At 40.9% G+C, this 72,089-nt stretch overlaps 1 protein-coding gene and 1 long non-coding RNA gene across 6 annotated transcripts; one reads left to right on the top strand and one right to left on the bottom strand.

Moving 5' to 3' along the window:
* Positions 1–320: 320 nt before the first annotated feature.
* Positions 321–27,469, top strand: si:dkey-199f5.8 (beta-1,4-galactosyltransferase 3). 5 transcript variants are annotated; one of them, XM_025911521.1, is made up of 8 exons: positions 324–460; positions 1,155–1,335; positions 11,176–12,431; positions 17,028–17,263; positions 18,438–18,625; positions 20,297–20,419; positions 22,870–22,974; positions 24,754–27,469. In XM_025911521.1, the coding sequence occupies exons 3-8, from the start codon at positions 12,158–12,160 to the stop codon at positions 24,965–24,967; spliced, it is 1,140 nt and encodes a 379-aa protein (XP_025767306.1). In that variant the 5' UTR covers positions 324–460; positions 1,155–1,335; positions 11,176–12,157; the 3' UTR covers positions 24,968–27,469. The 5 variants fall into 5 exon arrangements, with proteins under 5 accessions (XP_013130498.1, XP_025767306.1, XP_013130500.1 ...); XM_013275046.3 differs by having other exon boundaries at positions 1,155–1,214; XM_013275044.3 differs by lacking the exon at positions 1,155–1,335 and having other exon boundaries at positions 321–460.
* Positions 27,339–30,435, bottom strand: LOC112848203 (uncharacterized). Its single transcript, XR_003222196.1, has 2 exons — positions 29,415–30,435; positions 27,339–29,221 (listed from the first exon to the last, which is right to left on the bottom strand). It is a non-coding gene; the product is annotated as an uncharacterized LOC112848203 (long non-coding RNA).
* Between the last annotated feature and the right edge of the window lie 41,654 nt (positions 30,436–72,089).

Raw genomic sequence — 72,089 nt, forward strand, 5'->3', positions numbered from 1 at the left:
TAAAGATTAAAGCTGGAGAATGTAATTTAAAAAAATCACAGACAGCAGTGATAAAGAAACATTTAAAAAAATAAATAATAACCAATGACGATTTCCATTTTCATAGCTAGTTTTTATGTCAAAGCCACAGAAACATAAAATAAAATAAAATAAAATAAAATAAAATAAAATAAAATAGTCCCCCGTGGGTCTTGGTGGCAGTGCAGACGGGCTGTTTTTGGAGCTCCTGCGGTAAAGCGGTGGCAGGTTGTCGGTGTTGCTGAGCTCTGAGCTGTGACCGCGGAGGGGAGGAGAAAAGTGCCGAGCTGCAGCGGCTCGGCTCATTCAGCCTCCGAGCCAGCGACCAAACAGCAGCTCCAACTTCAGCGCACATCGGAAATACTGAGCAGGAAACGGGCTGCTGGAGGGACACCGACCGTTCACTGTCGCTTCACCTGCAGTGGGATAAAAACACCTTCAGGTAAGACTGAAAAAAGACGTTTGTTTTTTTTTAATGTTTTTATGAAGGAGCCAAAACAGCTCCGTGTGGGGACGCTAGCCCGTTAGCTAGCCAGCTAAGTAAGTAACTAATAACCTCCCCTCAGCGGTTAGCGCGGCTCGGCTCGCCGTTCACAGCTGGCGAGGATCCGCTTGGAGTTGTGGTGGGAGCCGTTTTCTCGGATGTTTTTACAGGATTAAAAACCAGAAAAAGTGAGCTCAGTTTAAAGGCAGTCGGGACTGTTATTAGCTCCACTTAAAAGTAATCAGACCCCTGCTGGAAAACTGTCGATGCGAGCCCGAGTGTAACCAAGAATAACGGCAAACACGGGGTTTAAATCAGTATATTAGCTCTTAGCAGCATTACGTAAGCTAATGCTGATGAATACCAGCTCTAACTTTATGTCTGCTATAAAGCCCCCCGAAGTCTGGTTTTCTTCTGTTTTAGCTCATGTGTTGATCCTAAAAGCAAAAAGCCGACCCCGATAAAAGTTTAGCGATGGCAGCTGCATTTACCAGGAAACTGGGTTCATTATTAGCTAACTACTCACTGAGCACTTTAGTTAACGTGCGGACATAACTCGTTAATTTCGCCATTTTCCGCTACCTCCCTGCTATAACGCAGGTTTCTCAGCCCGTCTTCCTGCCCATATGTCTCGTATATGTGCTCTCCACAGCGGGACAAAAGGCCCAGCATGGCGGCCCCCTTCCCCCTCTGAACCCAGCCCACACTGGAGGTGAGAGAGCAGCAAAGAAGGGGCAGCTCGTCTTTGTCCTACCGGGGAGAGGACCAGAGCTTCAGTCTGTCTCTGAAGTCGTCCTGCTCTTATCAGTGTCAGAGTAAACCTGCTGTCACAGGTATTAAAGAGCTCAAAGTCCAGATTGATATCTTTAGAAACTGAACTGAAGTGTGAGGTAAGCAGGATAAACAGTGCTTAGTGATACAAATCATGAGGGCAAGTATTTTTTTAAAAGGTTTTCATGAAGATTTAATTATAATTCAGTTTGTGTGTTTCAGGAAACTGTTTGGTCGAAGCCACTTCTCTAACTTGAGTCTCACTTCTATAGTTTTTCAGCTGGCTGTGGTCGGCTGCTGTGAGCAAAGATCTGTTGGTTTGTGTTTTTTTTGTTTTTGAGCACTGATCTTTAAATAAAATGAAATTACAGAACCAAAATAAGTAATCTGTACTATTCGGTTCTGTTACCAAACCTTAAACGTGGGCTACAATCAGTCCTACCAGCTGCTGCACCAGGTTTCATTTAATCTCTTTTTGTTGCTGCTGTTATAAAGTCAGATTACTGTGGTTGGTGCTGGAGCTGTTATGTGTGACTTTAAAACACGCTTCACGTCGCCTTATCCTTTCTGTTTCAAGATAACCTTGGCTCAGATTTGTTTAGGAAGGCTGAGACTCAGTGGTAAGCTTAATATGAACTTTCAGATGCTTCACTGCTTCCTGTATAAGCTCTTTCTGCAGAGGAGACACTTGACCAGACTTTAAGACAACATTTCTGTTCACTTTTCACACTGTTTCTTCCTTTTTCTTGTAAATAGCACCCTCTGTGGTGCTTCTTTTTTGGCCTGCATGAAGCCTTGTGCTCAGACCGCGTTGTTGCTAGCATCTCAGACAAGCATTCCAGATGTTGCTGTTTTAACACAACTGAGCTGCTTCAACATCATCTGCCTTCATGGAGCTAGTTATCATTACAGCATGCCTTTTGTTGTTAGTGTAAAAAGGCCTTTGACACACGTTTTTGTTTCCATATTTATTGTGTTAAAGCTGCAGGTTAATTGGTGGACTCATAGCATCGATGACCTAAATGCACAGAAACACTGTTTGTATGTTGATGTTGCACTTCTTCTAAAAATTAATTGCATGCATGGAAATGTAACCAATGCCCAGCAAGATCCTTTTTTAAGGCAATTTCCCCCAATTAAAAGCACTTGAAAAATCCTTAATCCTCAACTTTACCGTGTGCCGTGATGAGAAGCATCAATTATTGTGTCGTGCAGAGTCCTGCATAGTTGGGCTAATGGAATATGCGAGGAGCTTATTTATAAATGATAAAACATAATGAATCATTTCAGTATTACTTGATTTGAACTCTTATTTTTTAGGTGTTAAATTTTAACATTAAAACATTTAAACATGAACTTTTATTACCTTGAATCCTGAATGTTGAAAAAGCTGCTGTGTTGTTATGTTGTTGCTTCTGGGAGGCCTCTTTGTTGTGGGTTATCTATCCCTGAGGAGATTTCCTTATCTCCATGGTTCCCACCTACAAACTGGTGCAGGTTGCTTTGATTGTCATTAGATAAGTGACTTTCCCTAATGATTTGGTGAAGAACGCCGCACTATGGAAACAGCTTGAGCCACCAGAGGCAGAAAGAGAGGAGAGGAGGTGGGAAAAGCAGGAGAATGATGGGCTTTTTTCCACTCTCCTCTCCTTCTCATGTCCCGGTGGAGTCGGACTCGGGAACAGCCATGGCGACGTGTACCAGCTGCACTGTGATGAATGGTCTGGGCTCAGGAGGCGTTGCCATGACAGGGTCCCTGGCACGCGCTGCTATGCAGATGCCTCTTTTCTCAGGGCATGTTTGCACATTATTTCATCGCCTGGTCCTGCTTGGTTGGTACTTGAGAGGAAAGGCCTGCCTGAATATGCAGAGTTTAAGTGTGTAGAGCTTTTAGGAATGATGCGTGTGTGATGTCTTTCTATTGTTTTGGTGACAGCATTGGGGAAAAATACAGCGGTTGTGAAACCACATCTGACTACACCTCTCCATGGTATTGTCACTAACACTGTTAAGTACTCCTGTCGCTCAGCCTGTATTTGTACAGGTCGAAGCTGTTTGGGTGTGAGCAACACCGTGAGGCGCTTTCTCAAACAAACTTGATGTCTGTTTGTTTGCCTGACTCGGTGCTTGTCTTTGCTGGCACTAACGTGAGAATCTAACCCCAAAGCTTTTGTTGCCAAACTGAACGAAGTAGTTTTTCTTGCCTAAACAGAATCAAATATTGAATGAAATTGATGAGCTGCAGCTGTGGAGCAGAGCCATCGCTCCAGCTGTTTCTCTAAATGTTGTTCCAGTATAGGAGCCCAGTCAGTGGTCTCACACGGCCGCCTATAAAGAATTGAATTCTGCGGTCTACATTTGAGGCTCGAATTCCTAAAACCTCACTCTGAAAGAACGAGAAAATGAAAATGTATCTTAGTTGTTAATTCCTGAGTGAAGGGAAACTGTGTTCACTGTGGCGTTTCCATTTCTGTGCGTATTTCTTTCAGCGGGGGGGTTTCAGGTGTAGCTCAAAGTGGAAAAGCACCGTGGCCAAAGAGTCATCTCTGGGGGAAATACTTCACCACTTTCATTTCAGACTTTGTACCAGATCTCTGCTCACAGACTGAACTTTGGAAGCTCGTGATTGTGCTCCAGATAAGGAGAAGTCTCCGGTTTTTAAGGAGTTACGAGAGCTCAAACATGCAAATATTAAAAAGGTCTGACCCATCTGTGTGTATTTACAATACCTGTAACTCTGAGAATAGTCAGAGTATAAAGCTATAAATTTGCATAGCTTTGTCCATCCATCCGTTTTTTGCAGCTATCTGGGCCACTTTGTTAAATGTAATTGTGCATACACGCTGCCTCTGAGGAGTTTGGGAATAACTGAAGTAAAGAATAAGTAAGAAATAAACTTTTGCCTCGAAGGCAGTTGCAATCAGTTTTAACGACACGGGGCCAGGCCTCAACGCAGCCAGAATTTCCTGCTCAGATAACCACGACATGTAAACTAAACCACATCTAATTTCCATTGAAAATTTGTGATCAGTTTTCGCCCAGTTAAGACAGGAAGGTGTGTTTGAGGTGTTCAGCCTCCTCTCTGGTTACCGCCACCATGGCTGTTCTCTTTACCTCCCTCTGTGCCTGCTGTTCTTCACTTCTGTGCTGTGCCTTTAGGAATTGAACGACATTGCTGACTGTAAGCTACGTGATCTAAATATATCTCCGCTCTCCTCTCTCCCCCTCTCGTCCTTTTTTATTTTCTCATCTGCTCTTCATGTCAGCACTCGTGTTCAGAACCCTCTTGGCTCCTCTTCATTCATTCATGTGTGCAAACACGCCTGCACCACATGGAGCTGTTGGTGAACTTTCTTTACTTGATTATATAACTAAAATCAGAGAAGATGTATTTGAACCTGGAGCGATGTTGTAGAGGGTGGAATCTGTTAATGATTTGACGTGGTGTAATTAAGTAAACATAAACAGTCGTATTTCAGCTGACGGTAAAAGTGGTCGATAACATCTCTGCTCCTTTTAACCACGTCAGCCATTTATCTTGGGGGAGCTGAAAGAATTTGGACAGTGTTTAACTCAGTGGTGCCTCAGACTGGACGAGCATTTGGACCTGAAAATGTGGCCAATTTGTCAGCGCACGAGTAAACATACAGACATGCCTACATGAAATCATAGTGACATAACAAATGTAACATGAGTCTTATAAATGACGGCAGTGCTTTAATGGATTAGGAAATCATTATGCAGCTATTAGCAGCACTCAGAAATTTCCCCATCCCACTAGCTTATCATCCTACAGGGAAAACCAGAATATGTTAACAATGGCAAACCAGTACAAGAAGAAAGACCAAAATCTAAACATGTCTTCTTAAAACAAATGTACACTCATAAATAAAATGGTGACGTTGTACAGAATAGACTCTTCCTCAGCGCTAAAGGGGAAATGGTCATGAAACTGATGAGTCTTCCTCCATGGTTAATTTAACCTCATACTGAAGCGTAGTTTTTACAGAGGACTTACCTGAACTTTAGATATAATTCAAATGATGAAAATAGTGAAGGACTTGGTGTTATCTGGTAAAATTTATTTATACAGTTGAAGCCAGTGACATAACCCACACGTGTGACCAGAATTTTTACTTATGCTGGTGGCCCCGAGTCGCTCTGTAGGTTTGCTGCCAAAACACTAACAAGCAGCTGATTCAGCAAGGCAACAAAAGGAGGAGTGACCAGGAACAGGAAACAATGCTACAGAAACCAATTAGTCATTGCAGAACTTCAGCGTGACTCCTAGCTATGTTTCTAGGAAGGTACACGTCAGGTTACAACCAAGTCTGAAGAGCCTGAAGTGAAGGAAACTGTGTTGCTGCGTGTGTAATGTGTGTAGATGTTCAGCCTCTCGTCAGAGAGGCGTCTTCACTTCCAAAAGCCGGGATCCCGTCCCAGGCTATTCAACCCCTGCTGACTTTAATAATTCACATGATGGTGGTGTGGGGCAGTGCCTCACACCCTCACCGTTGCCCCTGTGACAGTACTGACTCGTGTGATCCTTAATGAGTCCCGTGATTTCAGGGAGGGTCAGCGACTCTTAGGACCTTCTCTAAAGGGAGGACTGACGAGGGGTAAATACTTGGGGCTCCTATCATATTTTAGAAGTGAAGAAGTCTTGTTGATCAGAGGAGAAATGTCTTCAGGAACCCAAAAGAAGTCCTGTTGTCTTTAACTGCTTAAGTCTACCATGACCTGGCCTGTGGCTTGAACATACACAGAAATATTACAGTGTAAGGCTCCAGTGAGATGCCTGCGGTGGCAGATGGGTAGCAGCATGTTGGCCAACAGGCAGCTGACACTTTGACCACTTGCAAGCTAAAGCAAGTACAGTGTTGATGATCTTTTAACTGCTTCAGCTTGTTAAAGGTCGACTGTAGCTCAGAAGAGCAGGTCGTCTGTTGATTGGAAGGTTTGATCCGTGGCTGCTCCAGTATTCGAATGTAAATATCCTCGAGCAACATACTAACCACAGGTTGCTCTCTAATGCATGTGATTGCTAGATAGAAAGCACTTAAACATGGGTGTGAATGAGGCATCTTGTATAAAGTGCTTTGAGTTCTCTAGAAGAGTAGAAAAGCTATAGAAGAATCGTTCCATTCAACATATTTTCTTGATCGGCAAGTCTCTTCAGCCGGCTCGGGTTGAGTTGAACTAAACAGCGAGTGGGTACCACATATGTTTGACATGTGCTAAGTAGAGCTGGGCGATACAAGATTTTTTCATATCACGATATGTTTTTTTCATTTCAGGCGATAACGATATATATCACGATATAAGCCAAATAACTATATTTGTAAGATTTAAATGTGCCGTTGCTCACAAGTAAAATGTGAAATAATCAGCAGCTTGTTTTGATTTAAATATTTATTTCCCATAATAAGTTCAACAGGGCAGATGTACTTAAAGAACATGAGACTTCAGTTTCAGATAAATAAAGGCAAATATTGCAAACTACACAAAAGGCAGCAGCTAAAGCGTTTAAGTTTCAAAATAGAACAAACAAAACAGACTAAATTGTCAATTCCACTTAGAAACAAAACATTAATTCTAAAAATAAATCTTAGTTTGTTTTACAGAAGAACAGACAAAATTGACTAACTTTTGTCAATATCAAATAAACTGAGAACTAAAAGGAAATTCTCAATCTCTCCTTGTTGTATAGCTTAGCTATTACCTCAATTAGCTGCTTGAATCCTTCATTTTCGACCGTGTTTATTGGTAGCATGTCTTTAGCAAGACGGTAGGCTATGGCATTCGTTATGTCTCTTAGCTTTTTTGTCATATGGTAAGAGGCTGGAGAAAGCCGACTCAGTTGACTGTTGCTGCTTCGCAGGGATTCTCCTGGTTGTTTTCGATGACGAATTAGCGCTTTCAGTCTACGGAACTTCTCTGGCCCTTCCTTTCAACAATCTCTCCGGCATTGGAACCGTCATCTGTGTTCTCTTCGGTAACCTGGTCACCCAAGCGCTCGGTTGATTTTTCTCTAGTGGGCAAACTCATTTTCTCCATTACCCGGCCGGCACGGCGGCTGGCTGCTTCCCAAACAAATACACACGTGCGGCTTGGCACTTGTGCTGTACGTAACAAGTCACGTGACGTGACGCTGCGGCTGTGATTGGTTCGGCTCTGCGCTACTTAATTTGGATTGGCTGTGCTTTCTTTTCTTTTTTTTAAGACAGGAAGAGAGAGAGATGAGGTCTATCGCAATAGTTTCATTTTTCTATCGAGAAAAAGTTATTTTGCAATACGTATCGTTATCGTTCTATCGCCCAGCTCTAGTGCTAATATAGGAAAGTGTTTGCATACTAGGTGAAAAATAAGAATACAGTGATGCTGGGAACAAGAGCAGAAAAGGCTCTCTTTGCTGTGGCTCTAAATGCAGAGAGGAAGGCCATCCCTGCAGGAGAGACGATGAAGTCAAAAGCACAGAACGTCACCAGACTGCTGCTCTTCCTCCCTGTATTTAGTTCACTCTTCATCCTCAGCCAGCACAGAAAGATCCATCCAGCTCTGGGCCTCTTTTGTATGCGTGTAAGTTGGTGCCTCAGCTTTATTTAAAAGAGGCGCTCGCTGCCAGGTTCTCCCTTTGTGTAAACCAGCTCAGGTACAGCACGAGCCTCGAGCGCTAAAGTATCTTTATCATTTCTGCTCTTTATAAAGAACATGTGAGAATAGACAGCAGCGTCACGGAGCGCATGAATTCATTCTCCAGGGATCTTCCGCAGTCATCTAGTAGATCAAGTTGGCACACAATATTAACATTAATAACCATCTTATGTCCTTTGCTTAAAAACAAAAATCAAGCATTGCTATGTGTGTGTTGTTGGTTAGTGTTGGATAATATGTTGATGTCTCCCTCCCGTCCACCTATAGAGTGTATCATTTGTGGTAAATAATAGAAAATTGAGTATTTTGGATTATTTTTCAAGGCCTGATTTCCAGAAATTGAGTGTTAGTGATGCTTGGCAAACACAGGAGTCTAATAATGTTACATTTTCACCGTGTGCTACGAAGTCTATCAAACACCCTTTAAAGAGAAAGGTGTGTGTTTTGTTTTTCCAGGTACACGATGTGCTTGATTTATAATAAAAGCAGGTCGACAATTATTCAGCTTGTTTGCTTCACACGTGAACATGAAAATATTATTAGTGGAAACAACTTCATTGGCCAAACAACTCAGCTGGCGGCAGGTAGTAGCAGTAAAAGTTTATTCAGAGCTTCTTTGGCCCATTAAGGCTGCACTCAGTCCACTTGAGTAAATTTCGAGATGTGCAGACCTTTATCCCTCTGGCCAGTCACGTGGTTGAAGAGCAGACCTCCGATGTCATTGGGTGGCTTCAGACTCATAATCCAGTGAATGTGAACGTTTTAGAAAGCGTCAGCGATTACTTCAAAACAGATTATGTTATTTATTTATCTGCTCAGAGTGGCTGAGATGAATTTCCGTTCTGTGGGATTAGCCACAGTCTTTATGACATATGTCATAAACCATATCAAGAGGTTATAGGTGCCGGGCGACGTGTCAGGGGCCAATCCTGCCATCTGCTCCCAGCTCTGATGAAAGTCTTATGCAGAGGATTTCCTCTTCCGTTTGATCCGCATGTTCCCTCAAAGGGGAAAATAGGAAACCCTTTTAATATCCTTCACTTGAAAATCCCCACAGTCAGCTGTTAAAGAACGACTGTGCAGATCTGCAGGAGTCAGATATCATCAGTACATTTCTGCAAGTGGATCAAAGTGTATTATGCAATGTTGCTTTTGTATTTCTTCATTTCCTGTCTGTCGTTTTAAAGTTTGCACAGAGTTCCTGAGGCACTCGGTGTTGAATGCTCCAGAAGGCATTAGCTTTGTTGTCGAAATGATCAAGGCTAACACTTTGATAGTATAAAGCAACATAACAAAAAGGGGTCATTTTTCTCAGCATATCTTTGATCAGATCAGTGTCTTTTTTGCCAGCTCCTTCTTTTGTCCTCTTCAGATTATCTGATTCAGCAAGCTGTTCTTATCTCCTGTTGTTGTAGAGCAGGGGTGGGGAACTCCAGGCCTCGAGGGCCAGTGTCCTGCAGGTTTAGATGTTAGACAGCTGATTTAAATGGCTAAAGGACCTCCTCAACATGTCTTGAAGTTCTGCAGAGGCCTGGTAATGAACTAATGATTTGATTCAGGTGTGTTGATGAAGGGTGATGTCTAAAACCTGCAGGACACCGGCCCTCGAGGCCTGGAGTTCCCCACCCCTGTTGTGGAGTCTGACCAGGAACAAATGTTCATAATGTGACGTTTTCCTGTGGGTACTTCATGCTCTAAGTGCTGAAGATCTTATCATACAATCTTCTTGGTGATGCAGTACCAAGAATTCATGTGCCAGTGAACACCTCAGAATAATTTCTGCATCTAGCACTGCTGCCACGGGTCTGTAATTTATACAGTTTCTATAGTTCTGTATAGTTTGACTCTTGTGTTTTCAGATATTTTTGAGATCTTATTGATCTTTCTCTGTAAATACAGACCACATGTCCTCCTTTATATTTTTTAAAATTAAAAAAATTTAAAAAGCAGAAGAATAGACATGCTGGCATTTCCAAAAATGACAATAAACAAAAATACAGATTAAACAATATCCAAAAACTGATTACTTTTCAGTTAAAATGGGGTAAACCGCAGTCACAGCTGAAGTATTCCCCATGTGTTTTACCAGGAAGGAATGCTCATTAAAACTCAATGCTGTAGGTGAAGTAAGGAAGTTCTTTTTTTGACAAGACGTCTTTGAGCACAGACTAAACATTTCATATAAAACTGACCAAAGCTGAAAAAAAGTTTCCACCTCACTCCGTTAGAATCAGCTGATTTAAGTGTATTTAATAAAAGCATGCAAAAATTTATGGAGGCCTCAGACTTTGATGGAGCGCTTTTGGAAAAACCTCTTCAAGACCTTAAGTTGTGTGATGTGAATATTTTCTGTCTAAGGTTGAGTAACGTGAGTAAAATCAAACAGCCGTCCTACACCAGAGCAGGCCTTTACAGGCCAGGGACTCGTTTACCTGCCACACATGATCATGTGACCACCCAAGCTACCTCTAAGGTGAACTTTGAAGTTTTTAGAAAATACCGAGGTGACCAAAAACCAGATTGTGGTACTAGGAGTGGATGTAAAATTTGGGGATATTTTTAAAGACTTTATGAGGACTCAACATGCTGGAAAAAGAAGCAACTTAAAAAGTGACAGGTAAAAGTTGGCAAGGTTTAATTTATTACACTAAAATATTAAAAAGTCAGCTAATTCTCAGCGGAGTTTTTCATGTAAAGATCCAAATTCATGTTCAGGCTAAAAATATCAGTTTGATTTTGGGCTGCGGTGTTGGATGCAGGTGCAGGTTCTCTGTCCGTGTTTCCACCAGCCGCGTAGCATTCAGTGGGATTGGGATTAGGATTAGTGCTCTGAGTACGGCTGCTTTAACGAGCGCTAATTGATTTGTAACTGAGGATGTGCTGGGTATCGCTGCAGCAGAGCTCAGGTCAGTAAGGACATCATCACTGGGTCCTTTTATCAGGAGCAGGACGATGGACTGCTCTAGCTGCAGATTTTGGAAACTTCCTCAACGCTGTGATGCGTGGCTTCCCGTCTGCCGCCCACCGTGGGCAGCAGGCCTCTCTCTGGGGATCTCCCACTGAGTCTGATTAGTGCAGGCTTTCCAACTGTGCTGTTTGGTCTCTGTAAACAAACACAATCCACTTGTTTGCCTGTACTGTACACAATAACTCATTGTTTGTGTGCTGAAATTGCTGATTTCAACAGTTTCAGCCAAAGGATGTCAGGCAGGTTTAACACCCGCCCTGTTTCCTCTCCTGTCTTCCAGAGCCATGCTGGAGTGACTGATCCAGTTCCCGTCGATCCAGTGTGACCAGTGAGCGGCTTAAGGTGGACTGCATCATCATGGAACAATAGCATTGGGAGTCAAAGCTCGACCTCTTTCTCCTCATCCTCCTCCCCCCATTTCTTTTTCTCTCGGACTCACTCTGTACTGAAAGCATCCCCCTAACAAACACCCACCCACTCACTCATGCAGGACCCTTCTGACCACTCCTCCCACGCAAGTCACGGTCCACTCCCACCGTCTCTCCAGCCAGTCAGGCGGTGAGCGGCTGGAAGCCGTGTAATCCTCTGTGAAGTATAGCGCCTATACGGCCGCATATGCTCCCCTTTGTCATGGCGGCTGTTGTTGTTGTGGAGGCCTCCCCCAGGAGAGCGCAGGACGGAGAACAGAAGGCAGCATAAAGCTCACAAAGGCAGGAAGGGAGCTGGAGAGCGAGTGAGAGAAGGAGACGCTGCAGATTGTTTGGCTGGAGGGGAGTGGACTTCACAGGGCAGCGGATGGTGCTCAGTCGGTGTGAAACTCCATAATGTGGGGCTGGCACTATCTCCCCAAACCAAACACAAAGTGGACCAACAGTCAACTCTGGAGATACTTGCCACCTGCTGAGCAGCAGCGGGGAATGCAGTGAAGACAAAGTGGACCAGATTTTTTTTCTTTTCTTTTTTTTGTGTCTTCGTGTGGAATATTTTTCTCTTTTTGTTCTGTTTGGTGGTCTTTGTGATTACAGCCTACCAAAAGTGCCTTTACCTGTGACTTTGCATTGTCTTCGGACATACTGAAGTTAAATTTTTCACAGATTATCACTGACTTGACATTTGTCGTGTGCTGCCATTTTCTGGATTATATGGGAAGTAAAAGGCTCAACGCCACCTCCCACTAAACCTGACAATCATCACCTGCTACGTCTGAGCAGCAACTCCTGTGAGCGCCAAGTATCTCCACTGGACCCATCCGAGCCGTCACCATGTTCAGTATTCAGTCCAAATGGCGCTACCTTATCATGTTCCTGGGCATCCAGCTGGTGGTGATGGCGCTGCTGTCCCGAGAGGGATACCAGAAGAGGGTCACTTACTTCATACGCATCTTCCGCAAGCCGGACGGCGGCGCTTTATCAGGCCGCAACCACACCACACCCACTATCAGTGGAGGGGACGTGTACGCAAACCTCTCCCACCTGCCCAAAGCTCACGGCCATCGAGATGATATGCCCTACTGTCCCAAGACGTCCCCTTTAATAGGTGAGTGCTCATTCCACATCTTCAGCGTCTATCCAGAGTTGGATTAGGCTTTCCTCTATTTAGTCTTAAATAGATGTTTACTAATTCATCGGATCCATGATAAAGGTTTAAGACAGCGCTTCGGACTTTAAGTAACCCTTAAATGTTGAAGCTCAAATCTCTTGTTTAAATAATATAAAACATCCATGATTTTTGGTCCTACCAGGGCTCAGTGTAGACTCTGAAGGTAATACAGTCTAAGACTAAGTCCCTAAAATTCAGCCCTGATTGAGAAAACATTATAGGTCGTGAAAGTTTTTTGACTTGTGAGGTGGAGCCAGTTGAGGTGGTTCGGACATCTGACAAGGATGCCGCCAAGGCAAGGTGTTCCAAGCATGTCCCTGCCTTGGCGTTTCCCAGACAAGCCTGAGGAGAGGGAGGTCTGGGCTTCTCTGCTTAGGCTGCTGCCCCCGGATAAGTGGATGGAAATGTGGCTGTAATTTTAACTTGTCCAGCTATAGAGTAGATGCCATGTTTTGGTGCAGGTGCCCCCGCCAGCAGTCAGCTAAGTGTGAGTCAGGACTGAACTGCATTATTTGGAGGATTGTAAACAGCACTTTTATGATAAAATGTGTTGACCCTCGTTACTGTAGTTTTCTCATATGCACAAGTTAATAGCTGCTGATTTTGTCCCATCTTTATTTAAATATAGTGTAAATATTCTTGTAATAAACAGGCAAACTAAACCAGTCACACAACCTCTTGTCAGACGCAGCAATGACACGAGTCTCACTGCAGGGTTTTGTCACATGTGACCGTTTTTTCCTCGTTTAGCTCTGGGTTCATCTCAGAGAGAAAAAACAAAACAGGTGGTGTTGCCTTAATTTTAACTGAAGAGGAAATAGAAATGTATGCCGTACCTTTGTGCTTTTCTTTTTCTCTCTGTTATATAAGCAGTGTGCTTGTTCCTGACAGTTATATTAAACATCGTTCGAGTCATTGTGAGTTTGCAAGTAATACCTGTGAGTAGAGCTGGGCGATAAAACGATAACGATATGTATTGCGAAATAACTTTTTCTCGATAGAAAAATTAAACTATTGCGATAGACCTCATCTCTCTTGTCCTCTAAAAAAAAAAAAAGAAAAGAAAAAAAGAAAAAAAGAACAGCCAATCCAAATTAAGTAGCGCAGAGCCGAACCAATCACAGCCGCAGCGTCACGTCACGTGACTTGTTACGTACAGCACAAGCGCCAAGGCGCACATGTGTATCTGTTTTTGCAGCCGTGCAGCCCGGGTAATGAAGGAAATGAGTTTGCCGACTAGAGAAAAATCAACCGAGAGCGTGAGCGAAGGTTACCGAAGAAAAAACCGATGATGGTTCCAATGCCGGAGAGCTTGTCGAACGGAAGGGCCACAGAAGTTCCGTAGTGTGAAGGTATTTCGGCTATTTCAAGTCTGACAAAAAACAGAGTAGCGCGCACTGTAAATTGTGCCGAAAGCAAGTCTGGAAATACAATAAAGCGGTGCATGCTCAGTCTCTGACTGAAAGCGCTGATTCGTCATTCGGCTTTTGTCAGACTAAAGTAACTGTTAAAACTGTTTGAAAAGCTAAGCTATACAACAAGGAGAGATTGAGAATTTCCTTTTAGTTCTCAGTTTATTTGATATTGACAAAAGTTAGTCAATTTTGTCTGTTCTTCTGTAAAACGACCTAAGATTTATTTTTAGAATTAATATTTTGTTTCTAAGTGGAATTGACAATTTAGTCTGTTTTGTTTGTTCTATTTTGAAACTTAAACGCTTTAGTGGCTGCCTTTTGTGTAGTTTACAATATTTGCCTTTATCTGAAACTGAAGTCTCATGTTCCTTAAGTACATCTACCCTGTTGAACTTATTATGGGAAATAAATTTTTTAATTAAAACAAGCTGCTAATTATTTCACATTTTACTTGTGAGCAACGGCACATTTAAATCTTACAAATATAGTTATTTGGCTTATATCGTGATATATATCGTTATCGCCTGAAATGAAAAAAACACATCGTGATATGAAAAAATCTTATATCGTCCAGCTCTACCTGTGAGCTAAAAGCTCTAATCACGCAGTTTTACAGTTCTGACTGCTCTCGGCTCTGTATGATGTCATTGAGTTGATATTCCTGATATGATCAAACACAGAAGAAAAACTTACCTGCTGCACAAACCTTCTGTTTTCAAGGGGCAACCAATCAGAAGAAAGTTGGCTTAAATGGAGCTGAGCCAAAACTGCTTGTTTCAGACAGAACTGACTCGTTAAAAAACTGTTAATAAAGTCTAATTAAATAAATAAAAATACATTTAAAAAGTGGAAATGAGTAGAATAAAGAATAAAAGCTTATTTACTCCCAGCTGTGTGCCATTAACACGGGCCAACAACCAGATTTTTAGCGCAGTCCAACAATAAGTGCCAAAAAACGTTTCTCCTGCATTCCAACCCAAACTGTGGACGGCCTCAGGGCAACGTTGAGCCACTTCAGAGCAGCCTCTGTCTCACACATTGTCAGTATGTTTCTATTGGTTCCTTTGACAGTATCTTCAAGAAAAAAAAACTACAGAAGGAAAGTGAACATAAATCCAGTGAGTGATATAGAGGGTGCAAGTATGATGAGAAAAATATTCAGGGTCATATTAAACAAAAAAATAAATCAAAAACGTCCCACACACGGGCTCAGAGCCTAACCAAATATTCAATTTAAATGTTCTCCCTTTAAAATCATATTTATTATCCGTGATGTAACACTTGGTTTCTGACTGCTTTTTAGCTTTTAGCCTGAAATCATGCAGCTGGTTTCAGATTTTATATAAAAATAGTTCAAACTTTTCTCGGCATGCTCTTTGTGTGGTTCGTTTCTCAGATTTTTGGCTCATTTCAGAGAAATTGCAGACATGGAAGTAAAATAAATTCAGACTAACTAACATCAAAATACCTGTGAGATTGGATGAGATTGACCCGGCTCAGCTCAGCTTACAAACACTTTGATGAAGTTACCGTTCAGATGAAGCCAGTACACAAACTCTGACTCTACAGTTGATCTGTAGTCAGCTTTCCTGAGCGTGCCGTGGATGGTAACAAAAGTGAGTTTTATTACCTCCAGTTCACTTTTGTTACTATTTTCTTAATTGTCCTTATGGATATAAGCCAAATACTTTTCTCATATTTCACTCTGACCTCTTTAAAAATGTTTAAATGTTTCTGCAGACACTGAAACGGTGTCTCTATGTCTGATATATGGGAAATGATCTGCGTTTGATCACTAACACCAACAGGCTGGGGGAGGGGCACGCCTGTGTGATCTTAGTGTGTAAAGGGTGTAGCACAGTCGCTGCTTTTATGGTGCTAAGTTTGTGTCCATTAATCATCTTTAAGAACATGACGCAGCAGAAGAGTCATGACCTTCTCCACCCTTTTTCCATCACCTGCTGTGGGGGAAAGTTTCCATCAGCTACAACAACTCTTCATGTGAGTTGATGTCATCAAGTGAGCACGCCTTAAATTTCGTCTTGCACGTCATATTTCAGTGATTTTTCTCCTTCCTTTAAAAGCAAATGCTTTTGTGGGGACATTTCAGTGCAGTGGAGGTAAAAATGCTGACAGCCGTGTTGGCTCTGTGTAAATGACGTGTGAACAATAAACGTAAATGATACCAACCATACGGCTCCAGCTGCCATCAAACCACGTCACTGAGCTCTTTCGCACCGTGTGAAAACTTTGCTTCGGGTTTGGTGTGAAGGCACCACAAAGCTTGTGACAGTTTTCCACCTGAAGAGGTCTTTTATGGTCCGTCTTTGCCAGGATTTGATGTAAAAGCGAATTCTTCAAAACTGCTCTTTGTACCAGGAAGCTTTGACTATGAGCCCTGACTGTTCTCTGCTTACGTTAACTCTTCTGTTAGCTCTGTTCCAGAATCCCGCTGCATGTTTATTCAGTCATTTGAAACAACTTAAAGACCATGAATTGATATGAGGGAAGATAAAGACTTAAAGAAAAAACAAAGATGTTCGTCACGGTAACGCAAAGACAACCGAAACCTGCTGGAGGTTTGAGCAGCTCAGGTTCCTTTACTGAAACAGCTGAATGGGTCGGCTTGGAATATGAGAGCCGGTTTTATTTGTATTTAGTTTCTTTGAAAGCACAAATATAAAGCTCCTATTAACCTGAGTAGACGGCACACACCTGCGTCTGTAACCCACCACCTGTTCACGTGATCTCAGCAGGTGTTGGAGTGACGTGGTTTAAAAAGACAAACATCAGCTTAACCTTGATTAATACTGTTTATCTGTTTTTAATATAGTGGCAAATTTGTTTGCAAATTTCTTTTCTTTGTATTTTTTTTTCTTTCCCAATTTTCCCCCTCACCTCACACGGGGGGCTGGACGATCAGAGCGAGGTGATGCAGGATTGTCAAACCGATCTCTACATTACAAACACGTCTGACTTTGTGCTTTTAAAGCTTTTCCTTGGAGCACTTGATGTCTTGATGTCACAATCAGAGGATGGCTCTCATACCCTGACCACATCATTTGCTTTCTCTCCATTAACTATATTCATTCTTGGATGTAATAACTTCTTCCCACAGGAGGGCCGATCCACGTCAGCTTCCCGTCACGCCTCAGTCTGGCTGAGGTTGAGAGGAAGAATCCGCTGGTGGTCCGCGGCGGACGATACAGGCCGCCGGACTGTGTGGCGAGGCATCGCACGGCCATCATCATTCCCCACAGACACCGAGAGCACCACCTTAAGTTCCTGCTCTACTACCTGCATCCCTTCCTGCAGCGGCAGCAGCTCACATATGGCATTTACGTCATCCACCAGGTTTCTATCATTTCTACTTTACACTCAAATTCAGGAGGTGGTTAGAAATTAATTTCATTGTCTTTGTGTTAATGTTTAGATTTATAATATTGGGAGTAATGAGAGTTTTTATTGTCTATCTGAAGTGATACACTACTTGATGCTTGATGAAGAGTGCCCTCTGGTGTGTGGTCACTGGATGTGCATGTTGGATGATAAGAAATCTGAAGCAGCTCAGACGTTTAATCTGTTTAAAGCTCACTGATGTTTCACCCTCAGCTCTTTATCTCCTGCACCTCTTGAGCTGGATCGTACCATCGCACTCTCTGTCTATGATGATTTTCAGTTAAAGACTTTCATAAATCATATTTTCATTAGTTTTGCTCAGCTGGATTCAGTCACATTCTGACAGACTGCTGTTAAACGTGTGTTTAATGTGCTGGTAGCAAAACTTGGGAAAGAGAATTTCTCCAGTTTTGAATACTTAGCGGCTCCTGTTCTGTTCATAGAGACATTTCTGGCTGCACAGGTCACAGCTGGGTGACCAGATGTGATGTGGCACAGGTTTTACAGCAGATCTCTTATTTGTAGTTCTGGTTTATTGCCCTATGGTTTATCAGAGTACATGTTACACAGACAGTTTAGTCATGGCCTGCCGTCTCAGGACGTCGTTGGATTTGTCGCTCCATCAGGTCTCTCTTGGAAATGAGACGTTGGGTCTCAATGGGACTGCCTGTGTACAAGTTTATATAAAAATAAAATCTGGGTTTGGTCCCAGCAATAGGACTGCACTAGCTTGAGGGCGGTGCTTATGACTCCACTTGAACTGAAAAATCTCTCCAGCTCCATCTTTGTTCTTGGATTCTCCAGCAGGGCTTAGTGCAGCACGTCAGTTCATCCTGTCTGAAACAGGCTCCTCCTCCTTTTAGGTAACAGTCTTCTGATTGGTTGCTTGTTCCATGCAAAGATGAGACTATTTTTCACACCAAGTCCCTGAAATGCTTTTAAAGTTCACCTCACTAATCCCTGTTTAGTGCAAACATAGTTTTCTGTGGCTGAAAATTTGACCTGTTAAAGTCTGTTGTGCTTCCTTCTTTGAGTGAAAACATCTGACTTTGTGTTTTTCATTTACACAAATATTCAGTTTAAACTTGTTTCTTCACGTGACCATGAAACATTTTTGTCTGCTCTGCAGGCTGGAAACTACACCTTTAACAGAGCCAAGCTGATGAACGCTGGTTTCCGGGAGGCCATGAAGGAGGAGGACTGGGACTGTCTCTTCTTCCATGATGTGGACCTCATTCCAGAAGACGACCGGAATACTTACGTCTGTGACTCGAACCCTAAGCACGCGGCCATCGCCATGGACAAGTTCGGCTACAAGTATGTCTGAGAACGGCCGATACATGCCGTGGTTTCAGTGCAAGATGTAGAATGAAGTGCTGTATGAAAGCAGTCCTGTGAGTGGGCAATATTTTATTTTCATACAAGTATAAACCAACCAACAGGAAAAGTCCACAGACCTTTTCAGACAGCCCTCATTTGTCCTTCAGTTTGGCCCCTTTTCCATTAGTACGACTGGTTTTCCACTACAATCCGGTACTACCTAACGTGCATGGTTGTCCTCATAGCGACACGTCCGAGCGTCCTGCGACGTAATTAGTATGCGACACGAGCGCTACAAAAAAGTGGACGTCGAGGCGACGATATACCTGCTGCTCGGTCTGTGGCTTTTCATCAGACTCGGAGAACACGGCGTTGTTTTTGTAGCCGTTCCCCTCGTTGCTGGGTTTCAAAAATGGAGGTTTCATGACGCTCTCGTGGCTCATCAAGTGACACTACTGACCAGCCAATTGGTGGCATGCAATCTGACAACGTCACATTTTAGTACCTGCTCGGTTTGCTTGGGGGACCCCGAGAGAGCAGGTACTAAAAAAGTACCTCTACCCGGTACTGTGACCTAATGGGAAACGTGGCGAACCAAATGTAGGCGCTAATGTGTTCGATCCTGCTGTTGTCGTCATTTTCTTTTTCTCCAGAGTGTAACGCTGGGCTCAGTAACACATTTAGATGTTAAAACAAAATAAATTCAGATAAAATGTCCTGACACAAAATGAGTTGATTAGAGTAACTTGAGAAAATAAATAAAAATACACTGTGACATAATAAAGAGTTCAATGAAGTCGGTTATATAAAAAGTTGCATTAGAAAAACAAATATTTGAAATATAATAAACCAAATAAAGCAGCAGAATTGTAAAATACAATAAACCTTATTGTAAATGTAATTTTTCTATATGTAATAATTGATGTGTTAAAGAGCTCTGTAACGAAAAACGTGTCGTCTAAAATGAAGTGAAATGTATTAAAGTAAAAGTGAATCTAAATGAAACACTGAGGAAATGGTTGGATATAACAGGATAAAGTGGCTCTGTGGTAAAATGGTTCAATCAACATAATAAAGCAAAATAAGGAAACAAAAGTAACTTAATGAGTGAATAAAAACTGACAAAACTATTTTAATCTGAAGTGAAGGGAACAGTGCAGGTGAGAAATAAACAGAGTGCAGATGTTTCTCTGCTGGACAGATGTGCTGGGTTGTTAAAGTTCCTACTGGAGGTGGAGACAGCCTGATGGTCATTAATGTAAACTCTGGTTAAAGGTTCTCTGATCACGTCTCTCTGACCTCCAGGATGTTTTACTCGAGCTCCACCTCACGTTTACTGTTGATTTGCTTTTATGTTCACTTGAATTTTATCTATGAACATTTTCCTTGATGCATTTGTGTCCACTGCTGTAGTTTTAAATTACAGAAATAAACTTGCCTCAGTGAAACTGCTCCTTTAGCTTCTGTGTGTTTGCTGCATGAGCCGGCGACTCTGCAGAAGCTGCATGTTTTTTATTATTTAAATGCCAGAGTTCAGTTTCCAAGTCCTCCTTCCACACACTTGGCATATATTCTAACCTGTCTGAACAGCATAGAAACTAATAATAAAACCCTGATGTTCTTTATTTCTCTTTTGATTTGTCGTTTTCTAATCCTAACCCTCTCCAGGCTTCCATACAAGATGTATTTTGGAGGCGTGTCAGCTCTGACGCCCCTGCACTACCTTAAAATGAATGGTTTCCCCAACAATTACTGGGGCTGGGGCGGCGAGGACGACGACATTGGAGTCAGGTGAGGATCATTTAAGTGTGATTCACAGTTTCAGTCTGAGCCGTAGGGCTGCTCAGTTAATTGAATTTTAATCTAGATTACGATCTGGGTTTTCAACGATCATTGACTGAGCCGATTATTAGCACCTCCCTCGTGCTTTACTCTCGCGCTGCTCCGTGTGGCAAATCGAGCGCACTTCTCTGCGTTTCGAACACGCGTCACAACAATTAAGAGGACCCGAGGGAAGCTCGGAAAGCTAAGCAGAAGTTATTTGTAGAGGAGAGGATAATGGCTGCTGAAGAAAGAATGCCGTTGGTTGAAAAGAGGTAAAACGACTTCAGTGGTGTGGAAACCAATGTTCCCTCTAAGCTGCGCACGTGTGCAATTGCGCACTGCTGGCACGGTCTCTGCGCACAGAAAAAATCTAACCTGAATTGAAATTAAAATTAAAACTTTAACAATTCAGTTTTACAGTGTTAGTCAGTAAGTGACTGGCTGTTCCCGTATGGGATTAGAACGATGCCACCTTATCCCATAGTCCAGCCAATGATGCGATTCACATTCGTATATACGCAGCCAATCAACGTCGCTGACAGGCTATGACAGCGTCCTTATGTGCCGACACCGGTGTTTTAGCGAGCAAAGCGGCGTGGCTGATGTGCAGTGAAGCCACGTTAATGGCAACGTGTACAACCATTGGAGATGTGAGCAGGACAGACGGAACAACTGACGGAAAAAGTGTGGACTTTAAATTGTGTTGATCGGCCACGTAAAACCAGAGTTATGATAAAAATATCTGCAATGTTTGGTTTTCTTCCTGAATACTATCGTTGTTTATATTTACTGCAGGAAGAAACGGTAAAAACGGCGTTTTATAAGGAAAACGCTCGAAAGCCTGTGAGCTTTCCATAAAAGTACCACTGTCGACCAATCAAAAAATGATATGGCAACGTGGCATCTAGTTGTTAAGAAACGGGGGGAAGTTTTAGGAGTGACGGCGGTGTTCTGAGATGTGAGAGATTTGAGACGTTTAGCGCAAATCTTGTGTAGTTAGTGTGTAGTTAGTGTGTAGTGTAGTCAATAGTTTTGTTGTGTGTGTCAGAACAATGAGGCGGCTGCTGAATGTTACAGGTGTTACAGCAGTGATACATCTGCTGCTGTCAGGCCTGCAGGTATCAGGCTGTTGTTCTCCTTTATCTCATAGTGGACAGAAATTAGTTTTTGGAGTGGCACAAATAATTTGTGTGGCATCAGATTTGATGCAGAACAGCTGATTGTTCTGTAAATAGTTTGAAATGTTTATTTAAAAAATGCCTTGGCTGCATTAAAAAAAAAAAAATAGCTGCAAAAAAGTTTGTTTGCCAAACTGAGTTACTTTTTTGAAGTAGTAACTATATAATTAATTGCCCAACATTGGTCATTATATCCTGTATTTTGCAGACAGAGAGTTACAGACTCTCTCCCAGACCACAGACTCATAATACAAGTCAGAGCTTTATAAAAAAAAGAAAAGAAAGTTGTGTTTTCAAAATTGGAGTTCAAGTTATTTTTACTTCCAATAGTGTTAACATACTACACAGGTCATGAACAGGATTTTTTAAATTTTCATTGTAAGTGGGCTAAAGCAGTTAATTAAAAGTAGTCTAACATAAATGTAAATGCTGTAATTTGATTATTTTAATAAACCATGTAACTTGGATGGATTCAATGCTGGCGTGACCACAGTGCACACGTCTGATGTCGCTCACAGTGGTCCAAGGGACGCTCAGGGAGTTTGTGTGTTCGCTCAGACACATGAAAGATTTGAGGGAACATTGGTGGAAACATTTTGGGTTCGCGGAGTCAGACGTGGATCAAATATTGTGCAGTATTTTGAAGTTCACTAAACATAGATGTTTACATTTCATTTATTTTTTATATTGCAAACATTTGCACTGTAATCAGTATTTGCACACTATATTTTATATTATTTTTTGACAATCTTTAAAGCCATTATTCAATACATTGTTATTGTTAAATAAATATCGTCAAATAATCGAGATCTCAATTTCAGTGAAAATAATCGTGATTATCATTTTTGCCATAATCGAGCAGCCCTACTGGGCCGTGTTCCTCGTAGGCGCTACATAAAAGATCGAGGCAGGCTCTGTCATATTGCATTTGGTGGACTGTTGCATCCATAAACTGTCCGGGGCAACAGCAGAAACCTGTTACTGATCAGGTGAGTTCTCCAACAGTCACCGAGAGCACAAACATGGTCCAGAGATCCAATTAGCTGACACGAGCCCCGGCAGACAGCAGAGTGAAGCATTACTGGAGACCGAGGCTATCCTCGTTCATACAGCTGTCAGTCAAAGTGACCGAGCCCTGAATTTAAACCTTAATCATGTAGGAAAAGCTGTGCGTGTCCTCAGTGATCAGGAGGTGTGAGGGAGATGAATTGGTCTAACGCTTGTTTCTTGTCTGCACAGAGTCTCTCTGGCTGGGATGTACATCACTCGTCCTTCACTGAAGGTGGGCCGGTACAAGATGATCAAACACAAGCTGGACAAAGGCAACGACGTGAACCCAAAGAGGTACTGCGATCCGAGTGCTCACTGGGATAACGAGATCTCAAGTCTGAGCACATAAACGACCAGACGTGTCTCGCTGGACATAGTTAGATACCAGAGTTAGACACATGCTGTGTAGCCAAGTCACAACTACCTGGAAATGTAACTGCATCATCATGTATATGACCATGGTGTAAAATGCTGCGTGTCTCTGTGACATTTAACGCAGCGTTAGCTTATTTTTGTTTGGTTTGTTTTGTTTTGGGGTTTTTTGCCTGATGTTAACGAGCTTCATTGAATAACTTTTGTCCAGAAGCTGAACGATACAGATTTTGAGGAAATCGATCTTTGACCATTTAAAACCCCACATTCCAATATATTTCCTCCTCCTCTCCGACACACAGGTCATACACAGATTTCCATACTTTGACACTTTTCCGACTCTTCTCGGATCAGCTGGTCATTTTTGCTGTTGTTCCAAATGTGCGTATTTCCAGAGCGCCCTCCGGTGATCAAACTGTGCAACATCAACATTCCTAACATGGTTGAAGGGTGTTTCTCCTGTCTCCCTTTACATTTTCATTTGTTGCATTTATAAATGCTGATACTGATGTAGATCAGCAAACTAAAAGTAGCTGCTGTAGTTCAGTGTTGGAGCTTTAGGGCATTGGAAACTGTATCTTATAGATTGTTTAAGGAGCTCAGAAAAAAAAAAGAATCTGGACTTCTTTAAGTTTCTTGAAGATGTTTCATCCCAGAAGCTTCTTCAGTTCTGCGAGTAAACGGTGAGTCCCAGGTGTTTAACCCTTAAGAGGGTCGTTGACCAACTGTTGATCATGTGCCTCATCACATGAGCAAAGGTGTGAAACAGGGCAAAGGTCATTGTCAGCAGAGGTTTCAGGTGAACACATTGTGAGACCGTGCACCACCCATCATGTGACTTACTCTCAGATTTCTGTATAGTTTTTATTTCATATTTATATCCTGTTCATAGCCTGTACATAGCTTGTACTCACTACAGCCTGTACATACTTATAGTTATAGAATATTCATAACATACTTCACACTGTGTACATTATAACATACCATAATAGACCCATTTCTGTAATATACTTACACATCTCTATTATTGCTAATTTATATTGTAATATATCTATATCACGACTAAAGCACTTTCTGGATGGATGCAAACTGCATTTCATTGCCCTGTACCTGTGACATGTGCAATGACAATAAAGTTGAATTCTATTCTATTACTGAGATCAGCTGACCCAGGATGTGAGTGGGCGTTAAGGCGTCTGGGAACGATCTCAAAACTGGATTATAGATGGCACACAGTTGGTGTCGTTAGCCCCGCCCTCCGTTCAAAGATGGCCGTGGACGTAGATGGCTTCTTTCACTCCTCTTTCAAACATCTGTCTTGTTGGCATCCTCGATGGAGTGACCTTTGACCTTTAGGACAGAGAGGTGAAATGTCTTCAAATAAACTTAAAGCAGTCCAGACGCTCTTCTTTCCTAGCTCCTTAGACTACGATGAACCTTCAGACATCTTCTAGATTTTAGTGAAAAAATGGTCCTGAGTAAATTACAAATGAGTCCACAGGCTGTTTTTATTTAAGCCAGATTACAGTCTGTTCACATGTTGGCAGTAAAAAGAAGTGTTTCATTTATGGACACTTGTCTAATGCACTCTTAAAGTGGAAGTGTTTGTTTGAAATAACGAGCTCATGGTTTTGCTGTAATGGAGCAGCTGTGTTGTTTCTCCTGGAAGAGTAAAGATGGTCTGCTTCGTGTGTCTGCCAGGTTCAACATGCTCGCTAAGACGCGTCAGACCTGGAGGACGGACGGGATGAACACGGTGGAATACGAGGTGATCTCGCGGGAGTATCTGCCCCTCTACACCAACATCACCGTGAACATCGGCACGGAGGCCGGCCTTCACCCGCCGCCCCGGACCCCCGCCCCTGCTCCCAAGGCTGAAGCTAAAGACGTCGCTGAAAAGCTCAAAGAGAAGTAGTCCTCGCTACTCTCACGTCAGACGGATAATCCTTTCAGTACATGCTGTATGAAGGTGTTGGGGGTTTTTTTTCTCTAGATTTTTTTCTTCTTTCAGTTTTGTCGCCCGAGCTTCACTCCGCCTTGGGTGATGAAACACCTAAATCTATGAAAGATGGATCAACAGGAACTGAATCCTCAGCTCTTCTAAGTGACGTGCCGCTTCCTCCGGTCCTGCTCTAATTTATTCTTCCGAGGGAGCCGCAACCGAGAGAGGGGGGCGGGGCTAACAGTTGGACTCTATGAGTTTATATATCTGCAGCGCTGTGGTCGCTGGTTTAACCGTGTGAGGCCTTAGAATCTATTTTTTTGTCTCGTCTTTTCACTCGTACCTTACTCTACCGAGGATGGTGGATTTGAAGGAGCAGCAGTCGCACTGTGTCAAACTCTCAAAGCACCAAAGGGGTTTTCTGTGCTTCTGCCACAGTCAAGGCAAAGAAAGGAGTCTGTTCTCGCTTCTGCACACCTGTCTGTGAACACCTTCAGTTTACAAAGACAAACTGCAAGTGCTGCCCATGACCTTTTTTTAAGTTTATAGATGAGTTTGTGGAAGTACAGCAGGAGTGATTTCATTCTGTAGATGAAGTTGCAGCTCCTCTTTTTTTCCAGCCTTTTACATCATCTCCTTAAACTTCAGTACGTCTGCCGTCTTCTGATTGAATTCATCTCTTCTGTGTCTGATTTAAATGAGGTTAAGCTTTGCATCAAAATGGAGTCTCTTTTTTTCTTTTCTCTGATGCTTTATATGCAGTGAATTTTGATGTGACACTAATTATCCTCAATCTGCACAAATCTGGGAAATTCAATGGAACGATGAACTTCAATGGTCAAATTTATAAAGCTAATCAAACATTAGAAGAAAACTAATCAATAATTAATTCCAATGAAAGAGGAAGATATTAGACGTAGTTTATGTAAATCCTGGTGTTTTTAAAAATGGTTAAACCTTTGAGAAAACAACACATCCATGTGTAGTGTGGAAAAGGTTTCGAGGTGTTTAAAGAAAGGCTACACACTTTAGTGTAATGCCAATTTAAGCCACAAGATGGAGCCGCAACCTTAAAAAGAACTTGTTGATGGAGCTAAATAGAAATGTCAGAAGTTGAAAGAACAGCTTGTCGCACTTGCTGGTGAAATGCTGCCCCCAGTGGTGAAAGGTGTAGTTACATGTTGTAACTTTAAGGTGCCTTTAAACTATTTTAATTACTGAAACAAGAACACTGAATGATGGCCTTGTGGGAAATTCAGTTTCCAGGTTTTTCCTGTAACATTGAGTCATTTTGGTACAAATTATTTGAGGATCTTTGTGAAGAAACTGGCACTTGCTTTACTTAACCACAGAGATATCAGCAGCCACCCACTCAAACAGTGTTTATACGAGGCAAGAATGGACGGCAAAAATGTTGTGTGTGGGGGGGGTGAATTTATTTTTGTAATTTAAACTAAATAAATAAATAAAATGTGGTTTGAACATGTAATTCAAATTCAATTTTTATGTAATACAGATTATGTAGACAACAAAATAAGGTGGACGGACATTAGCTCAGTCTTGATTATAATTGGTCAACTGGACGAACAGACAGAATTGAAAAAACACTAATGTAAGTTTGAATGATGCATGCAGAATATTATTATTTTTTAACAAACCATGCAGCAACACTGAAATGGCTCAAATGTAGAAATGAACAAGAAAAGTGTTTATTTTCTTGTTAAATTATGCCTTTATTTTATAAGTCATCTTTTTGACCTACATATGCCTGAGTTTCTTCCACTGACAGATCTGAGAGAGAGAGAGAGGGTGTGTGTGTGTGTGTTTGGGGGGGGGGTCGTCACCAGTGTGGCTGGTTGTATTGACAAAAACCAAAGAGGATGATGATGATGGTGTGAAAAACTGTGAAAAAAATATAGTCCAAATATTTGTGTAACACTGTCGGCGCAGAAACACTACAGACCACACAGTAGTTTTTAGGTGTAGGACAGAGACTGTATATAAAAGATGGCAGAGATCTGTGGACTTACTGTTTCATGTGACGGTCCAAAATGAGCGGACCTCTGAGCAGCCACAGAACCAACATGTACATTTATTAAAGTAAAAATAAAAAAATGTTTTTGATGGAAAGGATCGATGTGATGTCACAGTGGCTCCGTCCATCATTTATATACAGTCTATTATCTGCAGCGGGCTTCTGTACGGTGAGATGAACAGGAAGCAGTCAGTCCCCTCGATCAGCTCTACATGTTAGTGTAGTCCCGTCTTTGGAGCCACCTGCTGGTCGTTAGAAAAGATTGCCATCTTTTATATACAGTGTGTGGACAGGAATCATTTTTGATGATTTTTGTTTTTTGGCTCGTAAAGACCTTCGTTTTGTTGTGTTCTGTGTTGTTTAAAGACTATTACTTTACTATGAAATCATATTCAACCTTTGGCCTTACACACTCATATAATATCATCTATGTATCTGTACTGGGAGTTAGCATGCATGGCCAAGAACAACTTAGTGCTGAACTTAATACATATCAGTGCTCACTTCAAACATATGAAGCATGCTGTGTTGTGAACTGGAAACTTGTATTTCGAGCATTGACTTCAGCGTATCAAGCCGCCTCTACCTGTGAATGTGTTTGATTCTTTAAGCTGCTTAAACGTTTGCTTTAGTTCGACTCCGTTCTGATGTAAAAATAGAAATCAGTAGCCGCAGAGTGAAGTTACCGAGGATGATGTGACTGAGTTATTTCTGCGCCCCTTATGAATTCTGCACAGTCCAGAGTGGCCTTAAATTCATTAATAAACTGATTATTCAAGAAGATGTGCTGACTCTACTTCTTTGGGGGCGAGTGTGTATCATAACTGATAACCAGCAGCCAATCGAAAATCACTTATTCAGCAGTTTTTAGTGTAAACAAAAAAAAAAAAAAGTCGAGCTGACGTGAAGGGGCAAAATTCTGACATTTAAAAAATATTTACACATCTTACATTCAGGAGGAAAACTGGCAAAGTTAATGGAAAAAATCTACACATTTGTTCGGAAAAAACGAACAAAATTCTGCAGAAAATTTGGTAAAAATTTCGTCTACTCAAAGCTGCTGAAGAAACGCTGCTTCTCACGTGGGCGTTCAAAGAGCCGCTGTGAGCGAAGCGTTTCTGACAGACGTGCTGGCTCTCGCCACAGTGACTCGTCTCATGCGCGTTCATGCTGAACTTGTCCGTGAAAGTTTTCCCACGCCTCCCGGGGAAACGGCCTCTCTCCTGCTCATGTGGCTCACCAGTTTCAACGATCTCTGAGGCCTTTGCAAGGAAACGATCGCAGACCCGAGTGATTCTTTTAGTGCTTACGCAGAATCGACTTATTACAGAGTCTTTTCCCACACACGTTGCAACCATACAGTTTCTCACCTGTTTGATTAGCCATGTGTGTTTTTAACGATGACCTGGAGCCGAGACTTTTCCCACAGGTTTTACAAAGGTACGGTGTGGCGCGGCTGCAGGGGCAAGCTGACACGCTCCATCTGCTCATCACGCCGCCCCTGCATTAAACGTGCTGAGACCTGAGGTTGGGGTTGTTGTTGTGTGTAAGACACAGCTGAGGCCGTGTATGAAGGCGAGAACAACCGGAATAAATAAAGTGCGATCTATGGTCGGGTCCATCATTCATGCCACATCCTGTTTAAATAGCCATGTGTGTTTTTTAATGATGACCTGCAGCCGAGAGTTTTCCCACAAGTTTTACAGGTTTATTCTCACCTGTGTGAACTTTAAGTTATATAATTTGAAGGATGTGTGTTTTCATGCGGTTCAACAAGGTTTCACTGCTTTTGGAGCTTTGCCGCAGGAATACAGTGTGGACCTCTGCTCTGTGTGTTTCCTCAGTTCGCTCTGATCCTTGAAGGATTTTCCAGCTTGTGGCAGCACTACACCAGCTTCTTACTACATTCTCACTTCTGTTTTGTCTCTTTTGAGACTCTGACTCTACATTTTTAGTTGTTCCTGAGTGCTCACTTCCTTTATTATTGCAGTTTTCAGCTACACGCGAGTTGTGAGAAAGACGCTGGTTGCTATTTTTCACTTTGGATGAGTCACCATGAAGGTATCAGTCTGCTGCTTCGCTACGAGCTGCGCTCCCCCCGAACGGTGCAGACTTCCTTTGTTCTTCCTCTTGTTGCGCCTGAGCATTGCTGACTTCCATACTTTCACTTTCACTTTATTTCTCAAGCGCAGCTGTACAAAAATATAAGAAAAGAATAAAACAATAAACCAGCTATAAGTTAACACACAGGAGCCAAAGAAACATTAAAAAGTACAGGAACATACAAAACTCACACTGGGTGAAAAGCCAACCTCAGACTAATTAAAAGAGGCAAGAGCATTAAGAGACTTACAACAAATAAAAGAATTATAAATGAATTCAAACCTGAACGGGAAGCCGGTGAAGGGACACTGACACCGGGGTTTGTACCAGCTGTAGAGGTGAGAGGAAGGCCGGGCTAATTTCACTCAAAAGAGAATTACAATAATCCAGGTGAGAGGTAACAAATGCATGGATCAGAGTCTCGAGACTGTGGAGATGAGAACGTTATGGTCCACTGTTGAAAGCAGCTGTTAGATCTAAAAACACTGTTCCCTGAATCCACGGCTAAAAATATGCCTTTAAAAAGCTGTGAAAGAGCAGATTCAGTGCTGTGGTTTGTTTTAAACCCAGACTGGAACACTTCCAAAATGTTAGATTTATCAGGACGCCCCTCAGCTGGGTGTAAACGACTTGTTCCAAATTATTGGACAAAAAAGGACACTTGGTGATCTGCCTGTAGTTAGTCAAAGCGGAAGGGTCAAAGGTCAGGTTTCTTGAACAAGGGTTGCACCACAGCATGTTTGAAAGTCCCATAGTTTCATCTCGGGTTGCTCTGGTTCCTCTCTGTGATCTTTAACCTGAGGAGGCTCCGGTTGCTCCTGGTCCAGGATGGAGCACACCTGCTGCTCCTCGTCTCCGTGTGTTTGGTCTAAAGAGAAAAAAGGAACACAAACATATGCTGCTGATAACAACTGAGAATACAAATAGAAATTCAAACTCTTCCTGATTGGGTGGCTGATATCCGTGCAGGCTCTGGCCTCAGGTTTCATGTACCTGCGGCGCTCTCTGGTCTGCGCTGACTGCTCGACGACTCCTACTTTTTTCATATATTTGTGAGGTTTTTTGGTAAATTTCACCTTTTCTCCTCACTAACCTGCAGTTCCTTCCGATAGATTTATTAGAAAATTCTGAAACAAACTGTTTTGTGGAATTTTACCCTCCTCATTCAGGCCCATAAACTTTTTTTCTTTTTTTTCAGTGGCCTCATCTTAAAAAGCCTGTTGGGTCCGACTCACAAAGCGGAGGCTCGTTAAAGGCTGTAAGTTCTCTCTTGTTTGGAGAGTTTCCATGTAGACACTCCCCCCCCCCCGCTCTCGCCCTCTCTCTCTCTCTCTCAGTCAGTTTGTGTCTCTCGTCCAGGATGAATGTGTTGCTCTCCGTCTCTCTCTGGCTTGCTCTGATCATGTCGTCGTGTTGTGGTGAGTGACCTATGACCTTTGACACATCTGTGTTATAAATATTCAGACTAAACCTGCTTTTGCACTCAAAGGTCTGATATTGATCGAGAGATCCATGAAGGTTTTATCAGGACGTGTGTGTTGCAGTCTTTTAGTTACAGGTTGAAGAGTCATTGTGAGTTTTTTGTTTGGCTTATAGACTAAAAATAGCTAAACAATACTGTAATCCATGACATCTCTTTATAAACTGCTTCTTTATAAACTTGACTTTCAACTGAAAGCAGAAGCTACTTCCTCCACGAGGCTCACGGTTGTTGACGTCTTTCTCTAAAATTATGTTGTAGAAAACCAGGTCATTTCAAGGGACTGAGCTACTTTACTTGACATGTTGTGTTTGTGGGACATCGTCCCGGAAATACTCAAGTAGCATAAAATATAATCCTGTTTACATGTTTGTGATTTTATTGTTTCATCAGAAAGCTGGGTATGAGAGGGAGACAAAACAATGTCATTTTAGCAGGCTCCAACCAATGTCCACAAACTGAAGTTTGTTTAGGCAAAAAACCCCAAAACAAAATAAAAACATTTTTGGCTTTTACACAAATCTGTTTAAAAAAATCTGAGGTTTACTGTAATTTATGCTTAAAAAAGGATTAGATTAAAAGATTATAGATACAAACAAGCATAATGTAAGTGTAAGTTTAAAACTAGCAAAAAACTAAAGACAGCATAATGTGTCTGCATAAAAACAAAAGTGGAGACATGACTGCGGTCACACCTCAGACACTTTGCATCTGTGGGTGTGTGATGTGGACGTGGGTTTGGATTTAGGTGTGAAGAAGACAGGAAAAGAGGCTAAACTGTAGCTCTGTGGGTATAACATGCAGACACTGAACTCATTGCATCAGTGCATCCGGAAAGTATTCACAGCACAGAGCTGCCTGTGAATGTCATGCAGTAGCTCAGAACATGACTGAACATCTGAAACTGGCCGTGCACAGATGCTCACCATCCAACCTGATGGAACCTGGGAGAACATCTGCCCCGAACTGCTCTGTGTCGGATTTTATGGTGAAAAATGAATTTGATCCTTTTTGGAATAAGACTGCAGCGATACACATGAATCTATACTGGAGCAGGTAAAATAAGTGTTGAAATTGTCTTCTACTTTCTCAGTAAATACATTTCTAAAGGCGCTACTGACATGAAATTCTCACCAGATGTTGGTAACAACCCATCCAATCCACTCAAGCGAGCAAGATCCTGGATTTCAGCTGGTGTTACTCACTGTAAATCATTTTCTGGCTTCTCTGCAGCTTAACTCCCCCATGAGGGAGAGCGCTGAGAGGAAATGTTTTGAATTTCATGTCTTTATTTGTTGGCACGAGCCCAAAAACTACAAACATTATTCCCAGAAACTTGTACATCCTTGTATTCACGCAGCAGGCTGTGTTGGGTGTTTTGGTCGTGAGCTGGCACAGAAACGTTTTAGGAAGTGGGGAGATGAGACCTGGAGGATGAAGCAACTGCTGGGGCTTCCAGTAAAGTAAGCTAAGGTCCTGACCAGATGGGTTAAAACTGTGCAAGAATAACATTTTGAATAGTAAAAGTCCTCTATTGACAGGTTTTACTTCAAAAAGAGACATATCACATACACACATCCATCGTGTGCCCTGTGTCTCACCACAGACCTCGGAATTATTTCCATGCTTAAGAAAAATCCTTTACAACATCTAACCAACCAATCTTTGTGTTGGTGTGTAGCGTGCGGTCATGTTGAGGCTGATGTTCAAGGTCAACTTTATGATTTATTGGTGGAAAAATGACAAAATGCCCAATAGTGTGGGTGCATTATCAACACGTAGGAAGTACCATATAAAGATTTAGTCACCTTTGACCTCTGACCACTTCTTCAAGGTCAAAGCAATAATAATGATAATAATAATAATGATAATAATAATAATACTGAGGGAAATGTACATTTCCTCAGGGGTCATATATATTCTCATATTTAAACTTGTTTCTTTTTCTGTTTGTATTGACAACATACAGACATATTGGAAATTTATAGATGGACATTCTGTATATCCTGTTACTTTGGACCTCTGACCTCTTCTTCAAGGTCAAATGAGGTCAAACTTTTTAAAAATGTCTTTTATCTTTAAAACTACGATTAAAATTCTGCTGCCTTTGCTTATGTGGGCAAGATGTAGGAAATGATACTGAATACAAACAAAGATAACAAATTTAATATTTGCGAAATACAGTACTCCCCTCGAAGCAGGTACGGCCCAGAGCTGGCGTGTGCAGATGAACTGTGACGTGTACGGAGCGAGGGATCGGACAGACCTTCATGGTGCAAACGGATAATGTTTCAAAGACTCTGAAGAGTTTGTCAAAGCAAAGAAGTTGATTTTCTTCAACGTGAGAGCGCGCTGTGGTCAGCTGCAGTAAAAGCACAACATTTGGTAATAACCATGAAAACGCTTGTAATTCCTAAACAGCTCATGCAACAATTCCATGAAAGCGCTTCCATCAAAGCTGAATGTCAGCACATCAGTTTCATCTTGATTGTTTTAAAATCTTTTAGTTTAGCACAGCGACTGTTAGCGAGAGGCAACCTGCCTCCTTAAATCCAAATCCCAGCTGCTCACATGTTGTTGATGTTTCCGCTTCATTTTCCTCCACAGGACACGAGACGGAAGAGCTGACCACCGATCATACAGTCACACAGACCTCAGACTACGACTACAACGACCACACCTTCGATTACTCCAGCTTCCCCGGTAACAGCAGAGAGCCACGCAAACACACAAACTCTGTTTAGTAACTGAGACTTGATGGCACTAACATCAGCATCTGTGCTTTTCTGTGTCTTTGTGTTTTCAGAGGTACAGCCTATAATCCCAAACAAGGTGAGCACTTTAAAAAAAAGGTTTTATGGCCAATGTTCAGACACATTATTAAAGGACAAATTCACAATATTTAACTCATAGCAAGATTCGCATTTATAGATACTTTATTTTGTTTATTAATATTTTCTGACATTTTGTGTTTATCCTGGTCAAAGGTTCAAATAATAAATTCTTGTGAGCCAAAAATTTGGGCTTCAGATATTTTTTCTACTCTTTTCTCGATGACATCATAGAATAAGTTTAATGTGGTTGTGTTCTGTTTTCAGTCTGACACAAAAAGCAATAAAATCTTTATTATCCATAAATCATCCTTAAAATGAATGTTTGTCAACATTATTAAAACTTTAAGAGAATTTGCTTCTTTTAACATTTTTAACATTAATCCAAATATATGTTGATATTGAGTACTGATTACTTATTGTTGATTATGTTAATGTCACAGCTTTAAAGGTTCTGAGCTGATACGTTTAAATTTTAGCCTGGATAAAAATAATAAAGTTCATAAATGTGGATCCGTGTCAAACATCACATATCAGAGTAGCTGTTTTCTCTTCTGTGTGCCATGTGACGTCTCTCAGGGCTCAGGGATTGGCCAGCTGAACCTGGTTCTCCTGCTGGGATTGGTGATTCTTCACGCCTGGAATTGATTGGTGGGCGGAGCCAAGGACGAGCTCATAGCAATCATTCGATGATTTCTGAACTCACTTCCTGTTATGCATCTCTACTTTCAGCTTCTTCTTTCACGTCTCTGCAGCCGCAGCGGGTTTTCCTCCTGGAGGCCAGAGGAAGTCAAGCTTCCCATTTTTTAAAATTTAAAACAGTTTTTAAAGCAATAGATCCACGATCAGTCTCAACACTGGCAGTGTTACTCTAGTCCAATGAGCTTTATGCTCACCTCCTTTGAGCCAATCAGCCTTCGCTCTGCACGGTTTAAATTTCAGTGCTCTTCCTTCACTTTCCCTTTCCGACTCTCCTTTGTGAAACCCGCCTCCCGCCTCCCTCCTCCCCACCCCCACCTCACCCACGTCGCTCAGAGCTCCGTCCAGGCCTCAGGTTTCATCTTCAGCACCACCAGCGTCTGACTCTGATGGGTCACCGCTGGGATCCTGTTCTGCCATGATGAGTCGTTGGAGTGTAGTCACCAAATAGATTCATTAAAATGAATTTCTCTTTCTCAATAAATGATGTTCAATTCTTCTAAAATGTTCTCTCTTTATTGAAATAAAATACAAAACACGAGGTTGGTGTTACACGTTTGTGATGGCGTAAATAAATGTTTTAAGTCTGAAAGGGAGCAGGTGGAATTTATCACTTATTAAAGTTTATTAAGAAGCACATGAAGAAAAAGTACAAACTAAACTTTATACAGACTGTCTACAGCCTCATTAGCTGTAAGTAAGTGCACATAATAATAATAATAGTCATATCCAGATGAGCAGAGTGAGAATCCTCTGTGTACATGATGTTTTTCCCCTCTGCTCATCCTGTGTTTTCTTCAAACAGTAGCAGCGTTTCCACTTATATCCTGTTGGCCAACAACGCCGGACGCAGTCATCGGCACCGTGGGCCTGATCGACCTGGTCCTTGATTATCTGCATCTTTGATTTCATGCCAGGGGCACTTCCTGACTCAGCCCTCCTCATTTATCCAGCTTTGCTGGCTCTAGGTGAACACTGGCTTCTGCCCATAAAAGGTTAAAATGTAATAAGTTCAAATTTCAACAGTACAAAATGCAGTGAGTAGTTGATCCCAACATATCAAACTAAGACAACAGTCTGCTTTGGTGATGGGAGGGTCATCTGCCATCTTTTGCTCTCAACTCCTTGAATCTCTGCAGATGTCCTCACTGAGATCAGCAGCAGACTTTGAGAGTATATAAATATGTGAAAGTGACACGTCTCTGTAACGTGTCCTACAGCATCACAGACCCCGGTCCCGGCTTGTGACTGATGCTGTAAATAGTGAGCAGGTTAGGGTTTTTCACAGGAGTCAGGGCAAAGCCAACAAACCGTGCACGTCTCTTCTTCACAGCAAGTGTTTCTGCAGGATGTGGCAACACTTCAACAAGTTCAAGGAAGAAGCTGCAAACTTTACCTTTAATGTAACAGTGTTACAAGAAAAGGAGCAGTCTGGCGGTTCCTGTTCATGAGGTCATCTTTCACACTCTGTAAAGAGTCACTTTGACTCACGAGCAGATAAACCAACACAGAAAGTCAGACAGCGTTCTAGTTTTGACAGTAACATCAGAAACAGAAAGCCCCGATCTTTAAATTAAAAAAAAACTATAACATTAATATTAAACTGAATCTTTCTTTGCCTATGTGACAGATCTCCACTAAACTTCATTAAAATAAAGAGTTGCAATTTTTTAGTTTTGCTAACAGACAAATAAATTTAAATCTAGTCGGCTCAGCCCTCACGGACGAGTTCACGGTGAACAGGAGCTGAAATTCAGGAGCTGCTCCAGATTTGTTCCAGGATTTTCTTAAATGTAGTGGCTCTTTATTATTTTGGGACTGGTGGGGGAACATTAGTCTGTATTCAGTGTATCATAAAAGAACCTAGTGAATGTTTACTACACTTAAATGGAAAATTAAAAATCTGAAGGAGAAATATATCAGTGCATTCACAGAAAAACGGGCTGTTAACTGCTTATGGTAACTGAACAAACATGCAGACTTCTCTGTGTTTCTTGTACACACATCGTGCTGGTCTTGCACATAGCAACAGTTTAGCAACCACATTTCCTTAAAGTCAAGATATGTGTGAAAACCACCAAACCCTCTATGCACAGTGACAGAGTAAGTGCATCTACTTTAATGACTCTACTTTCTCTGCTAACACAGGTAGTCAGCAAGTGTATTTACAGGTATGAACACTCTACACTCATTGGCTGAAAGGAAAAGAAAAGCAAAGAAAGAAAATAATTTTAAAGCTGAGTTTTCTCTAATTAATATTTAATTCATTGCTTATATTCCTTTCTTATACATTTTATCCTCATCTGCCCTTAACTGCTGGTGTGGACTGCAGAAACACAGACGCTGGTGTGAGTTGAGTGGCCATGAGGGAGAAAGTCGGGACAACAAATGTCTGAAAGAATATGACCTCCTCAGAGTATCAGTGAGATTCCACTGGAATCATGTCCCGCAGCTGTTGATGCTTGCTTCTGTCGTCTGCAGCTTTGTGCAACACTGGGAGCATTTTTATTGGCTCTCTTCCACAGCATGTCTTTTGCCCCCCACCCCAATCTATTACTTCGTTCTTTCGATCTGTCTACATTGGTCTAGTGTGAATGCCTGTAGGGTAGATTTTCATCCTTAGTAAAAGCTGTACGACCCATGAAAACACAGTTAATAGTCTTAAATTTATGCCTTTTTCACATAAGCAGCGGGCCAGATTGGGGTCTTTGCTGCTCCAGTTCTGGCCCCCAAGCCTTATCTTTGATGTAACTGTCACATCTAAAAAGTATTTTTAGGTCTCACCTAACGAGTTCGAGCTTGCTGATAACAGATAAACTCGTTTCATGGGAAAACGCTGGTTTTGTTTAACGTGTCAGAGGACTCAGATCTCATTCCCACGCTCTCTCTCTGCCAGTTTGTGTCTCTCGTCCAGGATGAACCCGTTACTGTCCGTCCCTCTCTGGCTGGCTCTGATCGTGGTAGTCTGCTGTGGTGAGTGAACTGCAACCAGAACTTTAGATGTTATAAATTATATATTAATGTTATAAATGTGTCTTTGTAAATAGGAGATTTTTTTTTTTTAAGTGTTGTTTGCACAGTCATCCGTCGCTGTAACGCGGTCTCGCGGATTTTTTTTTTTTTTTTTTTTTTTGTGCGTGCAACTTTCCATGTTTAGGCTATTTGTTTTTTTGTTTTGTTTTTTTGGTTTTTTTTTACGCCGCATTGTGTTCTGCATCCTGATTGGCTGTGGACGGTTGTAAATCAATCTCGTGCCGTGTCTCCTGTACAGTACAGAATGCGTTCAGCTTGTCAAATTTACATAAATCTTCGATCGCTAGCAGCGTGACTCTGCAGTGCTGTACTGTATGTTTGTAAGTTTTTCTCCAACAAACACAAAAATGTCGATGAAACGTTTTGCACCGTCAGAGGCTCCTGCGGGTGACTTTGATTCTATAATAGTGGACTTATTTGTTTCTACGAAGGTTTGAACTTTGAGAGTTTAAACAAGAGAGAAAAGTGTGTAAATGTTCATGCCTGTCTCAGAAAAGTGTATAAAGTGTGTGGTTTGGGGGGGAGGGGGGAGGGGGGGGGGGGTTACAGTCTTAAAACGTCTATAACAATTGGAAAAAAAAATAAAGTTGGCTGCTTCGCGGATTTCACCTATCGCAGCTTATTTTTGGAATGTCCTGATTTCTATGTGACGCACAGGTCACGGCCTCGCCTTCAAACCGAAAGCAAACCTGACAGCCTTTTTTTATTTATTTTTTTTTATTTCTGACCAATTAGCTCTAAACTCCAAACATCCACAGACTTCAGACTGTTCAGATAACCTTTATTTTCCAAAGCTGTTAAAAAGCTTCATACTAATTAAATAAAACATTAACCCAGAGTAATACTATATTTAATAATATTTATTACATATACAGAATGAAGTATAATTGGGTTGTTTTATAAAGGGTGTGTATGTGTATGTCAGCTAACTTCTGTCAGCTTACCTGCTTTTTTATTTTGTTTCTGCTTAATTTTTATCACAGAAAACAGTGAAAAAGAAGACTGGGACCATTATGACTACACAGAGTTTAACTGGACCGACTATATCAGCTTAAACTTAAACTTGACGGATTACAATGACTTCAACTTGACCGACCCTGACGACTTCAACTTGACCGACCTTGACTACAGTTATGACAGTTATGACTATACCGAATTCAGCACTGACCTTGTCCACACTTCTTTTAAAGGTAACAGCAGCACACCAACACAGCACAGACACTTTGTCTATTATTGGTACTGATGCCAGTATCTGTGCTTTCTCCTGTCTTTTAGAGGATGAGTCCAATTTCAGGAACAAGGTGAGAAATCCTGTTTTTTTTTTTGTTTTGTTTTTTAGACGTGTCAGTAAAGGACAGATTTATAGTATTTAACTTAAAACAAGAAAAGATTTATTCATTGAATCTGCTTTTCCGTATTTTCTGTCACATACTGTCTGTCACTCTAACACAGCCACAGTTTCAAAGTCAGAGTGTGCAAAAGAAATCCTGATCACACATGATGGTATGAGTCACAAAAGAAGCTGCTAACGTAACACATTTTTTGTGCTGGATAAACATGCATGTATGTGTGTCTGTGTCGTTCACTCTCTCAGGCCTCAGGGATTGGTCAGCTGAAGCTCGTGTTCCTGCTGGGATTGGCTGTCCTTCAGATTTGGAATTGACAAAGATCATTGTGACGATAACACGGTCATCAATGATTCATTTTAGTTAAAATTACATTACAACATAATGTCACGTTATGCTGTAATGACACAGGAACAAAAATGGAACAAAAACCAACATCATCCACTTATCGGCTAAAAGTGTAATAAAATATCTGCAGGCAAAAAAACAAACCAACAAAACTTTTTTGACAACATTTGGTTCATGGAGTCATTGTTTGCGGTTCATTATTGGTCACTAGTGCGACTTTCTATGTTCATGTCTTCTTTCATCTAATTATGAAAGCTGAGTTCTTCTCAGGTTCAGTCTCGTGTATTTGTGTTTTAGATTTTTAACTAAATGAGAAATTTAGTTAGAAAAGAATGTTTGAATAAAAACACACACTGATAAAAATATGTTTGCTGTGACTTTTTTATGATTACCTCATGCAGCTAATTTTAATCAGCTTTGGTCCTTCACAGAAACACTTTACTACAATATTTGATTTATTCATTACAATCTCTACAATCTTCTATTTAGGTGGTGCTACATATTACCCATATTTACTTCTTTATAAGGAAGATATACGTCTTTCAATACAAAACTATCATAATTTAAATTTTAATCATTGGATCTGCCTCTGAAATGCCTCGATGCATTCGTGTAAGTCATTTAAAGCACAGCAATGTGAAAGACTTGAATAGTGACATCAGAACTCCACAAGTAAGAAAACAATGGTGCACATAGTTATTAATCTGAATGATGTTTAAGTGTTCACATTATTGTTATCCTCCTGCACATTTTTGTCAAGATATTTGGTGTTTCTGTACAGCAGGAGGTTTTAGGGATGATGTAACTCAACAGGTTTTTTTTTAGAAACTCTGCAGAGGCAGGATCATAATCAAAATCTTAGCATACTGTACGTAAAAGGTAAAATGAGTGCATTCATCAGGCTAAGTGCTCTTCCTTTCATTGCAATCATGTCTGTGCCACTTTGCATCTGTGGGTTTGTGATGTTCACATCAGTTTGAATTTCGAGCACAGATGGTGTCTAAACGTCTTGCTTTGTGGGTATAAAACACTGATAAAGTACTGACACTGTAAACTCTGCAGCTTTTACATCCCCACCCCCCTATTTTGTGTGTGTGTGTGTGTGTGTGTGTGTGTGTGTGTGTTTGTCAAACTTAAATGCTTCAGATCATCAAAGAAATTTAAATATTAACAAAGAAAACACAAAATGCAGTTTATAAAAGCAACGGTTTATTAGTCAGGGGGAAAAAATAATCAAAATCCAAACAGTCGATCTGCCCAAAAAAGAGTAAACAGAATTGGTCCTAGCACCAAACCCTGTGGACTCTCCATTTACATGCACAAATTGGAGTCTATTAGATAGATATGATACAAACCACTGCAGTGCAGTACCTGTAATACCTACAGCATGTTCTAATCGCTCTAATAGGATATTATGGTCAACAGTATCGAACGCAGCACTGAGGTCTAGCAGGACAAGCACAGAGATGAGTCCACTGTCAGAGGCCATAAGAAGATCATTTGTAACCTTCACTAAAGCTGTTTCTGTGCTGTGATGAGCTCTGAAACCTGACTGAAACTCTTCAAATAAGCCATTCCTCTGCAGATGATCTGTTAGCTGTTTGACAACTACTCTTTCAAGGATGTTTGATATGAAAGGAAGGTTGGAGATTGGCCTATAATTAACCATAAGGAACAAGTAGAAGTCAGCTCTACTATGTTTTAGTAAAGTGCGTTCTTCAGCCATTAGACTCGTCAGCAAAATGAAAGTGGGATTTCAAAGCCACAGCAAGGCTTTTACCATCTTGAGGTTTTTAAGTGGGCGACTTTCATTTTCCTGCAGACACAACGAAAGCAAAAATGAAAGTTGTCAAATGTGCAACAGTTTTTGGTTGTTTTATTTTATTGGCTTGTTTTTTGAGCATAATTGTCAATTTTGTCTTCACATAACTGCATGGACACATGACGAACTTAGAGGCTGCATAAATGGCTATAAGCTAAATATGGACTTTTATTTCTTCTTTTTTTTTTAGTAAAAACCTGAAGCTGGAAATCAGCCAAAAAGGTCAAATTTATTACAAGGAAACCAAACCATATCAAATCCCACTGTATGAGTCTGTATATTACACCAGAGTCTTGATGCATTCTCAATCATCCAGATAAGTAAATCTCCAAAAGTTGATTCTGTTCATCTGGACGTTTTCAGTGGGAGAAACGTTTCGTCACTCATCCAGGTGACTTCTTCAGTCTCAGCTGACTGCAGGTTTCCCCAATATTATAAACAGTACATTCGCATAATTACTGAAACCAGCCCACTGTGGGAACAATGGGCCGGGAGGTCAGTTCCTTCATCATGATTATGCAAATTCTCATGACCATTGATCAACAACGCATACGGATCAGTATCTAAGGTTTGACTCTCATCATCCACTGGAGCACAAACTGGGTGTCATCAGGACGCTACAACACAGAGCGAACACCATCCCCACAGACACAGCAGCCAGGGAAGCAGATGAACATCACATCAAGAAGGCCCTGAGTAAATGTGGTTATCGCAGCTGGACTTTTGTCAAAGCTGGGAAGGCACCTAAAGAAAGCTCATGGGACTCATGGTTATTGATCAGTGTTCTTTGATCAGTGGTTGTTGATTGATGGCCATGAGAATTGGAATAATCATGATGAAGGAACTGACCTCCCAGCTATACAGAAATATAGTTATATAAATATAGAAAATGTACTGTTTATAAGACTGGAAACCTGCAGTCAGCAGAGACTGAAGAAGTCACCTGGATGAGTGACGAAACGTTTCTCCCACTGAAAACGTCCAGATGAACAGAATCAACTTTTGGAGATTACACCGGAGTATTACTGCTACACTAACAAAAAAAAAATTTCGATCATTTTGAGAATAAAATTGAAATTTTACAATTAAACTTGAAATGTACCACGTTTGCTGTAATCTCTATGAAATGCCTTGTTAGGATGGGTCAGTGAAACAAATTTATTAGCTGTATTATGATATAACACATCCTCTTTTTTTGACGAGGGTTTGGTGCATCTGTCATTTACCAGACATTTTCTTTGTGTGCATATCCTCTTCTGAATTTGTGTTTTTCTGTCTGAGCAGACTCAGCTTTTTCTTTTCAGTGTTCTTATACTCATCACCACACTGTTTATGAGCTAAAAGAAACCATTTCTGCTTCATTCTGAAGTCCAGATCCACTCACATGGAGGGTATAGAAGGGTCTTGAAACAACAACTGTAATCTTGAAATTTTGCCTTTATTCTCGAAATGATTAATAATATTTTTCCCTGATACTCCTTGGAAGTATATTCAGTCTGTATGTCTGCATGTAAAACGCAGACAGACTGAACTGATGAGGAAGTGAAAAAGCGCTGAAAATAAACCTTTGTCTTCTTGTTAAAGTCGTGAAGTTCTCTCAGTGACTTTGTGTCTGTCGTTCAGGATGAATGTCTTGCTGTCCATCTGTCTCTGGCTGTCTCTGATGATGTTAGTCTGCTGTGGTGAGTGAACTGGAACCAGAACATCCTTTAATCCTAATATGGTGCAGGCTAAAGCTGTTTTACATGAAAGATGTGATGCTGATTGAGAGAATGATCACGTCTGTTATAAACTGCTGCAGCTGCTTTGAAACTTTAAATATTAAAATTGCAAATCATTTTGCTAACTGCTGGATTCACTTCAACAGTCCTAAAAAAGCAAACTTGCTCCACAGAGGTCGACCAGCTGATTGATCCATCGTGACTTTATTGGATGTCAGAAGATGTTTGTTGCATTACTGCAGTTACAGTTTCATAAGCTTTTAAAAAAGATTGTTTAAAAAGAAATTTAAAGATTTGTTAAGAATGTGACTAATTGTCCTGGAGACACTTCCTCCGCAGAGATCAGTGCAGGAACTCTGTTAAACAACTTCATACCACTACATTAATATTTGGTGCATGAAACCATGAACATCAAAAACAACAACAAAACCCCTGCCAGGCTTGTGGAGCAGTTTGTTGGTTGTCTGTAGTTTGTTTTTAGCTCACCTTCCATCAGGTCACATGACTTTAGTGTTTCTGCTTAATTTTCATCACCAGGAATCGTTGAAAAGGAAGACTCACACCATGAAGACATGTATGAATTCAAAGCGAATAACTACACTCATGATAACTACACTTCTTTTTATGACTACTTTTCTTTTTTTGACTACGGTGACTATGGTAACTTCAGAGCACAACACAGACACTTCATCTAGTAACACAACTATTACTGAGCTGTTCACAGCAGCTTCTGTGCTTTCTTGTGTCTTTCCAGAGCCTGACCTCATGAACAAGGTAAGCCATCTTTTTTCAGATGTATTGGTAAAGGACAGATTTACAACTTAAATCTGGAAAAGATTTATTTAGTTATTTTCCTTTTCCTTATTTTTGTCACATACTGTATGTTGTGTAATAACTGTGGACGATCACATTAAACACAGCTAAACTGCAAAAACACACTGAAACACTTCCAGAAATCCTGATTACACATGTCACAAAATCAGTGTTTAGCATCAGAAAATCCAAAGATTTCTTTTTACGTTTGAGCTTAAATTTGTACTTTTTAAACTTCAAACATTAATATTGGAAATAATTAGTAAAAAAAAATCCCACTTTATATTCAGGAGGTTTTCTGACAGATGCCCACTGGGTTCACTTCAACAATCCTAAAACTAATCACAGCTAAGCAGAGGTCAGCCATCAGCTGACCTTTATTTTTCAGACGTTACTTCAAAACTACCAGTAAAGCTGGCGTGTAAGCCCGTCACTTACTTGTGACTTTTTAGTTGGTCTGTCTAACTTTCCTGCACACGCTTGATAAACAGAAATGAAAGTTGTTGAGTTTCTGTCCCGTCTGCATGTTTGTGGTTTTGTGTCACGTACTGTATGCGTGACACTGCTGAAAATGATGGGCAAACTCATCTCCTGTGCAACATATTTATTTTTCACAGAAATTGTAGAAAAATAGAAAAACAACAGGTTAACCAGTTTTTTCAGCACGCGGGCCGTACGCTACTAACACTTCTTCTAGTGACAATGACCTTACTTTCTCTAAACTTTACAGTTTCATAGTCACGCACACCACTTTTATGTACTGCCCAATCACAAAAGTACATTTTACTGTATGAGTGAACTCTCATTACAGTTTTATCTTGTTTTCACTACTGTTTTAATCTATTCATCAACCTGAACTGCATTTATCAAACTGCATCCATTTCAACTAAACGTTGTTCTTGACATGAACTGAACATTCAGTCACTTTCTCTTATTGTGCAAATCATATATTGTGGCTTTGACCCAAAAAATACCTGTATGGAAATCAAAGACTCTCGGCACAGTCTAACAACTGGATCAACTTGGGAATTAAATCTCCAGCCTAACATTGTCACACTACAAGACCTTCATCATCAATCGCCACTGCGGTCTGCCACTTTTATAACATCCCACCCAGCTTACCTGTAGAAAAATAGAAAAACTGCAGGTTAATCAGTTCTTTCGGCACGCGGGCCGTACGCTGCATCTTCTGACTAACACTTGTGAAGTGCCAGCTACCGATGCGATCGAGACTGAGTGCCCCCTGCTGGCGGAACTTATAGAACAGTACAATTGACATTAACAGTGGTCTTATCACGCTATCTGTAACAAACTAATCACTTATGTTGATGACACTTCCTTATTTTTAATCTGATGACAGAATTTAAATGACATTACAATCCATGAATGTTGGCAGCATCACCCACAAAAGAAGCGTCATCAGAAAATTCCAGAATTTTTAACCTTTGAGTTTGAGCGTGCATGGCTGCCAGTGGCCAGTATAAGTTTACTCAGTATGAAAACAAAGTTTATGGTGTGAAATTTGAACATTTCTGCATGTCTGTTTGTGTGTGACCTCTGTGTGACCTCTCTCAGGCCTCAGGGATTGGTCAGCTGATACTGCTGCTCCTGCTGGGATTGGCTGTCCATCAAATCTGGAACTGATTGTGGGTGGAGCCAAAGACAGAGGCTTTATCTGCGATGAAAGTTGTAATAAAAAATAAAAAATAAAAGACTTTACTTTTGAAACTATTCGAGTAATTGTTTGTTTATTTTGGACAGCTCTGACATGCTTTATGTTTTATTATCAGCACTTACATCTTTCTTTAAGTTCAGTGGGCTCATCTTAAAAAGCCTGTTGGGTCCGACTCACAAAGCTGATGCTCGTTAAAGGCTGTAAGTTCTCTCTTGATGGGAGAGTTTCTATTTAAACACTCCCCCGCTCTCTCTCTCTCTGTCTCAGTCAGTTTGTGTCTCTCGTCCAGGATGAATGTGTTGCTCTCCGTCTCTCTCTGGCTTGCTCTGATCATGTCGTTCTGTTGTGGTGAGTGACCTATGACCTTTCACATATTTGTTTTAATTAACAGACTAAACCTGCTTTTGCACTCAAAGGTCTGATATTGATCGAGAGATCCATGAAGGTTTTATTGGCTCTCAGAAGATGTGTGTTTCATTCTTTCAGTTACAGGTTGAAGAGTTATTGGGAGTCTTTTGTTTGGCTCACAGACTAAAATTGCTAAACAACACTGTAATCCGTGACATCTCTTTATAAGCCGCTTGTGGACTCGCCCTTGAACTGAAAGCATAAGCGACTTGCTCCATGATGCTCACGGTTGTTGACGTCTTTCTCTAAAAATATGTTTTAGAAAAACAGGTCATTTCAAGGTACTGATCTACTTTACTTGACATGTTGTGTTTTTCACACTTAAGAGTAAAACTGGAGTGTAAGCAGGCATGATGCAAGCATTAAAGATAAACCTAGAACAAAACTAATGACAGCATAATCTATCTGCATAAAAACAAAAATGTTGGCATGAAATAAAAAAAACATTTCTGAACAAAAAGATGTTTTAAGTCATATTTTAGCATGCTGTACAAAAAAGCTGCACTGATGTTAGCGCACGAAATGTGTGTATAGATGAAAATATTCTTCTTTGCAGTCAAGCCTCAGAAACTTTGCATCTGTGGGTTTGTGATGTTGGATGTTTGGATTTAGAGTGCAGACATGAAGAAAAGAGGAAATGAGGTAGCTCAGATGTAGCTATGTGGGTATAACATGCAAACACTGTGAAATCATCTGGCCCAGTCATACAGTGCATCCAGAAAGTATTCACAGTGCTTCACAGGCCTGTCTGTGAATGTCCTTGAGTTGCTCTGACAGAGTCCAGGCTTAAACATGAGTTAGCAGCCTCCAGGAATGCTCGCCAGCTTTTGTGAACAGATTTCTCTTCGCCATAGAAATAATTCTGTGATCATCCACCACTGTTGTCTTCCGTGGATGTCTGGGTCGTTTTGTGTTGCTGAGTTCCCCAGTGCCTTTTATCTGCTTAATTAATAATTAGATAATCAAGCAATTGCCCACACCTGACCATGAAATAATGTTTGAGTCAATTGTCAAATTACTTGTGATCACTTTAAAAAGAGTGTGGCACATGTTAAGGAGTTGAAACTCCTAAACCCTTCTTCCAAATTGAATATGGATACCCTCAAGAGAAAGTTGAGAGTCTGCACATTATGTCCATATCCATTATATAACTAGAATTGGAATATGTTTCAGGAATGAGATAATAAAAAAAAAACTTGTGTCAGTGTCCAAATATATATGGACCTAACTGGCATCTCTACACAACCCGCACCTGGGGCATACATGCCAGCCCGCCTGATTTTTCCAGGAGAATCCCGAATTTCAGTGCCCCTCCCAAAAACCTCCCAGAGCCACCATTCTCCTGATTTTCCACCCGAACAACAAAATGTAAAAGGGGTGGCTGTAGCTCAGGTGGTAGAGCAGGTCATCTACTGATCGGAAGGTTGGTGGTTCGATTCCTGGTTCGATTCCTGGCTAACCCTAACCCCATGCCAAATATCCTTGGGCAAGATACTAACCCCAAATTGCTCTCCGATGCGTCCATCGGAGCATGACTGTGTGTGAATGTCAGTTAGAAAGCACTTAGGAAAAATGTGCTGGTGTGAATGGGTGAATGCACGAGTTGTATAAAGCGCTTTGAGTGCTCAGAAGAGTAGAAAAGCGCTATATAAGAACCAGTGCATATCCCAGAATTCACAGCGCTGCCCAGCCAATTCCAGTTTCCAACAATGGCGGCAGCTACTTAGTTTTAATATTACTCTTCTCAGTCTTTCTGGGCTGCAAAATAAAGTTTTAAAGTATTTTCAGGCAAGAATGTAGCTGTGTAAACTTGTCTGTGAAGGTTCTCAGTCATCCAGGTCATCGTAGTCTAAGGAGCTTGGAAAGAAAAGCGTCTGGACTTCTTGAGTTGCTTGAAGACGTTTCACCTCTCATCCGAGAAGCTTCTTCAGTTCTAAGGATCAGTGGTGGAGAGTCCCAGATTTAAACCCAGTGGGAGTTTCCCCCCAAAGAGGGACAAAGGACCCCCTGATGATCCTCTACCTAATCACATGAGCCAAGGTGTGAAAGCGGGTGTGGGTCCTAATCAGCCAGAGTTTCGGGTGAACTCATTGTGAAACCTGGCCCCACCCTATCATGTGATTTCCTGAGGTCAGATGGCCCAGGATGTGTGTGGGCGTTAAGGCATCTGGGGAGGGAACTCAAAACTGGATTATAGATGGCAGACAGTTGGTGTCGTAAACCACCGCCCCTGTTCAAAGATGGTCGCTCACAGTGGACGTAAATGGCTTCTTTCACTCCTCTTTCAAACCATCTGTCCTCTCTGTCCAAAATGTGAACGTTAGCATCCTCGAAAGAGTGACCTTTGTCCTTTAGATGCAGATGGACTGCTGAGTCTTGTCCTGTGGAGGTGGCTCTTCTATGTTGTGCCATGCGCTTGTGAAGTGGCTGTTTGGTTTCTCCAATGTAGAGGTCTGGGCATTCCTTGCTGCACTGTACAGCATACACCACGTTGTTAAGTTTGTGTTTAGGAGTTTTGTCTTTCGGGTGAACCAGTTTCTGTCTGAGTGTGTTGCTGGGTCTGAAGTACACTGGGATGTCGTGTTTGGAGAAAACTCTCCTGAGTTTCTCTGATACACCGGCTACATAGGGGATGACAACGTTGTTGCGTCTGTCTTTCTTATCCTCCCTCGCTGGTGTCTGATCTTCTTTTCTGTGCCTCTTTGCTGACTTTATAAATGCCCAATTGGTCTCTTGTGTTCTGGGGGCCTCTGGATGTCTGGAGTCTTGATCTCCTCCATACCTGCTTCATGCCCTGGAGGTCGGGGCAGTGGCCCCCCACACCCTCTAGCAGATCGTTACATGAAGGAACCTTTTAAAAACAAGCGCGTTCATGCTCACAGGTGTACACACGGGTGATCACACACACAAACTACACCCTTTTTGGCTCCTACCTCAAAGCACACTGTGCGCTGTCGATCTTACGTGCTGCACAATAATGTTTAATATTTAGTATTTACTGTCATATTCCCATATATCATTGTGATCTTGTTTATTACTCTCGTTTTCTTCTGCTTGCTTTCTTTTTTCTTTCTCAACAGGTGATCCAGGTGATCGACATATGTATTTTTTGTCTGCTTATTCTGTTGGTTTTTGTTTTTTGCCCTTTTTCCCCGTCCCTCTTCTCAGGTTTTTTTCTTTCCCTCTTTCTTTCTCCACGTTCTCTCCTCCAGTCAAGTCTGTCCCGTATTCAGCAAGTGAAAATAAAATAAACAATAAAAAGTTGAATCAAATGGACCATTACGGCAAGGCTGGGATGGTCAATTTGGTAAAGTAAATCCGTTGGGCATCTTTCTTCGCCTTTAGACAATAATTCTGATGGCAAAAGAACCAAACGGGACAGGTTAAAAAAAAAATAAAATAAAATAAATAAATAAAAAAAAATGCCCAATTAGGATAACCACATGTTTTCAGTGCTTCCTTTACATGTGTGTTCCTTCTTTTTCCCTTCAGGCTTAGAGGGAACATGTTCTGCCCGGTGGTGTAGGGTCCTGATTACTCCAAGTTTGTGTTCCAGAGGGTGATGGGAGTCAAAGAGGAGGTACTGGTCCGTGTGTGTGGGCTTCCGGTAAACTTCAATGTTGAGGTTGCCATTCTCTTCAATGTGCACAGCGCAGTCCAGGAAAGGCAAACAGTTGTCCTTTGTGTCTTCCCTGGTGAACTTGATGTTTTTATCCACGGCGTTAATGTGCGCAGTGAAGGATTCCACTTCTTGTCTTTTGATTTTGACCCAGTAGAAACCCTCGTTGTATTTGAAATATGTAGTGGTGAGGCAGAGGTCTAACAGTGTGCAAATCTGATCGGGTGTGAAGTTGGTCCTGTCTTCCAAGGAGCTGTCTTCTTGTAGTCGTTTTCTGACAGTCTCCACTGCCTCCGTGGTGGAAAACGGAGGCACTGTGAGCGACCATCTTTGAACAGAGGCGGTGGTTTACGAGACCAACTGTCTGCCATCTATAATCCAGTTTTGAGATCCCTTCCCAGACGCCTTAATGCCCACTCACATCCTGGGCCATCTGACCTCAGGAAATCACATGATAGGGTGGGGCCAGGTTTCACAATGAGTTCACCCGAAACTCTGGCTGATTGGGACCCACACCCACTTTCACACCTTGGCTCATGTGATTAGGTAGAGGATCATCAGGGGGTCCTTTGTCCCCCTTTGGGGGGGAAACTCCCACTAGGTTTAAATCTGGGACTCTCCACCACTGATCCTTAGAACTGAAGAAGCTTCTCGGATGAGAGGTGAAACGTCTTCAAGCAACTCAAGAAGTCCAGACGCTTTTCTTTCCAAGCTGTGTAAACTTCAAATATCTGAGCTGGCGAGAACAGTGGACTCCCGGCACATTGTTTTCAAACCCCCGTGATGTTTCGCTACTCAGGTTAAACACTTAGATAACTTAAAAATGTAATTGTTTGGTGTTTTTCAGTGTTTTATTTGTTCTTGAGTAAATTGGTTTGGCTGAGCTGAAAGTTATTAGATTAGATTAAATGAAACTTTATTAATCCCTCGGGAGGGTTCCGCTGGGGTTTTCACACAGCTAAATAAACGTCAAACATCAAACTGATTAAACAGAAGTGTGAGATTACATTTTAGAGGGAGCAGGCAGCTGAGTTTCACTCCACCGAGAGAGTTCTTGATGTATGTCTGAAGGCTAGACTGTCCAATTTCACAGTCGCTCACTTCCAGCTTACCCGGCTTTCGGAGGACCCACCCCACTTAGACCACGAAGGCTGGGTCCACTGAAGGATGCAGCCTCTGAATTTGGACACCCCTGCTGTTTCTGGCGGGACAATCACAACAGTGACATTTAACTTATTTCATTCGATAAATAAACACTGTAGAATTCAAGTTTGTTGTATATGTATGTATATGTTTACCTCCACATTGGTGACCCTAGATTTTGACATGTTGCAGCCCTTGGATGACGCTGGCCGCACCCTGGATGCACCAACAACTGCTGGCCCTCTGCCTCCTGCTGCAGCATCTTGCAGCCGCTTGCCTTTTTCAGTTCAGTGCTCAGAGACGCAGAATGCAAGTACAGTACTTTCGACAGGGAGTTGTTGGCTCTGCACCTCACAACTAGAGATGGCAAAATACCACTTTTTTATGTCTGATACCGATACCGATATCATAAATTTGGATATTTGCCGATACCGATATGAATCCGATCTAGTGTATTTTATAGTCAATAAAATGTTGTTTTTTTTTTAAAATATCTTGCTGCATTTTGCAAAAGTTCATACTCAAATTTAAAAAAGCAAAACAAAACTAGAGCTATTCTGTTATACCTGTATGCAAAAAATACACTGCACACAAAATATTTCATAGTTCAGGAAAACTGATCAATCTAATAAACTTAAACCTGCACCATCCTTCCTGTTCTGGTATTTTAAAGAGTACTTAGCAGGAATATTATACAACCTAACTAATAGGGTTGCCAACTCCCAGGAAAAAAAAGTAGGGCACCACCCCCCACCTCATGATGCTTAATAGACGTAATCAACTTTAATTTAATGCACGTGTAAAAAAAAAAATGCACAGAAATCAATTATTTTTCAGATAATTATTTATTAAAAGCTAGACATTTTAAATGAGAATAAGAAAGAAAAGTATTTCTTTTGCCCCCTTTTCCCTGTTAATGCCGTAATCGCCCCCCCTGGCTACACTTTGCTAGATCCGCCCCTGCACAGTTATGTCAGCTGCGTAAAAAAGGATCCTGGTGTAGAAAGTAATATTAAATAAATTCTAACAACAGCTTATCAAGCTTAAACGTGCTGCTGTTGTTCAGCCGCTGGCTTCCTCTTTCTGGCGCGAAGTGGGCCAAAAACAAACAAGAGAGAAAAGTCGATCAGCTGATCATTGATCAGTTTCATGATTGAAGTAGCAACAGGAGAGAGAGGGAGAGGCAGTCGCTCCATATATCGGTTGTTAAGCTTAACGCGGGAACGCTTTACAAACATTCAGAGATGAACTTCCACACTTGCTTTACTTCTCTGGGATAACTTTCTCGGAGATGAAATGCCGGTTTGGAAGGACGTAGCGAGGCTCCAAATGCTCAACATGACCACCGTCAGGTCTCGCACGCCACAGCCGTCCTATCACGTGATGCATACTCTTTCGACGTGCTACAGTTATGAGCCGAGTTACACCATGTCACAAGTTTTGTGAGGTGTTTTTGTGATATTTAACGGTTCGGATTACATTTTTTATTTCTCTCCGATATCCGATCCAGTGATTTAGGTCAGTAGCTCAGTTAGGGGCCATTTCGGAGTTTACAATGGACGTTCAGCATGTGGCTGGTAAGTCCAACCGGGTCGCTGACTGTCTGTACGGTGTGTTGGTTTTTCCCGTGTACATCGGTGTTGACTTGTGTCCGCTGAGCAGAGCACCGACCCGAACGCCCTTGCCCTTCGGTCCACCCGGACGGGCCTTGTGCTGTAGGACATGCTGGTGTGGGACGGCGGTCCGTGTTTCGTGGTGCTGTCGAGTTTTCAACACCATCTGTGCCCTCTCTAATCCAGATGTACGACCCTTGGTCAGGCTGGTCAGCGCCAGGTTCGTTTGGACGGGCCGGCGAAGACTGGTGAAGAGCTGGGCTGTGGCGTGTGTTCCATGCCAACTCTCGAAGATCCACAGACACACGCAGGCGCCCCTCAAACCTTTCCGCGTCCCTGGCAGGCGTTTCGACCATTTGGTCGGCCCTCTTCTGCAGTCACAGGATTTCACGCACCTTTTGAACTGTTGGTTGCACCTGTCGAGATTCCCATCACGGTGGAGGTGGTGGCCAGGGCATTTGTGTCAATTCATTTCATTTATTTATTTATGAAGCACATTTAATAACAACACAGAGTTCACCAAAGTGCTGTACAACGTAATAATTAAACAATAACATTAACATCGACAAACAACTAAGCATTCATGCAGACTAGAAAGCCAAAGAGAAAAAATAAGTTTTAAGATGTGATTTAAAAAGAGTGACAGTTGGGGCTTTTCTAATGTGGAGAGGTAGATCATTTCACATTTTCAGCACCACAACCGCAAATGTCTGATCCCCTCCATGAACCATTCTAGACTTGTGTAAGGTAAGGAGCAAATGATCACTGAAACGAAGGGCTCTAGAGGGCGTATAAAGCTGCAAAAGGTCAGACAAATAGTCGGGTGCCTGGTCATTTAGCACTTTATAAGTCAAAAGTAAGATTTTAAATTTAATTCTAAAACACCCTGCAAGCCAATGAAGAGAGGTAAGCACCGGGGTAGTATGTTGGTGTGTCTTCACATGGGTCAAAAAGCGGGCTGCAGCATTTTGTACGAGTTGGAGCCACGCCAGACTGGACTGACTGACACCAAGCGAATTACAGTAGTCTAGCTGAGAAAGGACGAACGCATGGATTGCTTGTTCCAAGTTTTTAAAGGATAAAAATTATCTCACCTTGGATAGGAGGCTTAGTTAAAAAAAAAAAAAGGACTGCTGAACAACTGAATTAATTTGAGATTAGATTAGATGAAACTTTATTAATCCCTCGGGTGGGTTCCTCCAGGAAATTCAGAAGGTTTCTCAGTAGGTTGTTTCTCAAATGTAAGTTTGTTATCCAAGAAAAGCCCCAGGTTTTTTTTTACATGTGTTTTAACAACAGATGTTAGTCTGTTTTCTTCTATTGTTCATGACTAGTAGAATTTTGGTTTCTGTTTTGCATTTCTTTATTTTTCTTGTTCTTCTGGGTTTGTGATTTCTAGCTCTTAGATTTAGTTCTGCCCTCGTGTTATTCTCTTATTCTTTAGTCAGTCATGTCTCGTATCCCTGTACTTCCTTCCTGTACGTCCCTTTACTTCCTTGTCTTGTCTAGCCTAATGAGTCCCAGCTGTGTGCCCACCTGTTCCTTGATTCCTCATGTGTCTGCCAGAGTATTTTAGTCCCTGTCAGTTAGTCCTTGTTGTCGCATCGCTAACGTTTGCTCACCATCCTCCTGCTGTGTTCTGTGTGCCTGCCTGCGAACGTTTATTTTTGTTTCTTAAGAGTTCAGCGCCCTAATACTCCTTGGTAGTATATTCAGTCTGCATGTAAAGTTAAAGCAGACTAAACATCAGACTCAACTGATGAGGAAGTGAAAAACCGCTGAAAATAAACCTTTGTCATCTTGTTAAAGTCGTGAAGTTCTCTCAGTGAGTTTGTGTCTGTCGTCCAGGATGAATGTCTTGCTGTCCATCTGTCTCTGGCTGTCTCTGATAATGTTAGTCTGCTGTGGTGAGTGAACTGCAACCAGAACATCCTTTAATCCCTCTAAAATCTAGTGCGGATTTAAGCTGTTTTACATGACAGATGTGATGCTGATTGAGAGAATGATCACGCCTGTCCTTTTTTTGGCAGTCAGGATGTTTTCTGCATTATTTCTTATAAACTGCTGCAGCTGCTTGCTAAATGTTAAAATAAGATTATTTGCTAATTATTTCTAGACTTTTGGCAACGCTAACTGCTGGATTAACTTCAACAGTCCTAAAAACTAAGCATGCACAGTCTTCAGACGTGCTCCACAGAGGTCATCCATCAGCAGTGTTGGTCAAGTTACTTGAACATAGTAATTAATTAATAATTACTGATTACTTCTCCAAGAAAACAATCCTGTTACTTTACTTATTTTCAGAAGTAATTAGTTACTTATTACTTTTTAAAAACGTGATAATAGACCTTTCAGCCCCATTCTATTGTTTATGCAAAATCCATCATGTAAAACTGAATCAAATGGAAAAATTCTCTTTTTAAAAACAGTTTTTTGAGTTTTAATCTTAACTTTATGCACATTGCATCAAGCAAAAATCTAATTACATGCAACTGTCCTTGACTTAAAGAAATGTGTTTAAAACTATGTTCTGCATGTTCCAGCAAATAAAATAAAATAATAAAATAAAACGTTTTGTGTTCACTGTAACTGCTCCTGAAGGTTTTTCATGTTCGAAGTAGAATAAATGGCCATGCTCCAACTGATGTTTAGCCAGTATTTTAATCTTCTTTTCACCAGCAAACACCGTGAAAAACTATGGTGAAATAATCAATGAAAAACACAGATATTACATCAGCAGAACAAAAATTACAACTCAAATAAAACATCCACACAAAGTAAATGCACCAACATACCGTGTGCGCCTTTCTACTGAACATTCATGAGCAATTGTAGTCCATATCGTCCATATTTCCACCTTTTACACAAGCCAGTATTCTCTTTCTGGCTCGAGCCTTCAGTCTCTGGTGACATGTGCGCTTAATTGAGCATCACCCCAAAGCATGCGCACCACAAAGTGCCACACTCAGGTCCACCAGTAGGTGGCGATAACACAACACGAATCCAGATTAAACACCAAATTTTAAACATTGCAATCACATAATAATTACATTTCAATGCGACAGCTACACTGCCACCAAAATTACAAAGGATTTCTATTTACATGAGTTAAACAAAATTAAATCCTGTAATTTTTAATAAATTGACAATCAAACATCAACTTATGTTACAAAAAATTACTTCTTAAATAAACTTATAGATCACATATTGTGCTTGTGTTCTTAACCCTTGTACTACTTCACTGTAGTTTAGACCCTTTAACTAGTACCACTAGTTTCTGAACTGGTCTCTCAAGAAAAGAGACTTGTTTCAAACGTTCACCTTTCTTTCCCAGCTCCTTTTGCCCTATTTGGATCTTAACTTTCCGCACTAAACCATCATCATCTTCATTGGCCTCAACCACCCTTGCCAATTTCCACTCATTTCTTGGAATATTGTCCTCCTTTAAAATCACCACATCTCCAACCTGTACATTTTGTTTAGGAGAATGCCATCGTTGTCTTAAACTAATGCTGGTTAAGTATTCCTTGCGCCACCTGCTCCAGAACAACTCTGTTAAATATTGCACCCTCCGCCACCTCTTCCTGGCGTACAAATCTTCTCTTACAAATCTACCAGGAGGCGGAAGTGGCACAGACTCTTTCATTGTGAGCAAATGATTAGGCGTCAAAGGCTCAGCACTGTTGGGGTCGTTGATCGTATCAGTAGTGAGTGGACGATGGTTCAAAATTGACATGGCCTCGTAGAAGAAAGTTCTCAATGAGGTGTCATCTAACCTTCCTGTAGCTTGGGCTAGGACAGAACTCATGACATTCCTAACAGTTCGGATCTGTCGTTCCCAAACGCCTCCTCTGTGACTAGCTTCAGGAACATTCATTTGAAAGTCACACTGGTTTTTAGCTAGATAAGTAGAAATCATCTCCTTGTCTAATTCCAATAGACCCTTCTTGAACTCGTTCTTAGCTCCGACAAAATTTGTCCCTTGGTCAGAACGAATCTGTCTGACTGTGCCTCTGATTGCTATGAAGCATCTTAAAGCGTTTATAAATGCGTCAGTGGAGAGATCTTCCAACATCTCAATGTGTGCGGCTCTCGAGCTTAAACACGTAAACAACAGGCCATACCTCTTCCATTCCCTTCGACCTTGTTTCGTATAGAAGGGGCCGAAAACATCAACTCCAGTGTAGGTGAATGGGGGCGAAGGATCCACTCTGTCAAATGGCAAGTCAGCCATGCGTTGTTCTTCAGCTGGCCCACGCACTTTTCTACAATTGACACACCCTTTAATGTATTTGGCCACTACCTTACTGCCACCTATGATCCAATAGCCACTTTCCCTGAGTTTGTTCAGAGTTTGGCCTCGGCCTTGGTGTTGCGTTTTCTTGTGACAGTGGTCAAGAACGAGTTGTGTGACAATGCCTTCCTTTGGAAGGATTACTGGATGATTCAATGCAAGTGATGCTGAGGACTTTCTCAACCTTCCTCCAACCCTAAGCAAGTTGTCTACTAAAATAGGATCGAGTTGATACATTTTATGAGTTTTTGGTAGTCCAGCTGAGTTTTGACTGAACCATTTGAGCTCTTCTTTAAAGGCTTCCCTCTGTGCTGCCTGGAAGAGTACAAAAGCAGCCATTTGTCTTTCTTCTACACTAATGGGTCCTGACTTATCTCTCCTTGCAAGTCTTTTAATTCTTGCCACAACGTTAAGAGCTGTATCCCAATTGGAAAATCTTGAGAACCTCTCAAGAAAGCTGTTTTCTTCAAGGGCATTTGTTTTCAGGACCTTTACTTCTGGGTCCCCAACAAGAAGATCAGGGGAATGTTGGTTTGTGACAATTTCCCTTTCCCATAGGAATTTAGGTCCAGTGAGCCAATTCGAGCTTAGCAGATCTGCCACCTTGAGGCCCCTAGACGCGTGATCAGCTGGATTTTGATCAGATTCAATGTAAAACCATTGCTTTGGATCAGTAGAGTCTCTTATTTTCTGAACTCGATTTGCCACAAAGACATGAAAGCGACGAGCATCATTTTTTATGTATCCAAGCGTCACTTTAGAATCTGTCCAGAAAAACTCCTCGTCAATTTTCCGCTCGAGCTCTGACTTGAGGAAGTTACTTACAGCTGCAGAAACTGCAGCTGCAGTGAGCTCAAGGCGTGGGATAGTGATTATTCTTGTGGGTGCCACTCTGGCTTTACCCATGACCAGTGCACAATGCACGTTCTTATCAGCAACAATCCTGATGTATGAACATTGTCCATAGCCACTGCTGCTGGCATCCGAAAAATGATGCAGCTCAATTTTTTTGACCTTGCCGAAGTTCTCAGGAACAAGGCATCTTGGTATTTCAATCCTTTTTAGATTCTCCAAGTCACCGAGCCATGCTTTCCATTTGGTCTCTAGTGTCGGGGGAATAGGTTCATCCCATCCCACTCCGCGTTTGCACATTTCCTGGAGTACTTGTTTTCCTGTCAAAATGTAGGGTGAGAGAAATCCTAACGGGTCATACACACTAGCAACTGTTGCTAGAATTCCTCGGCGTGTGGCTGGCCTTTCTTTGAGGGCTACACTGAATGAGAACACGTCAGCCTCTATGTTCCACTTTACTCCCAGCACACTTTGCATTTGAATTACAGAGTAGTTCAGGTTTACATCTTTGGTATTGCTGGCTCGTTCTGTTTCTGGGATAATGCTCATGACCTCCTTATTATTGCATGCAAATTTGTGCAAGCGCAGTTTCCCTTTTGCACAGACCTCTTGTGCTTCACAGACCAGCTGCTTGGCTTCCCTGACTGAATCAATGCTGATTAGCCCGTCATCCACATAAAAGTTTTTGTGAATGAATCTGGCTGCTAGTGGGTAGTCCTTCTCTTGTTCCCTGGCGAGATACTTCATGCCATAGTTAGCACATCCCGGTGATGATGCCGCTCCGAAAATGTGTACTCGCATGCGATACTCCTTAGGCTCAGCATCTGTATTCCCGTCCTTCCACCACAGAAACCTTAAGAAGTCTCGATCCTCTGGGTTGACATGGAAGCGATGAAACATTTTTTCCACATCACACATAATTGCTATTTGATGCTCTCGAAATCTGCACAAAACCCCTGCCAGAGCATTAATCAAGTCTGGGCCTGTGAGTAGGTGGTCATTTAAAGAGATGCCTTCGTGTTTAGCAGAGCAGTCGAAAACAACTCGAATTTTCTCCGGCTTCCTGGGATGATACACGCCGTGGTGCGGAATGTACCATGTGTTACTACCTGTCGATGTGCCATCTGCTTCCTCTGCATCACCATCTTTAAAGACACTATTCATGAACTGTATGTAGTCTTCCTTGTACTTTGGGTTCTTATCCATTCTTCCTTTTAAACGTTTCAAGCGAAACATTGCAAGCTGCTTGTTATTTGGAAGCTGTGGGCGTTCTCTAAAAGGCAGAGGCATTTCTAAATGGCCTTCCTCATTGTAGTGAATGTTCTCATTCAGCATCTCTAGAAACTGAATGTCCTCTTGAGATACACTCCCTTCTTTATGGTTTGTGTCCAGAAAGTCATTTTCAAGTGCTTTAATCACAGAAGCAGGTGTGACTGATGGCAGCTCCTTTACTGTGACACGATGACAGATCCCTGCTGCTTCCATCGGACTTTTCCATGGCTTAATGGCTCCCACGATACTCCACCCTAAGTCTGTTTTTATTGCATAGGGATCATAATCATTTCCTGGTATGACTTCCCTTGGTTTTAGAGCTCTTGCACAGTCGTAACCAATGAGAAGAGCTATAGGACAGTCCAAGAGATCTGGCATTTCATTTGCAATGCTGAGTAGATGGGGCCACTTTTTTGCTGTCTCTCGAGTTGGAATACTGTGTTTCTCCAATGGAATGTACTCTTGAGTGTAAGTTGGTGGCAAGTCAATGTACTTTTCTGAGTTGTACCCTCTTACCCTCAGTCCATCCACTCTTTGACTAGGTACAATCGAACACCTGTCAGTCATTGTTGTCAGCTTTAGCTTCACTGGTTCCCTGCTTGCCTGTATCTTTTCACAAATATCTTGGTCAATAAATGTGTTGCTGCTTTGGGTGTCTAGCAGGGCATAAACCAATGTCTCTTGATTCTTCGCTGATGAAGAAAGCCACACTGGAACGATCATTGAAGTGCAATCATTGTTGCCCACTCTCACACTGCACGATACAGTGGCTGCATTCTCTTCCTCTGATGGTGTTTCAGGTTCGTCTCCCAGTGGAGGATCTTCATGGAGAGGAGAAGGGTGGCTTCGTCTGCAGACATTACATGTTGCTCTCTGTCGACAGTTTTTGGAAATGTGACCGACTCGCAGACAAGCAAAGCACATATTGTTGTCCCTAATGAACTGTTTCTTTTCTTGAAGCGGCATTGCTGTAAACTTTGCACATTTATAGATAAAATGATTTTGTTTGCAGCAGATACATTCGAGTTGCCGTTTGTTCTGAGTTGAGGAAGGGTTGAGTTTTGATTTTCTATTGCTCTGAACTGTAGTTGTGTTCTTCACATCTTTAGACACATTTGCTGATGTCACCAGGACACTGGCCTTCAGACGTTTTTGTTCTTTCTCAGGTTTTTCAAATGTGTTTTTTAAGGCAAACAGAGAAGAAACTGGATTACATGCTATACGTGCCTCTTCAGCCACAAAGTCTGCAAATTCTGCAAACCCTGGATATGCCTTTTCTTCATCCAGTAATTTTGTGACATAACGATTCCAGCGGGTTGTGGCCCAGTCAGGAAGTTTCAGCAATATTTTCTGATTTTCTTCACAATCATCTAAAACCTTGAGGCCTTGGACGTGGGGCATAGCATTCTTACAAGAAATGAGGAAATCACTAAACTCTCTTAATTTAAGTGACTCCTTTGGTCCAATCTTTGGCCAACTGCTTAGTTTTCCCCTAAAGGCTCTTTGAACTACAAATGGGTGTCCATAGCGTTTGTTCAAAGCATCCCAAGCTTGTTTGTAAGCTTCCTCGTCACTTCGATAAAATGTCCCTTCTAAAACACAGAGAGCTTCTCCCCCAATGTACTTCTTCAAGTAGAACAACTTATGGGCTGAATCTGTGCAGCTAGTCTCGATAAGCGCCTTAAAGCAAGTGCTCCACTCAACAAATTTCAGTGGGTCTCCTGTAAATGTAAATGGCTCTGGTACTGGAAGTCTAGACATTGCTAAGGAATCTTTTAATGCCTGCACCAGAGAGAGCTCACTTTCTTTTGGCACCACTTGAGTATCATAGTGAGGGGCGTGAACACTTTGTGAGGTCTGGATGAATTTACCTTCAGAATGAGGAGGTGCAGTGCTCTGAGGAACTTGGGTGCATGGAGGACTGCTAAGTGGTTTAGGAAGCTGACTGAAAGACAAAGTACTCCTTACTTCACAATTTCTTATTTCAGCATTCATTTTTGATTCCTCTTCAGCATATACATTGTATTCTGCCTGAATGACCTCAAGATCTCTTTGATTTTCCAACATTTTCAATTGCTCTTGTTGAGCTAATATCTCCTTTCTCCGGGCAGATATTTCCATTTCTCTGTTTATTTCAGCTTGCTTTGATGCCAGTCGTGCTGCTGCTTCTGCTTTCCTTGCAGATACATGACTTCCTTGCTGACTATGGCTGTGCTGGCTATTTCTTCCAGCTCTAGACACAGTTGAGCCATAAATTGATTCTGCACCTTCTCTTTGGAGTAACTGAAGAAGTGATTCTTTTACAGCTAATGCATCAAACTCTTTGTCAACATCTGCATAACGCCTTTTCAGAAGTATCATCATCTCAGCAGAAACTGAAGTACAGCTATCCATCTTTCTTCTCATATCTTGAGATGGTGTAGTCAGTGCACGTAAAGCCACATAATCTTGCTGTAGGTCCAACTCGCATTTTTCTACTGACTTGATCATTTCAGCTAATTCTGCTTTAGAACATTCTTCTTTAAGTTTGGACCTAGTGAGCTGAATTTCTGCCTTAAAATTTAAATATGTTGACATAAACTTTCTTTCTTTGCTTGTTATCTCTGTCTGTTTAAACTCACGCATTTTTTCTGTTAGTTGCCTTTGACGGTCTGTTCGTCTCACCTCTGCGTCAGGTTTAGATGATGGCTGAGGCAGCCCTATTTTGTGTATTTCAAGGTCTCCATGAATTTCTCCTATGCGTGCTTCAATTTCTTCTCTTTCTACATCTTCAAGTTCAGTTTCTAATTTCTTTTCTAACTGTGCCTTTTCTTCTTCTAAGGCTATAAGTATTTGCTCAAGGCTATAAGTTTCTTGTGTACTCTGCTCCATTACAATGTTTTGAACCAACAACTTAGAACAATAAAAGGAAACTTAACCAGAGTACACTACCTTAAATATCAAACATTAGCACAGTAATAAACTTTCAATAAATGAACAAATGCACAATATCTACACCATACAATTTTCTTTTTGGCTTTTTCTTAGATCTCTTTATGCAGTTCAAACGTTTCTCTGATGTAAGAACTCACAGTCTACTCTTCCACATGTGGGCTGTCGTCTTGGAAGCATGGCGTGCAGGGCTCTGGCTGCTCGCTCCATAACAGGCCACGTTTTTCACTGTAACTGCTCCTGAAGGTTTTTCATGTTCGAAGTAGAATAAATGGCCATGCTCCAACTGATGTTTAGCCAGTATTTTAATCTTCTTTTCACCAGCAAACACCGTGAAAAACTATGGTGAAATAATCAATGAAAAACACAGATATTACATCAGCAGAACAAAAATTACAACTCAAATAAAACATCCACACAAAGTAAATGCACCAACATACCGTGTGCGCCTTTCTACTGAACATTCATGAGCAATTGTAGTCCATATCGTCCATATTTCCACCTTTTACACAAGCCAGTATTCTCTTTCTGGCTCGAGCCTTCAGTCTCTGGTGACATGTGCGCTTAATTGAGCATCACCCCAAAGCATGCGCACCACAAAGTGCCACACTCAGGTCCACCAGTAGGTGGCGATAACACAACACGAATCCAGATTAAACACCAAATTTTAAACATTGCAATCACATAATAATTACATTTCAATGCGACAGCTACATTCACACTCTTTCAAATGGATGCAAGTAAAACACAGAAGGAAATAAATAAAATCAAAGATTTGGCAACACGGAGTCCTTTTGCTCTTAAATCTGTTGTCACCTGTTTAGCAGGAGTGGGGCGGGTGGAGGTTTGCCCACAGTGGTCATGTCAGTGGGAGGATCCGGGGGTTTCCCTGTGAATGTCACATTCCTGTGGCAGCGTGCTCGCTGCTCGCTCAGATTTGAGGTTTAATTTTTTGCTGTAGAAGTTTCCTCCCCACACAGAGTGCACAGCGGACACTAATGTTTTTGTCACTTCAAACGTAAAGTAATGGAATTGCGTCCACGCTTTAAACGCTGCACGGTCGTACTCTCGCCGTCACTCCATGTTATCCATTGTTGTTCTGCACACGTCTGTTGCTGCCACAGGTGTCACACGCTCGTACATCATTGTCATACGACACTCTCACAAACAAAATCACGGTTTAGTAACGCAGCATGCTTACAGGAAAGTAACAGTAATCTAATTACTTTTTTGCTGGAGACACTTACGCCATGGAGATTATTGTGTTATAAAATTTCACGCGGGTTCACTGTAGTGATTCATATTCAATCCTTCGTTGGGTTGCTCTTACTCTGCTCACCATAACGTCACATCAGGGTTTAACTAATTACAGGATGTTTCGTTAACATCCTGTTGTTAAATACAATACCACTAAATTAATATTTGGTACATTAAAACCAAAAAGTTCAATAACTAAAAAACCTGCCAGGCTTGTAGAGCAGTTTGTAGGTTGTCTGTAGTTTGTTTTTAGCCCACTTTCAATCAGGTCACATGACTTTATTGTTTCTGCTTAATTTTTATCACCAGGAATCGTTGGAAAGGAAGACTTGTACCATGAAGAAATGGCATTCCTGCAGAACTACGGTTATTATGAATTCTATGACTTCTATCACTATGACATCCCAGAGAATAACACTGGGAATGACTACAATAACCATGGTAACTTCAGAGCACAACACAGACACTTTATCTAGTAACACAACTATTACTGAGCTGTTCACAGCAGCTTCTGTGCTTTCTTGTGTCTTTCTAGAGTTTGACCTCATGAACAAGGTAAGCCATCTTTTTTCAGATGTATTGGTAAAGGACCGATTTACAATTTAAAACTGGAAAAGATTTGTATTTTGCTTTTCCTTATTTTTGTCACATACTGTATGTCGTGTAATAACTGTGCACTGTAAAATATAACTTGTTGTTTCAACTTAAAAATATGAGGTAAAGGGCTGCCTTAAAATTTTAAGTTAAGTCAAGAAATAGAGTTTGTTCTTATAACACAACCAATTGTTATCTTAATGAAAAATCACATGTTGTCTAAACTTTCATCTTAGTTTAGTTGACTGAGATTTGTTAGTCAGTTCAACTCCTTTAATTGTCATTTTTACTTGGGAAAACCCTTTCAGCTAAATTAAAATAATCTGTTGTTTAAACTCTTGTCCTAGTTCAGTTGACTTGGGTTTTTTAGTTAATTCAAATACTTTAGTAGTTCTTTTAACTTAGGAATCTATTTTAGCTTAACTAACATAATCTGTTAGCTAAGTTGATTTAAGTTTATTAATTAACTGAGCTCCTTAAGGTAGCTGAGTGAACTTGTAAATCAGTTTCATTTTAATTATCAGAGTTGATTGACTGGATGTAAAGAAAAATGTGTATTAAACATCTTAAGTTTTGTTTTGTTTTTTTAGCTTTCTAACATCCATTTCAGCAAAACTACCTGTTAGGTTCATCTTAGAGCTCAGGTTTAAATACCTACATTCCTTTAAATTAATTTTCTGTTGTTTACAGAAAAAAAAATAAAACCCCACAGATTCCATTAAAGTCTATCTGATCATTTCATACAGAAAGTTTGTTTTAAGAACATGACAAGACAATTACTCATGAGCACCCAACATTCACCATTTATTGTGCCATCTTAGTCATCTGAGAAACAGAAAAATCAGTGACGTAGCTCATCAGGCTCACAATCCATCAAAACTCAAAGGCTGCTCCCTGTGAAACAATAAATTTGAACTTGGTCTTGAGCCCAGTTTGGGTGAAGATGAAATTCTGACCAATACTCTAGGAGCAGTAGTGATTCTTGTGAAGTAACAACATAAAGTCTGCATTAATGTAATGTATCAACGGGACACTTGCTATTTTAGAAAAGTTATTCTTTACATTTACAAAATTTTTAAACTTCATTGTGCTCAGTCACACCTGTTAGCATAAAACTTGAAATATTAAAATAGTACAAAACCTTTGATAAGTGACAGTAAAGATCAGTTTATAACAAGTAAGACATCAAACTCTTGTATTTGTCTTCGTTTACAATTGCAACAAATTCCACAGAACCAATATCTCTGAAAATGACTGCATGCTTCTGAAACATTTGATAATATGGATATTTCAGAAACATCAGTTTGAGTCTGCTCAATTGCAAAACAAAGGAAAAACTACTGACTTGCATGAGATAAGCATCTGCAAAGTCCAGCATTATATTGTTGTTCACATAAGTTTCTTAAACCATGAACAAATGAGTAATTGTCTAATCTGGAATGTAAAGTGTAGTCATTTAGTGACATACAAAAGTGAGAATGAGAACTTGCAAGAATAAAAAAACAAACAGTAAAATAAAAACTGTCCTTAACACTAAGGAACATACAATTACAGTTCTGCATGGCTTTCTGCAAGAGTCTGTTTCTTAGACCATGCACTAGTGAGATGCACTGCCTTCCACCAATGTTCATTAGGATGTTCTGAATGACTTCAAAGATGTCCTTAAGTTCCTTTGGATAGTCTATGTTGAGGGCAAAAAGAAGGCCCATCAGCATGGAAATGGCACTTGAGACATCCCTCAGATTAGACAGGATTACTGCCGCCTCAAGGACAACCAACACATCGATGATGTCTTCTTCTTTCACCATCGCAATGCCAACTTTCATCCTCTTAGAAAACGTGTCTTCAATACCTGTCGGCTATAAAAGGGTTCAAAGACAAAAAAAAAAAAAAAATTACACAATTACAATTACACAATATCCCTTGTGCTTAACAATTCATATCTTTCCAAAGAAGAGCCATACTGATGCTTTGGATGATGGTGATTGGCTTTGGGTAACACTTATTAGTTGTTAAAGTTTTTTCAGAATGAGATATGCACCCCCATGTTACAAATCCATTTCTTGCTTTAAACAAAGACCATGTTCATAAATAACTGAGCATGTCTTCAATTGCAGAATTCAAACAAAATTTTCAATTTAAATGGTAAATGGCCTGTATTTGTATAGCGCTTTACTAGTCCCCTAAGGACTCCAAAGTGCTTTACACATTCAGTCATTCACACACATGGGTGGATGACTGAATCGTGACTCAAGAGTTGACAGTTCGTCTTATAATTGGAAGGTTGCCGGTTCGAGCCCCGGCTCCGACAGTTTCAGTCGTTGTGTCCTTGGGCAAGACACTTCACCTGTTGCCTACTGGTGGTGGCCAGAGGGCCCGGTGGTGCCAATGTCTGGCAGCCTCGCCTCTGTCAGTGCGCCCCAGGGCGGCTGTGGCTACAATGTAGCTTGCCATCACCAGTGTGTGAATTTAAATCTAGTTATGCTAAATATTGGCTGTGCTCTAAACCAAATCTGGCTGAGAATACATGAAATGTGCAAACTGCAGCTACACTACAGGATCAGATTGTGGCTCCATAGACAATGCTTCTTTAATCAGTTTATTGATTAAAGTTTATTTTTCCCCCTATATTAACAGCATGAAAAAAGAGCATATAGACGTGGCTGAACAGGTTGCATAATTGGCACTGAATATCAACATCCACCTTTACCCAGCTGCCCAATGACTCTCGGCCAGTAACCTTTAATTGCTTACCCAGTCTACACAGTCTCTTTTCCAGGGTCCAGGACATTTCACCAAAGTATTGCCCCCCACAGCTGTAGCAGCCACTGCAGCCCCTTAAATATTCTAATATCTCTGCCATTACAATATACAATGTGAGAAATCAAACGTAAAGCTGAAGTGAACAGTACAGCAGCGAAATGTCAAAGACCCTGGTGAAGACATGAATAAACACAAGACACTAATAATATCAATGCTAGCTTGCCAGTTAGTTTCTCTGAAACCCAGACCAAATCCAGTGTCAAAGATCTTGTAATAATACATTTGGTGAGGAAAAAGTACACGTTTCATTTAAAATCCACTGTGGTGCTGTCATTATTAAATTTACTAAAAGAAACAATGCTAACCTTCACAGTCTTGAAAGTGTGTGAGGGCTCTTCCTTTAGAAAATGAGGTCCTCTGTCCTCTTCCTTTGTGTAGGGCTCTGGTCAAAGAAGTCAAAAAGAAAACAAAAACACTTTTTAAACAGTGTTTATGAAGCATGTAGACAGCTCCAAATTCACAGCTTTTTGATACATAATTCCATCAATATATGAGTATCATTGGAGATTTTGAATCAGGCTTATCAGGACATTCAAGTAGAATATGATATCCAACCTACCACCAATATACACAGATTCTGTAAAAGTTACCACACTAAATGTCCAGTTGTGAAATATGATGACAGACTTTACTTATCAGCTTTCTTTCAATGAGTTCATCAGTTGAACTGGATAACCTAAAACTTAAACAAAGGATTAGATTTCGCAGTTGAACACTTACATCATCTCCGAAGCATCTTATGAGCCTAGTTAGCCCTCCTATGCCGCTCTTGATTTTGTACAGCTCCACGAACCTCTCCATAATGGTCAAGCACAGCAAAAAGGAACCCTTTCAGGTCAACAGATGTAAGACGGGCAAATTCTGCTTCAACCTGAGCAATAGAAGAAGAGGGGTGGAGAGTACAGGCAGAATAAAAAAAAAGATTCTTTGAGACCCAAATTTAAGCAAACAGTCATCTGAGGCCCATTAGAGAAAACACAAACACACAAAAGCAAACAAACAAAAAGATGCACTTTACCTGCCGTTCAGCAAACAAGGAAGTTCAGAGAACAATAAGCTCTGTCTTGAAATCTTTTAAAGTAGAATGATTGTGAAAATGACTTATGTGATGTAAAACTTTAGTAAACGTGCGATTAAAAGAACACTGAGTAAAAGGACAAGTAACAATTTCCTTATTCCTCAGATGTTTACCTTGATGAGCAATACTGTTTTAGTCCAACTGCCTCATTAAAGTTACACAACAGGCTTTTTACATTAAAGCCAGCAAGTCCATTACATACTCCCTTTTTAGATCTGAAATACTGTGCACATTCTGTGTATATGTAGTGGACAGCAATTTACCCAAAAGAGTGCAAAGTTTGCAAGTCCACCTCATTTAAATGACAAAGACAGATGTGATCATCTAGACCTGTGAAAATAAATTAATGACAAACTTGCAGTTATGGATGTTATTACAACCACAAGAACCTAAACAGTCTGCTCCATTGCTTTTGTTAATGAATCACTTGTTGGTAACACGTCTGAATATTTAGTTTATGCCACCTGCATGTGATCATCAATAGTGCCATATTACTTCTTAAGAAGTACCCTGACACTACAATCTTTATATCATTTGTTCTACAGAGCTATTAAGTTACAATATAATCTGTGGTGTTTCCAGTATGACAAAATGCACAAATTGTAACTTACCATTTGACTCCACTGACAAAAATAAATCCCCAGCATCAAGTTTGGCTTCACAGACCTAAAATAAGTAAAATAAAAATATATGTTATAATTATATTGTTTTCGCCATTTATTCATGTTTGCTAATTTTCTGACATATAAACAATGTTAGTTTTGTTACAATACAGAGAATGCAGTTTAATTAAAAGGTAAATTATGCAAAAAAAAAAAAAAACTTCTGCAGTATACCATGCCAAAAATCAGTGTCTCTGATGCCAATTATTTTATCACTACAGCTCTTTTAGTATGGAAACTCACACAATCTAGTCATACTGATCACAAGAGTTCAAAAATAAGTCAAAATAGTGAGCTGTTGTTAAGCATAAAGCATTTCAGGGTAACAAATAACTGCACAATAGAATTAAAGCAAAAACTAAACACACTGGAGGACTATCTGATAAAAACTAATATAATGCTGGTTTGTAGACCATATTTTGTCTCAGTCCTCAGTGCACTCTTGCAGCTTAGCATGCAGCAGTTCATAACAACTTAAGTGATTACATAGGGGTAAACAGATGACAACAAGCATCCGAGTCCTGCCAAAAAGTTCTTTTTGAACCCAGTCAGTTATTGGAAATATTGCCAAAATGAACTTCCACCAAAATACAACAGCCTGTGAACTTGAAAGAAATTTACAAGTACAGAGACAATATGAAATAAGCTTTATTAATTAGCTGAGTTAGCTTGCTAATATCGCAACAGTGGTTGAGTGCACAACCTTAAAGCTAGCGGCACAATACTTGTGATTTGGTCAGTGCCACATTAAACCCATAAAAAAGGCCATATGTCAGTTTATTAGCTCAAGTTTGGTCATGACATACAAGCTGGACCTTGTCCGCTAAAGCTACATTAGCTAAAGCAAACATTTCGGTAAAAGAGAAAAACACACATCATGCCATAGATTCAAAACATGTTCCAACTTTTGTAGCTCTCTTTCCTTATAGTTATAACCAATGTTACTCACCTTGAAAGCATATTCCAAAGAAGACGATTAGAAAACGTCCAAGTAAAGTGAGCATGTCGTTAACCGCCAATTCCCCATGATGCACCTCGGTAGCAGTCACGTGAGGCAGTTTTGAATCCTGCTGTGCTCAACTTACCCACATTGTCAAGTTCACATAAGTTGCTGATTTAGCTGGACATGAGTTTTCAAGTTAGCTTTTTTTGGTGTAATTGGGACGTTTTTAACTTGTAATTCTATGTTATAACAACAACTTCAGTCATCTATCGTCAAACTGATATAGAATAATATGTTGAAATAACAAACATCTAGAATTACATTTTACAGTGTGGACGATCACATTAAACACAGCTAAACTGCAAAAACACACTGAAACACTTCCAGAAATCCTGATTACACATGTCACAAAATGAGTGTTTAACATCAGAAAATCCAAAGATTTCTTTTTACGTTTGAGCTTAAATTTGTACTTTTTAAACTTCAAATGTTAATATTGGAAATAATTAGTAAAAAAAATCCCACTTTATATTCAGGAGGTTTTCTGACAGACTGGATTCACTTCAACAATCCTAAAACTAATCACAGCTAAGCAGAGGTCAGCCATCAGTGTTTAGTCGACTTTTATTTTTCAGACGTTACTTCAAAACTACAAGTAAAGCTGGCGTGTAAGCCCGTCACTTACTCGTGACTTTTTAGTTGGTCTGTCTAACTTTCCTGCAGACGCTTGATAAACAGAAATGAAAGTTGTTGAGTTTCTGTCCCGTTTGCATGTTTGTGGTTTTGTGTCACGTATGTGAGGAACACCTGAACTCAAACACAAGCCTGTGAGTTTAAAGAGATGCATGCATCCATCCGTGTAACACGTGTCTCCATAATCAGAGATAAAGTTACAGAACGATGATGTGGAGCACCTTTGAGCTTTTATCATATCAATATGGTGAAAATATCTGAGTAACATTTCTATCATTGATTCTGTGCTGTGAAGAATTAAGGAAGCTTTGAAGGAAATAAGGATTCTGATGTGGTACCAGCACGCCATCCATAACCAGTGATGGGAATAACAGCGTTACTAATGGCGTTACTTTTTTCAGTAACGAGTAATCTAACTAATTACTATTCCTATCGTCACAACGTCGTTACCGTTACTAACAAGAAAATACGGTGCGGTTGCGTTACTATTTTTCAACAAACAGACGGTTGAAGCTGTGTTCAGCTTACCGCATCTTATATCAGTTGCACGGAAGTAGCTGTAAGTAATCTGGACGCTACAGCTTTAAGCAGCTGTGCGCTCCCGCGGCGGTCAATCATGATCACTGTCCAGCACAACACCTGGAGCTCAGGGGGCAAAACAATCGCATGAGTGCTGCTGTTTGACTGAGGAAGAATAAAGTAGTCGTGGTAAGTCAATCACATGACCACTTAAAGACAAAGCAACAAGGTGCCAGTTTTTAAATTGTGTTGATAGGCCACGTAAAACCAGAGTCATGATAAACAATATATACGCGGCGTTTTTTCCTCAATAGTTTCGTCACGTTTACTGTTAGGTTTTTGTATTGTGATTGTCATTTATGCTTAGAAATATCTACCCATATATGCTTAGAGGTGTATAATCGATTGTGTAGTGATAGGATGTGTGATCTTTAGTAGGCTGTAAAAGGCTTTGTGTGCATTCCAGAGCTCTCTGACTTTCACACCCACATTTTAGGAGCATGGGAGAGGTCGTACCTTGTCTTATTGTTTTATGGTAGGATAAACGTGTTGTAGTCTAAGTGCCTTTTGTTTAGATGAACTGCTGGACTTCCAGGCCAGCAGGTTTAGGGAAGTCATATATGGGGTCATGCTTTGACCCCACACACACACACACACACACACACACACAGGGTATTCTTTGTTCACATGCATACCTATGTAAGATGTTATATGTTAATGAACCTATGCATATTCATGTAACCACAATAAAAGGAGTGCTATGGGGAACCTGGCTGAGAGTCTGACGGGGGTCAAGTGGGTGGAACGACATCTGGCTCCGGTCCGGTCTCCCTCATGCATGAGTACGAACTTTGCCTACTTGGTGTTCAATGCTTTTGCTGTGTAATTACATTGTCTTCAACGTTCCAGCGAATAGGTTTAAGCTATGAACCTATCATTTACTGTCTAAGGACAGCACAGCGAGACCTCTCTGCTTATGAGAGAAAAAAACAAAAAACAAAAAAAACAGGTGAAGTTTTAGGAGTGACGGCGAGAGAGGGAGAGAGAGAGAGAGAGTTTTGAGATGTGAGATTTGTGAGGTTTAGCGTGTTTGGAGTGTGTAGTTAATGTGTTGTCTTGTGTAGTTAGTGTGTAGTGTTGTGGATAGTTTTGTGTTGTGTGTCAGAACAATGAGGCGACTGCTGTCTCCAGGTAGAAACAGCAGTGATACACCTGCTGCTGTCAGACCTGCAGGTATCAGGCTGTGGTGTTCTCCTTTATAGTGGACAGAAATGATTTTTTTGGAGTGGCACAAATAATTTGTGGCATCTTATTGAAGAACAGCTGATTGTTCTGTAAAAGTTTGAAATGGTTATTAAAAAAGGGTAAAAGTTAAATGGATGCAAATAACTTTGTTGTTTGCAAAACTTGTGCATATGAATTTAAAATTGACAATTTATATTTGCATTTAAAGTTATGAAATGTGATTCATTAAACATGTTTGTGGTTGTTACAGTAAAAATATCACTTTTTCTTCTCTGATTTTATGTTTTTAGTCTGATTTTAGATCAATTGTGTTAATACAGTATGTCAAAATGAAAACATGACTGTAAATTCAGACACGTGAGGTTGTGCTGAAAAGAATGATACCAAACAAGGCAAAGTAAATAGTTTTAATGGTGAAATGTGGAGGAAACCCTGGACCCCAGAGGGTTAAACGTTTTTTTAAAGTAACGCAATAGTTACTTTTCAAGTAATTAATTACTTTTAGAATATTGTAACTCAGTTACTAACTCAGTTACTTTTTTGAAGAAGTAACTAGTAACTATAATTAATTACTTTTTCAAAGTAACTTGCCCAACACTGTCTATAACAAACTAATCACTTATGTTGATGACACTAACTTATTTTTATCTGATGACAGAATTTAAATGACATTATAATCCATGAATGTTGGCAGCATCACCCACAAAAGAACCGTCATCAGAAAATTGCAGCATTTTTAACCTTTGAGTTTGGGCGTGCATGGCTGCCAGTGGCCAGGATAAGTTTACTCAGTATAAAAACAACGTTTATGGCGTGAAATTTGTGCCAGAAGAACATTTCTGCATGTGTGTGTTTGTGTCATATCCAAATAACTATTTGACCTCTGTGTGACCTCTTTCAGGCTTCAGGGATTGGTCAGATGAAACTGCTGCTCCTGCTGGGATTGGCTGTCCTTCAAATCTGGAACTGATTGTGGGCGGAGCCAAAGACAGAGGCTTTATCTGCAATGAAAGTTGTAATAAAAAAGAAAAAATAAAAGACTTTAATTTTGAAACTATTAAATTCATGGAGTGATTGTGTTTATTATTTATAGCTCTTCCCTGCTTTTTGTTAGCATGCCTAATAATTATGAGCACTTACTTCTAAATGTCTTGATGCATGCTCAATCATCCAGGTAAGTAATTCCCAAAAAACCTCTGTGAAATGAACAGGACCCCAGGCAACGTCTGGTGACATTCAGTGT

The sequence above is a fragment of the Oreochromis niloticus genome, linkage group LG11 (genome assembly GCF_001858045.2).
Source record: "Oreochromis niloticus isolate F11D_XX linkage group LG11, O_niloticus_UMD_NMBU, whole genome shotgun sequence".
Taxonomy (NCBI): domain Eukaryota; kingdom Metazoa; phylum Chordata; class Actinopteri; order Cichliformes; family Cichlidae; genus Oreochromis; species Oreochromis niloticus.

Bases quoted from the DNA above. Each gene is read 5' to 3' on its own strand.
- si:dkey-199f5.8 (XM_013275044.3), top strand. From the start codon at position 12,158: ATGTTCAGTATTCAGTCCAAATGGCGCTACCTTATCATGTTCCTGGGC. The intron at 17,264-18,437 runs GTTTCTATCATT...TCTGCTCTGCAG, and splicing joins GCATTTACGTCATCCACCAG to GCTGGAAACTACACCTTTAA. The intron at 20,420-22,869 runs GTGAGGATCATT...TTGTCTGCACAG, and splicing joins GACGACGACATTGGAGTCAG to AGTCTCTCTGGCTGGGATGT.